General features: G+C 42.1%; 5 protein-coding genes and 1 pseudogene across 5 annotated transcripts in view; 5 read left to right on the top strand and 1 right to left on the bottom strand.

Annotated features, from left to right (window-relative positions):
- The first annotated feature begins 12,161 nt into the window (after window positions 1-12,161).
- On the top strand, window positions 12,162-20,664 carry LOC146577519 (protein NLRC3-like). The gene is made up of 3 exons (XM_085268279.1): window positions 12,162-17,029; window positions 17,146-18,973; window positions 20,484-20,664. Exons 1-3 carry the CDS (start codon window positions 16,774-16,776, stop codon window positions 20,662-20,664), a joined length of 2,265 nt encoding a protein of 754 aa, XP_085124405.1. The 5' UTR covers window positions 12,162-16,773.
- A 1,828-nt stretch (window positions 20,665-22,492) lies between these two features.
- On the top strand, window positions 22,493-36,685 carry LOC146577518 (ribonuclease inhibitor-like). The gene is made up of 6 exons (XM_085267666.1): window positions 22,493-22,502; window positions 26,997-27,021; window positions 27,068-27,244; window positions 30,944-31,120; window positions 33,277-33,450; window positions 34,126-36,685. The coding sequence occupies exons 1-6, from the start codon at window positions 22,493-22,495 to the stop codon at window positions 34,136-34,138; spliced, it is 576 nt and encodes a 191-aa protein (XP_085123792.1). The 3' UTR covers window positions 34,139-36,685.
- A 5,865-nt stretch (window positions 36,686-42,550) lies between these two features.
- On the top strand, window positions 42,551-43,495 carry LOC146577517 (stonustoxin subunit beta-like). The gene has a single exon (XM_085268394.1). The coding sequence runs from the start codon at window positions 42,884-42,886 to the stop codon at window positions 43,493-43,495; it is 612 nt and encodes a 203-aa protein (XP_085124520.1). The 5' UTR covers window positions 42,551-42,883.
- A 6,832-nt stretch (window positions 43,496-50,327) lies between these two features.
- Window positions 50,328-51,633, bottom strand: LOC146577516 (neuroligin-4, X-linked-like). The gene is made up of 2 exons (XM_085268382.1): window positions 51,518-51,633; window positions 50,328-51,212 (listed from the first exon to the last, which is right to left on the bottom strand). The coding sequence occupies exons 1-2, from the start codon at window positions 51,616-51,618 to the stop codon at window positions 50,384-50,386; spliced, it is 930 nt and encodes a 309-aa protein (XP_085124508.1). The 5' UTR covers window positions 51,619-51,633; the 3' UTR covers window positions 50,328-50,383.
- Window positions 51,634-54,303: 2,670 nt separating this feature from the next.
- On the top strand, window positions 54,304-55,441 carry LOC146577515 (uncharacterized; annotated as a pseudogene).
- Window positions 55,442-67,537: 12,096 nt separating this feature from the next.
- Window positions 67,538-71,547, top strand: part of LOC146577514 (protein NLRC3-like) — a 13,142-nt gene continuing 9,132 nt past the window's right edge. Inside the window, exons 1-5 of the mRNA XM_085268434.1 lie at window positions 67,538-67,607; window positions 67,720-67,869; window positions 67,976-68,089; window positions 71,324-71,400; window positions 71,517-71,547. The exon at window positions 71,517-71,547 is cut by the window's right edge and continues 1,761 nt beyond it. The gene's annotated coding sequence lies outside the window, so the exon portion shown is untranslated. The remainder of the gene's footprint in view (window positions 67,608-67,719; window positions 67,870-67,975; window positions 68,090-71,323; window positions 71,401-71,516) is intronic.

Below are 71,547 nucleotides of genomic sequence, written 5' to 3'. Positions count from 1 at the left end.
CAAATGCCATGATCCATCCAATCCTTATAAAAGATGGATTTTCTTTTATCGTATACATCTGTTGTTCCAAATCGAATTTGTATGTGGAGAAAAAATATGCTTGTATATCTATAATCCAGTTTTGAGATCCCTTCCCAGACGCCTTAACGCCCACTCACATCCTGGGCCATCTAACCTCAGGAATTCGCATGATAAGGTGGGGCCAGGTTTCACAATAAACCCACCCGAACCTCTAGCTGATTGGAGCCCACACCCAGGTTCACACCTTGGCTCAGGCGATTAGAGGATCATCAGGGGGTTCTTTTGTCCCTCTGTGGGGGGTCACTCCCACTAGGTTTATATCTGGGACTCTCCACCATTTGACCTTAGAACTGAAGAAGCTTCTCAGATGAGAGGTGAAACATCTTCAAGTAACTTAAAGAAGTCCAGACGCTTTTCTTTGCAAGCTCCTTTGACTACGATGACCTGGATGACTGAGAACCTTCACAGACATGCTTGTATATCATTTTCCAGTACTGGAGAACCTGTTTGTGAAAATTGGATAATTTAATTTACAAATTTCAAAGTCGCACTTTATAAGAAATTCAATGCCACCCAGCTTCTCCAAAATTACTTTGGGGAAATAAAACCAAATGCCGTTTGAATTATTTATGAAAGATTGCAACCATTTGAGTTTGATGGAACCATCATTGCTTCAAAATCAATCGCATTCAAACCTCCTTCTTCAAATGACTTCACTATATCATTCTTCCTAACATAATGTTGCTTGTTTCTCCAAATGTAATTGAAATGAATTCAATTTATATTATTGATTAGACTATTGGAAACATATAACCATTGTGATGGATAAATCAATCGAGAGATACCTTCTGTTTTAGTAAGCAAGACACGTCCAAAGATGGAGAGGTGTCTTTGTAGCCAGCTGTTTAAAATCTTTTTAGATTGCTGGGTAATATGCTCAAAATTTATATTTTCTCTATTATTTGTGTTCTTTGACATTATAACACCCAAATATTTAATGTCAGTTTTAATAGCTATGTTAAGAGAGCTACGAGGTCACAATCATGAATAGTTAATTATTCCCATTTTTTAATATTCAGGTACAAACCAGAAGCCTTTGAGAAAAATAGGGTAGAGCTTTTAAAATAAAAGGATGTTCGACCATATCAAATGCCTTATAAAAGTCTAAAAAAAGAATCACACCATCATCTTCAATTAAGTGATTAGAATCCAGTAGATCTAAAACCAATCTAATATTATTGGTCGTAGATTATCGATTAGTCTTAAGTAAGTTTAATTGAGTTAAACTTAAAGAAATCCAGATGCTTTTCTTGGACTGTTGGTTTCAGTGTTGAGTCTCATTCACACACTCCCTCAGACTCTTCACACACACTGATTTGCTGACATAAACACACTCCTGTGTGCTTTCTTGGCTTCACACACACACTGAGGACCATCTACAGACTGTGAGCTCCGTCTTCTTCGTCTTTGGAGCCGAACTCTGACAAAGGTAGGAACAAAACTTTCTCCAGCGTGTGAACTTTCCTCCTAGACTCAGTCTGAGCAGTCAGACCACATATTTCTAAAGCAGCACATGAAGGTGTGGCTCACACACACACAGGTGAAGGAAACAGCTGCAGTATTAAAAACTGCTTCACTGTCTACTTATATAGTCACTGAGCTCGGCCGCTGTTCCACAGTAACTGCTGTCAGAGTCACTGTTACTGAGTTAGCTTAGCTAGCAGAGCAGCTAGCAGTTAGAGTATGAACTCTGTAAGCAGTCAGCTCGGTCCTGGACATGGTTACTGACATAAAGCTGCTCTCTGCAGCCATGTTTGACCTGCTGCTTTGTAGGACTACAGTAATGGAGGATTTGGAGGCTGAACTGGGCTCTGTGACACTTTTTGTAGTGAACTGATGAAAGCTGCGTCTCAGATGGATGTTAGTCCAACACATCAGACACGACCTCTGCAGCTCTCAGTTGATGTGCACATGAATGATTTGTGTTTCCTCTGCAGGTGAAGGTAGAAAGTGTGTGTGAGCTGATGTGAATTGAGCAGCATGGATCAGTGTGAGGACAGAGAGGAGGGAGTCCCTCCCTCTAAAAGCACTCTGTGTGGGGAACATGAGAGCCAGACCAAAGCTCAGAGGTGAGATGACCATCTCTAACTGTCCATGACTCTTCTCCATGTCACAGCTCAGCACTCACATCACTGCTCCATCATTATTCACAGGAACCAGCCTGGACCTCCACCCAGCTCTATGGTCATAATATGACCAAAGATTCATTAAAAAGATAAAAATATTAGACTTTGTCCTGTAGCGCTGGATGAAATCAAAGAGGCGGCTTTATTTCAGCTGTGAACATGCAAACAGCAGAAATAAGGAAACATAACTGTAGGTTTGCAGTGAATGAAGCCTCAGCTCGACGCTCCACTTTGTCCCTCTTTTCCTTCTCCAAACAGCCACATCAGGAGTCTCTGATGGAGTTTTAAAATATTTAATAATTACAAATGTCCAAAGATGGGTTCAGGATACCTGAATCCACAGTTATTAAAGCTAAAATAGTTCACAGGGTTTGGACTTTGTTAGGTGACGAGAGAACATCAAAGTGTTTTTTTATCTTTAAACAGTATTTTTATCACTTCAGTTGCTCTCACAGCCCTGTTTGTTATTTTACCAGAGCTCTTATGTTTCACTCAGTGCTCCCACCAAACACCTTGGAGGACACATTAGTGTGATTTAGATTTCATTGGTGCAAACACAAGTCACACAAGCTAACCCATGGAGGCAGCAGCAGGCTTTGTGTTTGGTAAAGTCTGCTGGCTTAAACTAAGAGAGTTTAGTTTGTTAGCACAAAGAGCTGTCAGCTAAAGCCCCGAATGCACTTTGAATACAGACGAACTGAGAAAAACACTTTAAATACAGCAAACAGTCAAACTGACAACATCTTGTTCTGCTGATCATCCACAGCAGTACATTTAGCATTCATGCTAGCAGCAGGCTATGACTATCCACTGAGCACCAACACAGGTAGGAGTGAGCAGTGATGAAGCAGGACTGTGGGCAAGTTTGAGCTACAATCCTATTGGCTTCTCAGTTTCTCCAAAGAAAAGGGGAAAAATTCTTGGTGTTGTGAAGATGTGAGTTGGTTTTGTTGTCGTGGGGCTGGAAGGATGCTGGCAGTGAGAGGCTTTTCATACAGTGTTCAGTAACAGAATGAGAAGAAAGCCACTGCACATGAAACAAGGTGCTCGTAGTGTTTGTTTACTGTGTTTGTGCCACAATGTCAGATCAGTTGTAGATTCACATGCAGACTTGTCCAGTGAAACCAGTGCAAGTACTGCAGTACAGAGCAAAGACTAAGCAAGGGTGTTATTGTAAACTTTAACTTATTGTGCGCATGCGCCAACCAGCGTGCAGCCTGTTACAGTCGCTCCTGCTTTTCTCTTAGTTTAGCTCTTTTTTCTTACGTATTCTTTTTTTTTCTGACTTGTATTTTCATCCGTTTTCTATCTCTTACTCAATCATGTGGATTGAGAGAGTTTTTGTTCTTCTGGTGGCCGTGGAACTGTTACTTTTATCAAGGAACGGGACCGCGGCACATCTCCTACACGCACGGACTGTTTACTCCAGAGATCAGCTGATCGCCCTGATGTCGGTCGGCTCGCTGGCCAGGCCCGCAGAAGTGCCAGCTGAAATTTGGAGGAAAACACATCGGGGATGCAGAGGTCAAGGACAGAAGAGAAGAAAGAAGGAGATGGTGAGACAGCGGAGGCTCGAAGCGAGGAGGAGGTATAAACCGTGTCTGCCGTCTATCGTGATGGGAAATGTGCGATCGTTGGCAAATAAAATCGATGAGCTCTCAGCACTGGTACGGAGTCAGAGGGAATACCGAGAGTGTAGCCTGATGTGTTTCACCAAATCATGGATGCACCAGGACATTCCCGATGAGAATGCTTCCGTGGAAGGCTTCCACACTGTTCGGGCGGACAGGGACAGCATCGCTAGCGGTAAGCGGAAAGGAGGTGGGCTTAGGGCTGCTCGATTATGGCAAAAATGATAATCACGATTATTTTCACTGAAATTGAGATCTCGATTATTTGACGATATTTATTTAACCCTTTAAGACCTACCATAGAACCAAGTCCGCCAGAGCTTATATTATTTTTTTATTATATTATTTTTTTACATGTTGTAGTGCCATTTGTGGGAGCATTTCAAGTTGCTATACATCAATACAACTGTTATAGCCCATATTTTAATAATATGTATGCATTAAGTCCATAGTAACTACATTAATTGCAAAAAAGTGCAATAAACTACAAAAAAATTGAAAATCGTTTTTGTTTTTTTTTTACATATATTTCTACTTGGAGAAATTTAAGAGGCTTATCCCTCAAAACTTCAAATACAAAAAAGTTGCAAAAAATAGTTTACAACAACAGGAAATTTATTTTGAGTGTCTTCATAGTTTTATTTTGGAGATATAGCAATTTTTATATACTGCAGGAAAAACAAAAAAACTATCCTATGATGCAAATTTGCAAAGAAAACAGCATCAAAATAAACTATTTCCAGCAGTGCAATTCGAGTTCTAAGCATCCCAGAAACTATTCAGAAAAGTCAAACATGACTTCTAAAAACACCAGAATAGGCTTTTAAGGCCTACAAGTAAAAAACTACATTTTCCGCGAAAATGACGTCACTTCCGGTTTCGGGCAGGAAATGGCGGACATGCGATAGTTCGCACTGACCTCTGTTTCAATGTGGGAAGTGTTACGAACAGCTGATCGGATCTGGAATATTATGTTTTTGTTCCTGCAAGGCTTTTTATGCAATTTTTGCAAAGCTTTATGTGGAAGGAAACCGTGACCGAGGACAAGCTGATGACATAAGATATAAGTTTCATATGCAAAAACAAATTATTGCGCTAGCTTACATGGTTCCGGTTCTACAGGGATTTAAAAATAGTTACACAAAACGGAGCGTGCTCCTCTGACCGGCTTTAAAGGGTTAACAATAACAATGTATTGAATAATGACTTTAAAAAATAATATGAAATAGTGTGCAAATACTGATAACAGTGCAAATGTTTGCAATATAAAAAATAAATGAAAAATGTAAACATCTATGTTTAGTGAACTTTGCAGTGTTGCTCTGTGGTGCAACTACGACACTGTAGCAAAGACTCTGAGAACCCATAATGTTTCCACACCACTGAAGTTTTTGTTTTTTACCTCTCTTTTCAACCAACGGCAGTCACTCTCCTCTCCAAATAACTTCTGCTTAGCTTTCCGAGCTTCCCTCGGGTCCTCTTAATTGTTGTGACGGGTGTTCGAAATGCAGAGAGGTGCGCTCGATTTGCCACACGGAGCAGCGCGAGAGTAAAGCACGAGGGAGGGGCTAATAATCGGCTCAGTCATTTTTAATGATCGTTGAAAACCCAGATCGTAATCGTGATTAAAATTCGATTAATTGAGCAGCCCTAGGTGGGCTTGCTGTTTTAGTTAACAACCGGTGGTGTAACGCTGCCAACATAACAATCAAAGAAAGGATTTGTTGCCCGGACACTGAACTGTGTGCTGTAGGACTCAGGCCGTATTATTTACCCAGGGAATTCTCTCACGTCATCTTGGTGGCTGTTTATGTTCCTCCCTCTGCTAACCCCACAGCTGCATGTGACACTATCCACTCTGCCATAGCTCGGTTACAGACTCAGCACCCGAGTGCCTTTATTGTGATCTCAGGTGGCTTCAACCATGTATCACTGGACAATACACTACCAACATTCAAACAATATGTGGACTGTCCCACCAGGGGAGAGAAAATTTTAGACTTACTGTATGCTAACGTCAAGGATGCATACAGCTCCTCCTCCCTCCCCCCACTTGGTAGGTTAGCTCATAACCTGATTCACCTCACCCCCCGCTATGTGCCAATTGTGAGGAGGGAACCTGTGACCACCAGAACTGTTAGGAGGTGGTCAGAGGAGGCAATAGCAGAACTACAGGGCTGTTTCGAGGTGACCAACTGGGAAACACTCTGTGAGCCTCACGCCGAGGACATCAATGGGCTTACTGAGTGTATCACAGGCTACATAACTTTCTGCACCGACTCCATTGTTCCAGCTCAGACTGTTCATTGTTACCCAAATAACAAGCCGTGGGTGACTAAGGACATCAAAGCCCTCCTCAACAACAAGAAGAGGGCTTTCAGAGGGGGCAACAAAGAGGAGGTGAGGAAGATCCAGGTGTTACTAAAGGACAAGATCAGAGAGGCTAAGGACAATTACAGGAGGAAGCTGGAGTGGAAACTCCAGCAGAACAGCATGAGAGAGGTGTGGAGGGGCATGAAGACCATCACTGGATTCAGGCCAACCAACAGCAGGGGAGCTGAGGGAGGTGAGAATAGAGCCAACGAGTTGAATCTGTTTTTCAATAGATTCGACACCACAGTGTCTGCTCCCACCCCCACAACCTCACCTGCAGTCAGCCTGGAATCCAGAGCCACACCACTGTGCCAGCCTCTCTCTTCACATGTTGCCTCCTGTGAGATTCCTGACACCCCTCCCCCACCCATCACCTTCACTCAATACCAGGTTGAGATGCAAATGAGGAGACTTCACTCAGGCAAGTCTGCTGGACCAGACGGAGTGAGTCCCCTTGTCCTCAAGACCTGTGCCCCCAGCTGTGTGGAGTCTTTCATAAACTGTTTATGCTGAGTCTGAGTCTGCAGAGGGTCCCGGTGATGTGGAAGACATCATGCCTCGTCCCTGTACCAAAGACACCACGTCCCAGTGGCCCCCAGGATTACAGGCCCGTGGCACTGACCTCCCACATCATGAAGACCCTGGAAAGGCTCATCCTGGACCAGCTGCGACCCATAGTAAGACCACATCTGGATCCCCTTCAGTTCGCTTATCAGCCTCGTCTCGGAACTGAGGACGCCATCATCTACCTGCTCAATCGTGTCTACACCCATCTGGACCAGCCGGCGAGCACTGTGAGGGTCATGTTTTTTGACTTTTCCAGTGCTTTCAACACCATCAGGCCGACCCTCCTGGGTGATAAGTTAGCAGCGATGCAGGTGGATGCTTCTCTGGTGTCCTGGATTGTTGATTACCTGACAGGAAGACCACAATATGTACGTCTCCCACAGTGTGTGTCTGACAAGGTGATCAGCAACACAGGGGCACCACAGGGGACTGTCCTCTCCCCCTTCCTCTTCACCCTCTACACCACAGACTTCAGCCACTGCACAGAGACCTGCCATCTTCAGAAGGTTTCTGATGACTCTGCGGTGGTTGGATGCATCAGCAGGGATGATGAGACAGAGTACCGGGCTGTGGTCGACTCCTTTGTCACGTGGTGTGAGCAGAATCATCTGCAGCTCAACGTGGCAAAGACCAAGGAACTGATCGTGGACTTCAGGAAGACCAGGAAACACTTGACCCCCGTTTCAATCCAGGGGGTCAGTGTTGACATTGTGGAGGACTATAAATACCTTGGAGTACACATTGACAATAAACTGGACTGGGCTAAAAACACCACAGCACTTTACAGGAAGGGCCAGAGTCGTCTCTATTTTTTGAGGCGACTCAGGTCCTTCAACATCTGCCAGAAAATGCTGAGGATTTTCTATGAGTCTGTTGTGGCCAGTGCGATCCTCTATGCTGTTGCATGCTGGGGGAGCAGGCTGAGGGTCGCAGATGCCAACAGACTTAATAAACTAATCCGTAAGGCCAGCAATGTTGTGGGGATGGAGCTGGACTCCCTCAAGGTGGTGTCGGAGAGGCGGATGCTGTCCAAGATAAAGACAATGTTGGATAACACCTCCCACCCACTCCATGACATGCTGGTCAGTCACAGGAGCACGTTCAGTGAGAGACTGAGATTACCGAAAAGCACCACTGAACGACACAGGAAATCATTCCTGCCTGTGGCCATCTCCCTGTACAACGCATCCACTTAACACACTGTTTACTGCTACAACTACACATGTTTCTTTTCCAACTATTTATTTATGAGTGACTTATGTATGTATGTATGTATATATATGTATATATTGTACTATTCTTAGTTAGTGTCTTGTCTGTCTTGTCTTATTATTATTATTAACCTTTATTTAACCAGGAAAAGTCCCATTGAGATTAAAAACCTCTTTTGCAAGGGAGTCCTGGCCAAGAGGCGACAACACGTTGAAATTACAAAGTTACATACATATTATAAATAACAATTACATTTTAAAAACATTTTTCTCTGGCTCTCTCAATCTGGACTTAAAAGCATTTAATGAAATAAGATCTGCTATCTTCCAGTCTTTTTGCATCATGTTCCATGTGAAAGGGGCAGCATAAGTAAAAGCCCTCTTTCCCAGTTCAGTTCTGGCAAATGGAACATTGAGCAATAAAAGATCGCTTGAACGCAGGCTGTAAGAAACAGTACTTCTCCGTGTGAGCAGATCGCAAATGTAGGTGGGCATTTGTCCAAGCAGGGCCTTATAAATAAAGATGCACCAGTGAGCAAACCTCCTGGAGGACAACGAAGGCCATCCCACTCGAGCGTACAGATCACAACAATGGGTCAAGGCCCTACAGTTTGTAATAAACCGTAAGGAGGCATGATAAACTGAGTCAATCTTATGAAGACACTGGGCGGAAGCATTCATGTACAGCAGATCACCATAATCTAAAACAGATAAAAATGTAGCATTTACAAGACGCTTTTTTGTCTCAAAAGAAAAGCAAAATTTGTTTCGAAAGAAAAATCCCAATTTTAGTTTGAGTTTTTTCACAAGATTGTCTATGTGAGGTTTAAAGGTCAGAGAATCATCAATTAAAAAGCCAAGATATTTATACGTATGCACCACTTCTATGAGGTTTCCCTCAAGAGTGGACACCAAGGGGACAGTTTGAGGAAATCTCTTCATGTTTGAAAACAACATTAGCTTTGTCTTTTCAGCATTGAGAACCAATTTCAGCTCCAGAAGTGTGTGCTGAACCACGTCAAAAGCTTTCTGCAACGATTCTATTGCCTTTTCAAAGTTTGAGCCAAAGGAATAAATAACTGTGTCATCAGCATAAAAATGCATACTAGCATTGGACACATTTTGTCCCAAATCATTTATATACATGATGAACAGCATGTATATAAATGTTGGTTTAAAATGGAGCACTGTAACAAAAAATAATTTCCCCCAGGGATCAATAAAGTATTCTGATTCTGATTCTGATTACTATTTTTCTTTATTACGCAGCGTTTTTATAACTATTTCCAGATGTTTCTAAAGATGAAAACAGAATTAAACTCCAGCCTGATGCGTTTCTGAGGTTCCTGACTCTGACCGTCCCTCAAACGCCTCTCTGGGCGTCTCCTTCCGTCGCTTTTACTTTCGCTTTCGTGAATGTTGTGGCGCAGTTGATCGTCTCGAAGTTAAGGTAACGTTAGCAGTCTGTACTGTTTTCCTGGCTGACATCAGCTGTGTGCAGCTTAGTTTCAGCATAAATCTGCTTCGTTTTATGTGAGATCAGAGTCTGGGAACGAGACAGAAACAGTTGATGATCAGCAGCTGAACTCGATGTTACTGTGGATCCACTGACTGATGACTGTAGGCAGCTTCTCCTGCCTCCATCAGTCTGTGGCTGTATGGGCTCAAATTGTGGTCATAAATATTTTGTACTTGTAAATCAGGATTTTATAGGTGGAAAAAGAATTTGTGTGTGGACTTAGCCAAGGAATACGTGTGAAACTCTGCACTCAAGTTACAAGTACGTCCCTATTTTTCTTCCTTTCATCTGATTGGCCAATGTCATGTCAATCACAAATTTAACAATCCAATCAGAGAACAGATGGGTTTGGCTATTGGAGGGGTGCTTTATGAAGCTTCGGGTCCTTGAAGGGAATAAATGCCCCTTTGCATGCCAGCCCAGCGTTTTCCTTCATCACTAGGAAGGAAAACAGTCTGTGGTCGTCCGAGTTTTGTGATTTTTGTGTCACAGGTTTACGTGCTTAATACAGGGAACTCCAGAGGACACATAGGACACAGTGACCCGCTGCACACACACTGCACACACACTGCACACAATGACAGCTGCAGAGTTTGTGTCTGATGTATTAAGTATGAAACACTGTTGGGATAAAATCTGGTCAGAATGAATCCAGGTGCAGGTGTGTCAGTTTAGGACCACTGGACTAACATCCAAGTGCTCACAATATAAAGTGTATTCTGTAGTAACATCCTGGTGTTGCAGCAACAGTCCCACATGGAAACGTCAACACTCAAACTCAAAATCTCTTTTTGTCAACAATAAAATGACAGCAGACCAATTTGAACAAAGTTGGTAAAAAGCTTCAGAAATTAGTAAAATATTAAAAAGTGTCTTGATGCTCAATCATCCAGTAAATCCCCAAAGAGTTGATTCTGTTCATCTGGATGTTTTCAGCAGCATGGATCAGTGTGAGGACAGAGAGGAGGGAGTCCCTCCCTCTAAAAGCACTCTGTGTGGGGAACATGAGAGCCAGACCAAAGCTCAGAGGTGAGATGACCATCTCTAACTGTCCATGACTCTTCTCCATGTCACAGCTCAGCACTCACATCACTGCTCCATCATTATTCACAGGAACCAGCCTGGACCTCCACCCAGCTCTGTGTCCTTACAGAGTGACACATCTAAAGATGACATGATTGAGTTTAAAGTCTCTGCTGCAGAGAGGTGAGCTGTTAGGAACAAGAACTCTCTGATTTAAAGGATTTTGATGTTTCCTGGTTTCTAAAATGCATCTCTGTAGCAGAGCAGTGTCTCCAAGGACACACAGGCTCAGCTGTAACTGTCAGTTTATCTGGTTTAAGACACATTTGGACTCAATTGGCTGTTTTTAACTATGTATTTTAATCAGAGGTGTAAATTTAGACCTCACACATCTGGATCCTAAACTATGATAGAAACAGCTGCTAGCAGTGGGTAGTTTGACTTTGATACGCTGCTCTAGAAAGCAAACAAAGGTTTGTGCAGCTCCTCTTCAGAAAAGTGTTCAGAGAGCAGCTGCTGTATTAGACAAAGGCTCGTCGTGTGAGCCCAGATGTGTGTAACAGCTGGATGAAGGAGAACCATCACAGTCACGTCTCCATCCCGCCTTTATTAATGAACTTCCTGTTGCTTGCAGATGACAGGAACACAAAGTGTTTGTGCCACGTGATGCTGCAGGATTTGTTAACGTGTCCATGATGGTAACATCTCCTCGTCTAACTGCAAACACATGAGCGCTCCTAACGGCAGCTATCACAGCCACACAGGCAGACTGTGTCTCACTGTTGCATTCAGGGACATTTGTTTTCCTGTAAAAAGCTGAACTCTAATCTAAGAGGACTGTTACTGACAGGAAACAGCTGCATTATCTGCAGTCTGTGTGATCACAGCTGCTTCAATCACTTCATCAGAGAATTGATCATTGAATAAAACATGTTTGTGTCTGCAGAGGTCAGAGGTCACAGTCTGCAGGATCCAGCTGTCCGTCTGTGAGGAGTGACTGGTCCAAAGGTCAACCTCCAGAGTTCAGTGGTGAACCTGGACCAACGAGGTCAGAGAACTGTGATGACTCCTTTACATGTTTGTGTTTTCCTGGATAAATATGACCAAAGATTCATTAAAAAGGTAAAAATCTTAGACTTTGTCCTGTAGCGCTGTGTGGCAGGCAGGATTGGACCCAAACACAACAGGATGAAGTCAAAGAGGCAGCTTTATTTCAGCTGTGAACATGCAAACAGCAGAAATAAGGAAACATAACTGTAGGTTTGCAGTGAATGAAGCCTCAGCTCGACGCTGCACTTTGTCCCTCTTTTCCTTCTCCAAACAGCCACATCAGGAGTCTCTGATGGAGTTTTCAAATATTTAATTACAAATGTCCAAAGATGGGTTCAGGATACCTGAATCCACAATTATTAAAGCTAAAATAGTTCACAGGGTTTGGACTTTGTTAGGTGACGAGAGAACATCAAAGTGTTTTTTATCTTTAAACAGTATTTTTATCACTTCAGTTGCTCTCACAGCCCTGTTTGTTATTTTAGTAAGTAAGTAAGTAAAGTTTATTTATTAAGCGCTTTTCATAGACAGGTAGTCACAAAGTGCTGCACACAGAGATTAAAATAAACAGTATGATAAATAGCAAAATGCACAATATACACAATATAGAGTTTAAATGTAAATGAAAAATATAAAAATGTAAACAGCATTGGTCAACAGAAAGCTTGTTTAAACAGTAAAGTTTTTAACTGTTTTTTAAAGGATTCCACAGAGTCAACCAAACGTAGTTGTAGAGGTAGACTGTTCCACAGCCTTGGTGCCACAGACTGAAAGGCTCCGCCCCCTTTCGTCTTCAGACGTGTTCTGGGAGCAACCAACAAACTCTGAGTCTGTGAGCGGAGACAGCGAGCAGCAGTGTGTTTAGTGAGAAGCTTGGATAAATAATCTGGGGCCATTTAGTTCTCTGTACGTTAAAACAATCATTTAAAACGAATTCTAAAATCTATTGGGAGCCAATGTAAAGAACATAAAATAGGAGTGATGTGAGCTCGCTGGGTAGAGCGAGTTAGTAGTCTGGCTGCTGCGTTTTGTACAGCTTGGAGGCGAGAAAGAGATGATTTATCCAAGCTGGTAAACAGGGAATTACAATAATCTAAACGTGATGACACAAATGCATGGACAATTTTTTCCAGTTCAGCTAAGGAGACCATATGTCGCAGTTTAGAAATATTCCTTAAATGAAAGAAACAGGAACGAGACAGAGACTTTACATGTGAGTCAAGGCCCAAAGAAGAGTCAAATATTATTCCAAGATTTCGAATATTTGGCTCAGCAGAAGAACAGAAAGGGGCAACAACTTGACTGATTTTAGAATATAGATCAGGAGGAGCTATGATCATGGTCTCTGTCTTGTTCTAACAAGGTAATTGTTAGAAAGCCAGTCAGAGATTTGAGTTAAAGCCTGGACTAGGGTGGACAGCCTATCCAGCTGATGAGGCTTAACCAGAGCTCTTATGTTTCACTCAGTGCTCCCACCAAACACCTTGGAGGACACATTAGTGTGATTTAGATTTCATTGCTGTAAACACCAGTCACACAAGCTAACCCATGGAGGCAGCAGCAGGCTTTGTGTTTGGTAAAGTCTGCTGGCTTAAACTAAGAGAGTTTAGTTTGTTAGCACAAAGAGCTGTCAGCTAAAGCCCCGAATGCACTTTGAATACAGACGAACTGAGAAAAACACTTTAAATACAGCAAACAGTCAAACTGACCACATGTTTTTCTGCTGATCATCCACAGCAGTACGTTTAGCATTCATGCTAGCAGCAGGCTATGACTGTTAGGGTTGCCAACCGTCCCTTAAAAAATGGAATCGTTTTTTTGTAGAAACAAAAGTACACGTCCCGTATTGAGCTAATAAGGGACGCACTTTGTCCCGTAATACAGTGAGAATCAAAAGTAGTCTATAAATGTTCATGGAATTAACGCTTTGTTGGAAAACTTAATTCCCAGCCCCTCTCCTGCTTTGTGACCAATGAGCTGACAGCACACTTATGACAATACCGCTCATCTCATTGGTCGAGGAAAGGTCGCTTGCGGAGAAAATACCGGAAGACAACAGATGACCACAACAAGAAGCATGGCCAACAGGGAAACAAACGCCGACACTGCGGTGCAAGTCTCGGACGACAGTACACCTAAAGCTGGGCAGACACTGTGCGATTTTTTCAGTCACGTTATTCAGCTCCTGCTCAAACTGCACGATTGACTCGCAGGGGTTAGAAGTTGGTAGGTCACGATGCAGGTCTCACACTATACCGCCCGATGCTCTGATGCGACCCGAGTGCTCACACTGTGCCTCCATAACATGAAGGTTATAACAGAAAATCTGTCGCTCTCTCTGTCTTTCACTCACACAGACACACCACCACCATCAACTTTGCTAAATTGCTAATGAAAAACATTGATCAGGCAGCTGTGATTGAGCAGCAATGTAAATCCAACTATTTTCACGGTTGTTGTGGTCGTGATAATTTTGTGATGCCACATCGAAAAGGCTCGGATGAGCTTTCCAAAGTTCTACAAGTTGTGCCTCCATCGCTTGTGTCCAGATGCACAGCCGTGCTGCTCTGTCTTTTTCACCGACGTTTACGTGTTTGCGCGTGAGCAGTGTGAGCGGCTCACGAGCGATTGATGATCGGGAGCTGCTCGAGGTGTTAATCGCTTCTCGTTACCCCACATATACTACACGATGCACGATGAAGGCCAAAATCGGGCCGATCACCAAATCGGTCGCACGACTCAAAAATCGGCTCAAAATGGGCCAAAGATCGCACAGTGTGAGCCCAGCATCAGAGCAGCAATGTTTGTTCGCTCAGAGAAAGAAAAAAAGGCTGCAAAAGTACAGGGAGGAATGGGAAAAGGGAAACACCTGGCTGGAAAAGGTCACCATAACACCTATAAAGCGCACTGCACTGTGTGCCGGCGCACTTTTTCCATAGGCATGCTTCTAATGGTGGGCACAAGAAGAACATGAGGGGCGTGAAAGCTCGGGGAACCCTTAACCAATTTCTTGTCCACCAGGCCACGGCAGAAGCAGATATGCTATGTAAACACTGGTTTGTTTTTTAAACCCTCTGGTTAAGGTTAAAATGGGCATGTGCAGTGAATATCAGCGCTATGTGGCCAGAAGTGTGATAATATAATTTATTTTGTGTAATAAACAACTGCAAGGATAGATGATTACAACAAATAGATGACTAATACATAAAAGTAATACATAGATGAATAATGATGATGAGTTATGATGCGTAATCATGGGAACAAGTGGGTTTACAAACAGGAGCAGCTGATTAGCATTAGAAAAGCTGAAATAATACCTCAGCTGAAGCCAATTGCACTAAATGCACTAAATGTGCACAGAATATTTTTCGTTCTATTGCTTTCTATTAATTTATATAATTTTAAGTTAAGCAGGACAGAGTTCTTTTAAAGAAAGATTTACTTTTATTCTCAAAAGTTAAGCATGACAGGCTTCTGTTTAAGAAAGAGACCTGTTTCACTGTGTTAATGTTGTCATTTTGAGCTAAAAATAAATGGCTAAATGATCATTTGTTTCCCATATGGTCATATCACAAAGAATATGCATCTGCTTAAATCAAATTCAAGTCAAATGGTTAAAAAATAATTTCACACACACAAAAAAGAGCTACCACACTGGGAAGGGTGAAGACAACTAGGTTGCCCGGCCCTGGCCACGAGGTGTCCCTTATTTATTTTTCAGGGAGTTGGCAACCCTAATGACTGTCCACTGAGCACCAACACAGGTAGGAGTGAGCAGTGATGAAGCAGGACTGTGGGCAAGTTTGAGCTACAATCCTATTGGCTTCTCAGTTTCTCCAAAGAAAAGGGGAAAAATTCTTGGTGTTGTGAAGATGTGAGTTGGTCTTGTTGTCGTGGGGCTGGAAGGATGCTGGCAGTGAGAGGCTTTTCATACAGTGTTCAGTAACAGAATGAGAAGAAAGCCACTGCACATGAAACAAGGTGCTCGTAGTGTTTGTTTACTGTGTTTGTGCCACAATGTCAGATCAGTTGTAGATTCACATGCAGACTTGTCCAGTGAAACCAGTGCAAGTACTGCAGTACAGAGCAAAGACTAAGCAAGCCAGGAGAGCTCTCCAACTTTCTGAAAGTATCAGGATATTTGAGTGATAAGAAAAAGTGGATCGTGCAACAATGTCCCTCAGCACACAAAACAATCAAAGCAGAATAAATATAATGTTTTAGATCAAACACTTACAGGGACCTGAAGAGAGAGAACCAACAAAATGTCATGGCTAACAGAGGAACTCAAGCACAGACTGAGTTCTGACAAACAAAAAGGTGACAGTTTATTTACCAAAGGGGTGAACCACAGTGCTCTATATATGTACAGTGAGTCGGGGAGGGGGTCCAGGGCTCCAGGGAAAAGAGGGAAGGGAGTCCACACTCACTCCTCTTCAGTCACTCTTGTCCTGCTCTCCACTCACACAGCCACACACAGGAATCACAGGTAAGCGTCTGTAACCAGGTCCGGGGAAATATTTACTCAAAGTATACACAAAGTTAACCCAACTGGTGAATTAAGAGAGAGATTTCTTAGCAAGGAGCTGAGATCATGAACACAGGAGGGTCAATGTCCCAGCGACAAACTGCTCCATGCCGCAGCGTTAAATGGTTACCGGTAAGCCCAGGTGAGTCAGCAACAGGTGGTGTAATCATCATAGCTGTGTGGACCAAGAGCGAGAGGCCATTACAAGCTCCACCCAGGCAGGCAAAACCATAGCAGGAGAGAGCAAAACATAAAACCTGAAAAGCCATCATGAGCCAGCCAGAGAGACACAGAGTTTATACTAGAAGAGAAACCTGCTCATCTTCATCATGTTTGTTTAAATAGAGAAAATCAGAAGTCTCTGTGTGTCAGACCACGGCTCTACACGGACACTTCTAAGCTGCTTCAGAGTGAACTGACCCAGATAATCTGCACACAGCGGCTGTAAAACAGTGAAAGTCATAACTGTCTCTCTGATGGAAAGCTTTTATTGTGAAGTCAGGAAGTCTGCAGGAAGTGTTGAGTTTGTATTCATCACTCAGTGTTTAATGAGACAGGCAGACAGGAAGAGCAGCTCATTAGTGTTGATGACATCAAAGGAACTGTGAGGAACTGCAGTTTGGTCACATCTGGATGTTTTTCACTGACAGTAAATGTTTTAGTGATGAAGAAATGTGTTCACAGAGAGATGAAGAGGAGTGGTGTTTGTGAGGAGGAGCAGCTGTCCTGCTGTGCTTTGTGTCAGGACGTCCTGAAGGATCCAGTCTCTACCAGCTGTGGACACTGGTTCTGCAGACAGTGCATCTCCTCATACTGGGACCAGTCTGCTTCATCAGGAGACTCGCCCTGTCCCCAGTGTGGAGAAAGATCCAGAAGCAGAGCTGGACTGCAGACAGCCAGTCAGAGCAGCTGTGTACAAAGTAAGACTGAACATCTGTCTGCTGATGGACTCATTTCTGAAAACTGGACTTCTTGTGTTGTTCAGACATTGAAGAGTTTTCTTTCTCTTTAGTCTCATTGTTTTTCTTTCTTTCAGCAGATGTGGGTCTGCAGGAGGTTTTAGATGAACATAAGATCAGTCTGAGTAAGAGATGTGAACGTGTGACTGAAGGAAGTGATGAAACAGGAAGTAGAACCCTCCTCAACACCATCTACACTGAGCTCTACATCACAGAGGGACAGAGTGAAGAGGTTCATACCCAACATGAGGTGAGGCAGCTGGAGACAGCTTCCAAGATGGACGCCCTCCATGACGCTCCAATCAGGTGCCAGGACATCTTTAAAGCCTTACCTGACCAACAGAGACCCATCAGAGTGGTTCTGACCAACGGCGTGGCTGGTGTTGGAAAAACCTTTTCAGTGCAGAAGTTCACTCTGGACTGGGCAGAGGGCTTGGAGAACCAACATGTCAGTGTGGTGGTTCTGCTTTCATTCAGGGAGCTGAACCTGATCAGAGATGAGCAGTACAGTCTTCTGGAGCTGCTCCATGTTTTCCATCCAACATTACAGAAGGTCACAGCAGAGAAGCTGGCTGTCTCTCAGCTTTTGTTCATCTTTGACGGCCTGGATGAAAGCAGACTTTCATTGGATTTCACCAACAGGAAGCTGCTGTCTGATGTCACACAGAAGTCATCAGTCAGCCAGCTGCTGACAAACCTCATCCAGGGGAATCTGCTTCCCTCGGCTCTCGTCTGGATAACTTCCCGACCCGCAGCAGCCAATCAGATCCCTCCTACATGTGTTGACAGGCTAACAGAAGTACGAGGCTTCACTGACGCCCAGAAGGAGGAGTACTTCAGGAGGAGATTCAGTGATGAAGAGCTGTCCAGCAGAATCATCTCCCACATGAAAACATCCAGGAGCCTCCACATCATGTGTAGTATCCCAGTCTTCTGCTGGATCACTGCTACAGTTCTGGAGCACATGTTGACTACAGAGCAGAGAGGAGAGCTGCCCAAGACCCTGACTGACATGTACTCACACTTCCTGCTGGTTCAGACAAAGAGGAAGAAGAACAAGTACCATGAGGGACGTGAGACGAGTCCACAGGAGCTGACGGAGGCTGACAGGGAAGTTCTTCTGAAGCTGGGGAGGCTGGCGTTTGAACATCTGGAGAAAGGAAACATCATGTTCTACCAAGAAGACCTGGAGCAGTGTGGTCTGGATGTGACAGAGGCCTCGGTGTACTCAGGAGTTTGTACAGAGATCTTCAAAAGAGAGTGTGTGATCTTCCAGAAACCAGTCTACTGCTTTGTTCATCTGAGCATTCAGGAGTTTCTGGCTGCAGTCTACATGTTCCACTGTCACACCAACAGGAAGACAGAGGTGCTGAAGATGTTTCTAAAATCAGAATCTTTCACCAAGATGATTTTCCGTGTTTTTGATGACAAAGATCACCAAACACTTGATGTATTTCTGAACAGAGCCATGGAAAAATCCCTCCAGAGTAAACATGGCCACCTGGACCTGTTTGTTCGCTTCCTCCATGGCCTCTGTCTGGAGTCCAACCAGAGACTCTTAGTAGGTCTGCTGGGTCAGACAGAGATCAGTCCAGGAACCATCCAGAGAGTCATCAACAACCTGAAGTGGAAGAAAAGTGATGAAATCTCTCCTGACAGAAGCATCAACATCTTCCACTGTCTGATGGAGATGAACCACCTCTCATTATTTCAGGAGATCCAAGAGTTCCTGAAGTCAGAGAACAGATCAGTGAAGAAACTCTCTGAGATCCAGTGCTCAGCTCTGGCCTTCATGCTGCAGATGTCAGAGGAGGTTCTGGATGAGTTTGACCTGCTGAAGTACAACACATCAGAGCGGGGACAACAGAGACTGATTCCAGCTGTGAGGAACTGCAGAAAGGCTGGGTGAGTCCAGATGTGATCATTAACATCATTGATCAGTGTAGGTTAGTAGTTTAATGTTGAAAATAAAATCAGATTGTAACCACAAAGTGTTTGTGTCCGTACGCTGCAACCTTCCACACCATTCCTTTATTGTACAGACTCAGCAGCAGCTCCATGGATCCCAAATCCAAGAGTGGAGAACAGATTTGAAGTGTGTCACATCCATGCAGTCACAGCTGTTTCCACCATGTTTCCACTGATATTAATCCTGTTCAATGACACGTTTCATATCAGTGAATATGTTCTTTAGGACGTCCACTGACATGTTTAAGTGTCCTGCTGGAAATCACTCAAATCATCCATGAAATCCATGAAAAATCCTTTTAGTGTTTCTAACTTCACCCTCTGTCCTCTCTCTCTCTCCATCCTCCTCACTGCTTCTTTCACTGATAATCACACAAACATTGTATTCAGCTACAAAATAACACAATAACATCATCTGATGATCATTATTATAAGAGCAGGATCCATATTTGATATCAGAGTAACACACTGCTTGGTTATGTGCAGTCATCATCAGTGACTGTGGGTCAAACAGAAGCTCTCTGATTGGTTGCTGACCTTGGTCACCTGTCCACTCTCACCTGTTTGTGTTTGCTCTCTCTTTGCTGTCTCCATCCTCTCTCTCCTTTCTCTCCCTCTCTGTCTTTGTACGTCACTCAGGTCCAATGGAAACAGTGACCTTTACAAACCAATCAAAGACAAACTGATCCATGTCAGGTTATAACAATATTCAAAGTGAATACAGGCTGCTGCTGGACACAGACAGGTAACATCATTTTGACTTGCTGCCACCTGGATCTGGACTCATAAACACTGAAGCCCTGAACAGGAATACAAATCATTTTCTGCCAACTAGCGACACACCAGCAGATAATGGCTCAGAAAGCTAAAATGAGCCAATCATTTCTGTGTTTAGTTCCCCTGAAATCAGATCTGATATCAGCAGCTCTGAGTTCATTCATCATTATTGTCCAGTGATGAGATTTCTGCTCCGTTTGGTAACAGTCAGCAGGTTTTTCCTGCGTGTGGACGTGAACAGTCGTACCTGACAGCAGGTAGCAAACAGAGATCATCTTTCCAGCTGGAACTCTTCACTGAGCTGAACTCATTCAAAATGTTCTGGAGTCAAAACAGGAAACAGTCCAAATGTGTGTCTTCACTCTGACTCTGGATCAGATCTCAGTGACAGACTGTGGACATTATGGAAGCCTAAATGTGACACTATCTTCCTCCTTCATCTGCAGATTAAAGCCAAACAAAGATTCTCATTAAAAGTCTGCAGGTCTGAGAGAGACTCAATCGTTGTGTCATGTCAAACACAGTAAGAGGAGCTGAAGCACAGATGTGAAGAGCAGATTCATCAGATTATGACCTCACTCTGTTTTGTCTTCATATACATTCAGTCTGTGTTTATATTGCAGATTTTCTGCTTTTATAATAACACATTTTATATTTTCTATCATCACAGACTGACTCACTGTCTACTCTCAGAGTCTCACTGTGAAGTTGTGGCCTCAGCTCTGAAGTCCAACCCCTCCCATCTGACAGAGCTGGACATGAGTAACAACTACAAGCTGCAGGATTCAGGTGTGAAGCTTCTGTGTGCTGGACTGGAGAGTCCAAACTGTCGACTGGAGACTCTGAGGTGAGTTCACTGACTGCGGCTGTTGTTGTTTTTCTATATTTCAGGTCTTTGATGTTTGAAACTTTCTTTAGTTCCTAAATGTTCAGGATGTGTCTGAAGACAAATGTGAAGAAGTTTGAGTGCTTTCAGAAATGTTGTCTTTCCAAATGACTGAACAACAGTTTTTCCTTTTGGCTCCAAACAGAAGTGACAGACTTGAGCAGGGTTCATTTAAAGGCTGACAGAAGTGGAGTGGTGACGGGGAGATGTTTGACAGGACAGTGTTTCAGCCTCCACAGGTTCATGTTGTGCTCCATCAGTCAGTGAAGATGAAGTCAGTGCTGATGAGGCTGTAGAGTGTGTGAGGGATGTGAATGAGGATGATGAAGATCTGATGATAGCAGATAAAAACAGGCTGCAGAGACTTTGAGCCATACAGGGCACACAGTGTGTGTACAGAACAGCTGAAATCATTATGGAGGCCTCACTGGAATATGGAAGCATCACAGTACAGCTTCAGTGAAGCATTAAAGTCTCTGATATGAGATGAGAAATGAAGCAGCCAGAGCTTTTTCATGAGTGGAAATCCACTGTGACTGTGAGCTGCTGCTACAGCCTCCAGATTAGCCAGCAGCTCATCCTGCTCAACATTTTCTCACCAACTTTAATGGAAGTGTGATGTTTTCAGCTGGAGTGATGGTCAGGGTGGCCTCCCTCTCCTCTTCTTCTCCTCTTCCTCTTTCATTTGTAAAGCCACTTCTGCTGCTTTCATTCATTTGGAAGTCCTGTAGCTGAGTTTGGGAGAGACTAACAGCCTCGGCAGCAGAGGGGAGAAAGGCTGTAACACCACCACTTTACTCTGTTCTACCTGTCACATCATTTTATCAGGAAACAAATATCATGTTTTTACTATGTTTGTCTTGAAGATGTAAGAAGATCACATGGTGCTTTTTATTATTGTGTTGGTTTGTTTCCTGTCTCTTGGATGGAGCCCAGCTGTGCGTGGCCCCTGGGCCTGTGGTCAGAGTGTGTGCTGGATAATCCGGCCCAGGATGAGGCCAAACTGACATGGGATGAAATGTCTGTCACATAATTGAGCTTAGTGTAGTTTCATTTCTGCACAATTTAAAAACAACCAAAACTTTGTTCTGTCTTTTCTATGTTATACTGTAGACTTTCTTTGATACTGTGTCCAAAAGGAGCAGCTTTTACTTTGAAAGGGAGCCGTCCCTGTTTCCTCTTCAGGTTGGATGATGGAAGCAAATGAGTGTGTGATGTTCTTTCAGTGTTGCACTTTGTAGACGCTCCCTGAGCACTGGTCTCACAGCCAGCTGCACATAGAGACCAGTGTTGTTAGTCCAGGTCAGAAGATGACTTGTTGGAATGAAAATGAGCTTGTAGTTTGTCTGCTTTAATAATGTGACTGGAAAAAGGTGTTGGACTTCAAATATGTCCATTTCTTTCACACTTCACCTTTAAAAGTGAAGCCTTGTGGTTCCTGGAAGGAAAAACACGACTTTTTCAAGTCTTTGTCCTGTTTTTATGAGAAATGTACGACTTTAATGTGAAACATTCAGAGTTTTTTCTCTTGTTGTGTTTGTTTGAAGCTGCTTCCTGTTGGCTTCAGCTGTTTGGAGTTTCCATTTTCTAAACTTCTACATTCTGAACCTTCTTCAGCTCTGAACAGATGATGAAACACTGAATGATTTCAAGCTCACACTTTGTCTAATAAACTTACATCTTTCATTCTTTATACAGATTGATGGACTGTGGTTTGTCAGAGATCAGCTGTGATTATCTGGCAGCAGCACTGAAGTCCAACCCCTCCCATCTGAGACAGCTGGACCTGAGTAATGACTCCTGGTCTTCGACCAACAACAAGCTGCAGGATTCAGGAGTGAAGCATCTGTGTGGTTTCCTGGAGAGTCCAGGATGTGGACTTGAAACTCTGGGGTCAGTCAGCATGTTTTAGTTGTGCTGAGATGAATATGATGTGAAAGTTGTGCTGACACTAAACTGCAGACATCAGGCTGATATTATACTGATCCACACTGAGGATCTTCATGGTAAAGTCTGTTTTCTTCTTCTCTGGTTTAGTCCATTGACTGCAGCAGAACAATGTTCACATTTCAAACAGTGAGACTCAACGTATGGCCCGCGGCCCACACGCGGCCTGCCCACCTTTCCTGATTCAGAGAGAGGGGACCCTGATTAACTGTGTAGTGTTCTTCCTCACAGTTCTAAGTATCAGACACAACAATGAATAATCCACAGCTGACTGTCTTTAGCAGGTCAAAGGTCACGGCACACAGCAGACAGTGGGAAATATTATAACTCTGATCATTTATCAGCACATATCCATATGTATAAAAACAAAGCTGACACTGTGAGACTTGATCAGAGGTGTGATCATCACAGCAGAGGCCTTTGTGTCAAAGTCACTGAGGATCAAACAGAAACACATGAAGCAGATTTTCCTGTTCTGGCTTTTTATAGCAGATAACCTTCAAAATATTCTGCAGTCCATCAAAAACTGAAGCAAACCATGAATCAACATGTGAACATGAGCTGATGCTGCTGAAGTGAAGCAAAGTTACAGAGGTTTGATTACAGACACAGCTGAGAGTTTGTAATCTGTCATCATTTTAAAAGGTTTACATTTCTTCAGTATTGAACAGCAGAAATGAGGCTTTGTTTTGGGAGGCCGACAGCAGTGAACACAACAGCAGACTGGTGCGTAATAAGCAGTGAATAATGCAGGAAACAGATTTTTGAAGGTAAACTGTTCTTGAAGTACACTGAGAGAGAGAGAGCTGTGCAGGAAGTAAACGTCAAAGTCAGAGAGAATTCATGACGATGTTCATCAAACGTAAAGCGTAGTTTGGATCTTCTTCTGCTGCTGGTTCACTCAGTTTTGGTTGGAGACAGATGAAACCTGCAGCTTCAGGACCTGTGAGCTGTCCACTTTCAGCCCCGACGGCGTGTCCGTGTACGTGCTGTCGAGTGAACGATCCACGCTCTGTGTTTCCATCTTTGTGTGTTTAGCTGCTCTCATTTACTGTTTTATCTGTTTGCTTGTTGTTGAAATACTTTTGGGAGCTTTAACCTGAGATTCTGGCAAAATACATTTATATTAAAAATCGATTCAGGATTGAATGAATCAACATCGCTTTATTCAAATTAAAACCATTTAAATAGGAAAATCCATTTTTTTACAGCCGCCTCTAATGCTGGGTAATGTCAGCTGGTCCATGTGCAGCTGGCTGTGAGGCTCAGGGAGCGTCTACAAAGTGCAACACTGAAAGAACATCATCCATAAATATTGAGTAATAACTGGACTCTCATACAGCGAGACTCAAATGCCTTTAAACATCAGCTTATCCTGCTGATCCAAGTCCAACACTGAGTTTGTAAAAACATGTTTGTCAATCATTTTGTTTGGTTTCTGAGGAAAATGATTCAATAACTTGCTGCTAATACACAACATTTCATCATATTTCCTCATAACCCTCTTTTGTCTGACCATTTGATCCCATTTGAATTTGCAATAAAGGATCCACAGAGTTTGGTGACAATAATGACAGTAGATGTTTGTGTGAAAGTGCTGGAAGCAAATGAGTGTGTGATGTTCTTTCAGTGTTGCACTTTGTAGACGCTCCCTGAGCACTGGTCTCACAGCCAGCTGCACATAGAGACCAGTGTTGTTAGTCCAGGTCAGAAGATGACTTGTTGGAATGAAAATGAGCTTGTAGTTTGTCTGCTTTAATAATGTGACTGGAAAAAGGTGTTGGACTTCAAATATGTCCATTTCTTTCACACTTCACCTTTAAAAGTGAAGCCTTGTGGTTCCTGGAAGGAAAAACACGACTTTTTCAAGTCTTTGTCCTGTTTTTATGATAAATGTACGACTTTAATGTGAAACATTCAGAGTTTTTTCTCTTGTTGTGTTTGTTTGAAGCTGCTTCCTGTTGGCTTCAGCTGTTTGGAGTTTCCATTTTCTAAACTTCTACATTCTGAACCTTCTTCAGCTCTGAACAGATGATGAAACACTGAATGATTTCAAGCTCACACTTTGTCTAATAAACTTACATCTTTCATTCTTTATACAGATTGGAGCACTGTGGTTTGTCAGAGATCAGCTGTGATTATCTGGCAGCAGCACTGAAGTCCAACCCCTCCCATCTGAGACAGCTGAACCTGAGCTGGAACAACAAGCTGCAGGATTCAGGAGTGAAGCATCTGTGTGGTTTCCTGGAGAGTCCAGGATGTGGACTTGAAACTCTGAGGTCAGTCAGCATGTTTTAGTTGTGCTGAGATGAATATGATGTGAAAGTTATATTGACACTAAACTGCAGACATCAGGCTGATATTATACTGATCCACACTGAGGATCTTCATGGTAAAGTCTGTTTTCTTCTTCTCTGGTTTAGTCCATTGACTGCAGCAGAACAATGTTCACATTTCAAACAGTGAGACTCAACGTATGGCCCGCGGCCCACACGCGGCCTGCCCACCTTTCCTGATTCAGAGAGAGGGGACCCTGATTAACTGTGTAGTGTTCTTCCTCACAGTTCTAAGTATCAGACACAACAATGAATAATCCACAGCTGACTGTCTTTAGCAGGTCAAAGGTCACGGCACACAGCAGACAGTGGGAAATATTATAATTCTGATCATTTATCAGCACATATCCATATGTATAAAAACAAAGCTGACACTGTGAGACTTGATCAGAGGTGTGATCATCACAGCAGAGGCCTTTGTGTCAAAGTCACTGAGGATCAAACAGAAACACATGAAGCAGATTTTCCTGTTCTGGCTTTTTATAGCAGATAACCTTCAAAATATTCTGCAGTCCATCAAAAACTGAAGCAAACCATGAATCAACATGTGAACATGAGCTGATGCTGCTGAAGTGAAGCAAAGTTACAGAGGTTTGATTACAGACACAGCTGAGAGTTTGTAATCTGTCATCATTTTAAAAGGTTTACATTTCTTCAGTATTGAACAGCAGAAATGAGGCTTTGTTTTGGGAGGCCGACAGCAGTGAACACAACAGCAGACTGGTGCGTAATAAGCAGTGAATAATGCAGGAAACAGATTTTTGAAGGTAAACTGTTCTTGAAGTACACTGAGAGAGAGAGAGCTGTGCAGGAAGTAAACGTCAAAGTCAGAGAGAATTCATGACGATGTTCATCAAACGTAAAGCGTAGTTTGGATCTTCTTCTGCTGCTGGTTCAGTCAGTTTTGGTTGGAGACAGATGAAACCTGCAGCTTCAGGATCTGTGAGCTGTCCACTTTCAGCCCCGACGGCGTGTCCGTGTACGTGCCGTCGAGTGAACGATCCACGCTCTGTGTTTCCATCTTTGTGTGTTTAGCTGCTCTCATTTACTGTTTTATCTGTTTGCTTGTTGTTGAAATACTTTTGGGAGCTTTAACCTGAGATTCTGGCAAAATACATTTATATTAAAAATTGATTCAGGATTGAATGAATCAACATCGCTTTATTCAAATTAAAACCATTTAAATAGGAAAATCCATTTTTTTACACCCGCCTCTAATGCTGGGTAATGTCAGCTGGTCCATGTGCAGCTGGCTGTGAGGCTCAGGGAGCGTCTACAAAGTGCAACACTGAAAGAACATCAATAAATACTGAACTCTCATACAGCGAGACTCAAATGCCTTTAAACATCAGCTTATCCTGCTGATCCAAGTCCAACACTGAGTTTGTAAAAACATGTTTGTCAATCATTTTGTTTGGTTTCTGAGGAAAATGATTCAATAACTTGCTGCTAATACACAACATTTCATCATATTTCCTCATAACCCTCTTTTGTTTGAGCATTTGATCCCATTTGAATTTGCAATAAAGGATCCACAGAGTTTGGTGACAATAATGACAGTAGATGTTTGTGTGAAAGTGCTGGAAGCAAATGAGTGTGTGATGTTCTTTCAGTGTTGCACTTTGTAGACGCTCCCTGAGCACTGGTCTCACAGCCAGCTGCACATAGAGACCAGTGTTGTTAGTCCAGGTCAGAAGATGACTTGTTGGAATGAAAATGAGCTTGTAGTTTGTCTGCTTTAATAATGTGACTGGAAAAAGGTGTTGGACTTCAAATATGTCCATTTCTTTCACACTTCACCTTTAAAAGTGAAGCCTTGTGGTTCCTGGAAGGAAAAACACGACTTTTTCAAGTCTTTGTCCTGTTTTTATGATAAATGTACGACTTTAATGTGAAACATTCAGAGTTTTTTCTCTTCTTGTGTTTGTTTGAAGCTGCTTCCTGTTGGCTTCAGCTGTTTGGAGTTTCCATTTTCTAAACTTCTACATTCTGAACCTTCTTCAGCTCTGAACAGATGATGAAACACTGAATGATTTCAAGCTCACACTTTGTCTAATAAACTTACATCTTTCATTCTTTATACAGATTGAGTGTCTGTGGTTTGTCAGAGATCAGCTGTGATTATCTGGCAGCAGCACTGAAGTCCAACCCCTCCCATCTGAGAGAGCTGGACCTGAGCTGCAACAAAAAGCTGCAGGATTCAGGAGTGAAGCATCTGTGTGGTTTCCTGGAGAGTCCAGGATGTGGACTTGAAACTCTGGGGTCAGTCAGCATGTTTTAGTTGTGCTGAGATGAATATGATGTGAAAGTTGTGCTGACACTAAACTGCAGACATCAGGCTGATATTATACTGATCCACACTGAGGATCTTCATGGTAAAGTCTGTTTTCTTCTTCTCTGGTTTAGTCCATTGACTGCAGCAGAACAATGTTCACATTTCAAACAGTGAGACTCAACGTATGGCCCGCGGCCCACACGCGGCCTGCCCACCTTTCCTGATTCAGAGAGAGGGGACCCTGATTAACTGTGTAGTGTTCTTCCTCACAGTTCTAAGTATCAGACACAACAATGAATAATCCACAGCTGACTGTCTTTAGCAGGTCAAAGGTCACGGCACACAGCAGACAGTGGGAAATATTATAACTCTGATCATTTATCAGCACATATCCATATGTATAAAAACAAAGCTGACACTGTGAGACTTGATAAGTAAGTAGTAAGTAAGTAAAATTTATTTATATAGCACATTTCACAGATAAAAATCACAAAGTGCTTTACAGTAAGATCAGACATACAAGTTAAAATTAATTAAATTAGTTAAAAGCCCGTTTGTATAAAAATGTCTTCAGCTGCTTGATCAGAGGTGTGATCATCACAGCAGAGGCCTTTGTGTCAAAGTCACTGAGGATCAAACAGAAACACATGAAGCAGATTTTCCTGTTCTGGCTTTTTATAGCAGATAACCTTCAAAATATTCTGCAGTCCATCAAAAACTGAAGCAAACCATGAATCAACATGTGAACATGAGCTGATGCTGCTGAAGTGAAGCAAAGTTACAGAGGTTTGATTACAGACACAGCTGAGAGTTTGTAATCTGTCATCATTTTAAAAGGTTTACATTTCTTCAGTATTGAACAGCAGAAATGAGGCTTTGTTTTGGGAGGCCGACAGCAGTGAACACAACAGCAGACTGGTGCGTAATAAGCAGTGAATAATGCAGGAAACAGATTTTTGAAGGTAAACTGTTCTTGAAGTACTTGAAGTACTTGAAGTACAAAGCTCTAATTTCTCGCAGTCGAACTCGTCTGGGCTTCACCTCCCACTGGTCCCTGTCACTCTCTTCACAGTGTCCTGTGTGGCCTTCAAATCTCCATCAACACAGTCTGTTCCTTTTCTGTTTCTTTTCAGTATTTGCCTTTTAGATTAAATCCCAGCCTGGCCAAACATCACATTCAGTGCCTTTAAACAGTTATGTCACACTGTCCTTACCAGCCTCCAGTTCACCGTGCATTTTCCATCACGTGGTTTCTTCCATCCTGCTGCTGGTGTCGTCAGTGTAGTTTTAGTTGCACTGTCTTTTGCCTGCTGTTAATTCTTGAAGTCCACGATGTTCTGTCGGTCTTCATCAGGAGATTAACTGTCCTATGAGCTTCTTCTCAGGATCGGGACAAGTGGGAGGTCAAGCTGTAAAATTTTAAGCCAAAATCTGGCCTATTTTTCTCCCAATTATGTTCATCTATGGTTTTGCCGCTGTACTCAAAATCCAGGTTGAGGAAAGTCCACCTTTATTTATCTGTAACCTGTATTGACACACTAAAGCATACAATTAATATCCTTTTCATGTCTTTTCTTAAAACCTCCATTCGCTTTATCTGCCTAGAGTTTAACTCATCTCTCTCTCTGGGTGCTCACTTGTCACAGTGAGTCTCCTTTTATGGGCATGCAAAGTTCCTGTCACACACACACAGCACTCAGAGCCATATTTCCTGTTTCTCTCTTTCGTGTTTCTACAGGCTAATCAAACTCTTATATCATCACTCATGCATTTCTTAACTTAGAAGCACTTTCAAACTTTAAAACATCCTACTTTGCATCACCAAAGAAATACCTCTCACCCCTTTATTTATCATTCAAAACCTTCTACTCACAGCATTCACACACTTACACTGTTACAGGAGTTAGAAATATACCTCAAAATACGCTTTCCTAAGAGTATTTTAGACATGCCTTTCATAATCAGAACGAGCAAGTCAAAGAAAAACAATTGAAACCTCTATTAATTCTCACAGCACACACATTCAACAATGTTTGCAGTAATATTTATAAAACCAACTGTGGTTTAAGCAGTTCACCGCTTACTAATTTGCATTTTCTGAGTCTCTGTTTTATGGTGCCATTAGTTCTCACAAATTCTTTTGCTGAAGTTTCAAAGTTTAGAGTGTAAAAGTGTGTATTAATCTATATTATCCCTGCTGATGACACAGGACTAATCCCATGTGTCACTAATGCTGTTGTTCTGTTTAGGGATTTGGGAAGTACTATTCAATAGTTAGGATCATCTTACTCAGCAAACAGATAATTTAGAATTCATCCAATCAGCACAGATTTGCTTTTTCTCTGAACAGGTTTGTGCCTACCTTTTTAGACCGGTCTTCTGTTTGCCTCATATCAGATCCAACCTTCGGTCACATTCGTTCTCTGTTGCATGGCGAACCAGGCAGTTTATTATAATATTTTATTTATATTTTATTTTGTGTTCATCAAGGGCTTCGGCTGATCTGCAGCTTCACCCTTTCCCAAGCTGGAGACATTTACCTTTTCACACACTTTCCTTGGCTGAACAATGACACAGCCTTCATGTACCTGATGCATCTCTCTGTTTTATTTAAAAGGTTTTCGTGTGAATTATTTTCTTTCATTCATTCCATACATTCTGTACATGGTCATCATGCCAACTATGTTTCATTGTTAATATCAGTTTACAGGTTGTTATCCTTGCTATTATTATTATAAAAATGTTAAAAATAAACTCTAATGTAATTTAGCCTTTGTTTATTTTATTGTTGTACTTCTTGTATTTATATCTATTCGGTGGCGTCTGTTTCCAACCTTTTTAAACTACTTTAAACTAGTTTAAGGAACGGGTGGTGGATTAATAAAAGGATGGCGAGGACTGCACAGTGTCTCGTCTTCTGGTTTTACTAAACTAGCAGTTAAGTACTGTTTTTCTGACTGTTTATCTTTTTTCTCTTGTTTTTTCTCGCCTAACTGCTTCTTCTTTCCAGGCCTGGAAATATTCTAATTCTTGCGTACGTTTTCCTTTCTTTTGTAAGTTTTTTGTTGATCCTATTTCTTTCGAAAGAGCTTCTTTCAGTTGTGTTAACGCTGAGGGGCTGCATTTTCCTTCCCAAGTGGGACATTTTGTTTTCTTAGGATTTCTCCATCTACAAGCACTGATTTGTCCGGTGCCTGGACATGTCTTTTCTAGCCACTGCTCGTCAGCATTGAGTTTTGTGGGCTGGTCTCACAGCCAGCTGCACATAGAGACCAGTGTTGTTAGTCCAGGTCAGAAGATGACTTGTTGGAATGAAAATGAGCTTGTAGTTTGTCTGCTTTAATAATGTGACTGGAAAAAGGTGTTGGACTTCAAATATGTCCATTTCTTTCACACTTCACCTTTAAAAGTGAAGCCTTGTGGTTCCTGGAAGGAAAAACACGACTTTTTCAAGTCTTTGTCCTGTTTTTATGAGAAATGTACGACTTTAATGTGAAACATTCAGAGTTTTTTCTCTTGTTGTGTTTGTTTGAAGCTGCTTCCTGTTGGCTTCAGCTGTTTGGAGTTTCCATTTTCTAAACTTCTACATTCTGAACCTTCTTCAGCTCTGAACAGATGATGAAACACTGAATGATTTCAAGCTCACACTTTGTCTAATAAACTTACATCTTTCATTCTTTATACAGATTGGAGAGCTGTGGTTTGTCAGAGATCAGCTGTGATTATCTGGCAGCAGCACTGAAGTCCAACCCCTCCCATCTGAGAGAGCTGGAGCTGAGCTGCAACAACAAGCTGCAGGATTCAGGAGTGAAGCATCTGTGTGGTTTCCTGGAGAGTCCAGGATGTGGACTTGAAACTCTGGGGTCAGTCAGCATGTTTTAGTTGTGCTGTGATGAATATGATGTGAAAGTTGTGCTGACACTAAACTGCAGACATCAGGCTGATATTATACTGATCCACACTGAGGATCTTCATGGTAAAGTCTGTTTTCTTCTTCTCTGGCTTAGTCCATTGACTGCAGCAGAACAATGTTCACATTTCAAACAGTGAGACTCAACGTATGGCCCGCGGCCCACACGCGGCCTGCCCACCTTTCCTGATTCAGAGAGAGGGGACCCTGATGAACTGTGTAGTGTTCTTCCTCACAGTTCTAAGTATCAGACACAACAATGAATAATCCACAGCTGACTGTCTTTAGCAGGTCAAAGGTCACGGCACACAGCAGACAGTGGGAAATATTATAACTCTGATCATTTATCAGCACATATCCATATGTATAAAAACAAAGCTGACACTGTGAGACTTGATCAGAGGTGTGATCATCACAGCAGAGGCCTTTGTGTCAAAGTCACTGAGGATCAAACAGAAACACATGAAGCAGATTTTCCTGTTCTGGCTTTTTATAGCAGATAACCTTCAAAATATTCTGCAGTCCATCAAAAACTGAAGCAAACCATGAATCAACATGTGAACATGAGCTGATGCTGCTGAAGTGAAGCAAAGTTACAGAGGTTTGATTACAGACACAGCTGAGAGTTTGTAATCTGTCATCATTTTAAAAGGTTTACATTTCTTCAGTATTGAACAGCAGAAATGAGGCTTTGTTTTGGGAGGCCGACAGCAGTGAACACAACAGCAGACTGGTGCGTAATAAGCAGTGAATAATGCAGGAAACAGATTTTTGAAGGTAAACTGTTCTTGAAGTACACTGAGAGAGAGAGAGCTGTGCAGGAAGTAAATGTCAAAGTCAGAGAGAATTCATGACGATGTTCATCAAACGTAAAGCGTAGTTTGGATCTTCTTCTGCTGCTGGTTCACTCAGTTTTGGTTGGAGACAGATGAAACCTGCAGCTTCAGGATCTGTGAGCTGTCCACTTTCAGCCCCGACGGCGTGTCCGTGTACGTGCCGTCGAGTGAACGATCCACGCTCTGTGTTTCCATCTTTGTGTGTTTAGCTGCTCTCATTTACTGTTTTGTCTGTTTGCTTGTTGTTGAAATACTTTTGGGAGCTTTAACCTGAGATTCTGGCAAAATACATTTATATTAAAAATCGATTCAGGATTGAATGAATCAACATCGCTTTATTCAAATTAAAACCATTTAAATAGGAAAATGCTTTTTTTTACAGCCGCCTCTAATGCTGGGTAATGTCAGCTGGTCCATGTGCAGCTGGCTGTGAGGCTCAGGGAGCGTCTACAAAGTGCAACACTGAAAGAACATCATCCATAAATATTGAGTAATAACTGGACTCTCATACATCGAGACTCAAATGCCTTTAAACATCAGCTTATCCTGCTGATCCAAGTCCAACACTGAGTTTGTAAAAACATGTTTGTCAATCATTTTGTTTGGTTTCTGAGGAAAATGATTCAATAACTTGCTGCTAATACACAACATTTCATCATATTTCCTCATAAGCCTCTTTTGTCTGACCATTTGATCCCATTTGAATTTGCAATAAAGGATCCACAGAGTTTGGTGACAATAATGACAGTAGATGTTTGTGTGAAAGTGCTGGAAGCAAATGAGTGTGTGATGTTCTTTCAGTGTTGCACTTTGTAGACGCTCCCTGAGCACTGGTCTCACAGCCAGCTGCACATAGAGACCAGTGTTGTTAGTCCAGGTCAGAAGATGACTTGTTGGAATGAAAATGAGCTTGTAGTTTGTCTGCTTTAATAATGTGACTGGAAAAAGGTGTTGGACTTCAAATATGTCCATTTCTTTCACACTTCACCTTTAAAAGTGAAGCCTTGTGGTTCCTGGAAGGAAAAACACGACTTTTTCAAGTCTTTGTCCTGTTTTTATGATAAATGTACGACTTTAATGTGAAACATTCAGAGTTTTTTCTCTTGTTGTGTTTGTTTGAAGCTGCTTCCTGTTGGCTTCAGCTGTTTGGAGTTTCCATTTTCTAAACTTCTACATTCTGAACCTTCTTCAGCTCTGAACAGATGATGAAACACTGAATGATTTCAAGCTCACACTTTGTCTAATAAACTTACATCTTTCATTCTTTATACAGATTGTGGAACTGTGGTTTGTCAAAGATCAGCTGTGATTATCTGGCAGCAGCACTGAAGTCCAACCCCTCCCATCTGAGACAGCTGGAGCTGTACGGAAACAAGCTGAAGGATCCAGATGTGAAGCAGCTGTCTGATCTTCAGCAGAGTCCAGACTACAGACTGGAGACTCTGAGGTCAGTAGAGTGATGGAGTGAGTGGGTGGTGCTATCAGCAGTATTGTACTAAACACAGTCAGTATGAAACAAAGATCCAGTGTTTCCTGTAAAGCTGCAGCTTCTCAGTGAAGCTGTGAGAGGAGAATGGTGACAGGCTTCAGGATTGGACACAAACACTTCCTGTTTCTGACCTTTATGGTCACCATAGTAACGGCTGACACGCTCTGATCAAACACTGTCAACAGCCAATCAGCTCTCTGAACAAAGCTGCACGCAGACCAATGACTGCATTCGTTTCCAAGTTTAAAGCAGTGAAGAACACAGTCTGTAGGTGAGGAAGAATTTAGTGAGAGCAGATGTTTGGATGGAATTCCTCCAGTTAACAGCTGGAACCGTCCATCTGGATTGTTGGGCTTGTTGTTGGGGTTCCTACAGAGCTCAGAGTGGACACACCAAGGTTCTTCTAATGAATGAAAGTCCAAACTCAAACTAGGAGGGAAAAACACCTTCATCAACTTCAATAAAAATCCAAAGATTAGAAAAAGTGAAGCAACAATGAGTCCTAGTACAGTCCCAGCACTGAAGTCCCTGCTGCTCTTTATACTGGATGTGCTGCATCACTGACTGACAGCTGATGAAGAGTCTCTGGAAACACTCGTTTATCTCCTCTGCTCTTCCTTCTTCTCTCTGCAGGTGGAGCTGGTGATGGTAAACAGGACGGTGTGTGTGCTGAGAGAGGAGGAGCTGTGTCCTGATGATCCAGAGAGGTTGAAGCAGCAGCAGCTTGTGTGTAGAGACGCTCTGACTGGGCCATGTTACTGGGAGGTGGAGAGGAGAGCTTCATCCAGCAGTGACTGACAGAGGAATGAGAAGAAGTGCAGATGACTGTCAGTGCTGCAGAGTGAACTGCTCTGAGAACAGCTCCACTGTCAGACACAATGTAGAGTCCAGCATCATCCCTGTGTGTCCCTCTGGATCTGACAGAGGATCATCAGTGTATCTGGACTGCTCTGCTGCTGCTCTGTCCTTCTACAGTCTCTGCACAGTCTCTGTCTGACTCTGGCTTCAGACCCTCCTGGATCAAACTCACCTGGAAAGACTTTCAAACATCACTCAATAGATTTGAATACAGAATATATTTGATATATACTGTAGATGTACTGTAGAGTTGCAGTTTGTCACTTGTAAATACAGTCTGTGAGCAGCTGTGAGCTGAAAGATCTTTCTAGAAACACGAAATGTTTTCACTCTTCTGTTGCTTTTTCATATATTTCCACAACATTAATATTGATCCCACCTGTCTCACCTGTTTCATGCTTTTATACATAATAACAGGACACGTGTGATCTGAGCGCTGCTCTGGTTGCTGTGCTGCACGTCTTCATTTAGATAACAGAGACATCTAGTGGTTCAGAGGGAGAACTGCAGGAGGTGGAGCTGTGTTTTAGCATGGAAAACTTTTTATCTTTTAGGCGCAGATACAAATATGACAAGTATCAGTGTGAGATACAAAAGGTCACATCAGTCAGCAGAGGGAACAGTGATCACACAGCAATGTAAGAATAGAAACATAACAGTGAATCTGGACATGTATACAGATGGAAGCAAACAAACAGGATGTAACACTACATTAAAGCCACAAATGTGAAGAAAACAAACACAAAGGAAAATATATTTGATCTCAGGAATCCAAATCAGATGCTTTAGAGCAGGGGTCGGCAACCCTGGACACGCGTGTCACAGCTGCCACGTGAAGGGTTAACTGATGGCACGACCATAGCTGGACTGGCCATCGGGCATACCGATGATGATTTTTCGTTTTTATGGGCTGATGATGTTTTTTTATTTTTTTGTAACGGTATAAACGATGGAAGGTGGTGGATTGGCCGGATGCTGGTCGATGTGTAAAAATAACTCAGTTGTTTGGTGGTGGCTATGGCGGAGCTTCCACAGAGGCAGCAGGTGGATGAGGGAAAGGGGAGGCAGGAGGAGCAGAGACCCGAGGCGGCCGCCGGTGTTCCAGATCTACTGGCGTTTAGATCAACTGGCGTTGGTCGAACAGATGTGTGGCAGTCTTGCGTTTCAGTAGCTCCTACCGACAAACCAGCAAAAAAACGCCAAATGTGTCATCTGTGACACTTGTGAGGTTATCTCAAACACACTCCGTCAGTCTTGATGCTGTTGAACAACAAAATGTTTAAAAATGTGGCGAGTTTACCTGGTGATATCCTCATGCGCGACGCGATCGCGAAAACAGCAAACAAGTAACACCACGCCGATGTTGTTCACAGGACACAAAGAGTAAACGATCGGGAGACCCTTGTCGTCGTTATCGTTCCACTCGCACGGTTTATTTCACCGAATTCAGCGTTTTTGCTTCACAACTAAAGCGAGCAGTTTGCTCTGTGCACTAACATGGAGTCGAGTCAACCAGCGCCACCTCTGGCCAAGTGCCACAGCCTACAGCCAGATCAACCTGTGACACACATCTGCACCACGTTTGATTTCGTTTCTTGCACAACACATTTGTACCTTTCAATTGTGTCTGTCTGTGAATCATGCAAATAAACCTTTGAAATGAATGAAATGATATCATATATTCCTTATTGGCCTACATTTGTACAAAATTCCAAATTATATACACAAAGTCATAGAAATCACCACTCCAATTGGTCATCATGATTTTGATATTCTCTTTTCCCATAACAATGAAATACACCTTGGACAAATATGACACATCGATATTTCATTAGTGTCGTCACATCACATCCTGTAAGCATCATCTGCCTGTGTCCTTTCCCTGGAAATTAATATTTCCAGCCAATATAGGCAATCCATCAACATGGCTGGAGAGTTGGTAGTTATATATAAAGTCAGTGACTCAGGTGTGTCGCTTGGTTTGTCATCTGTTTGTGAGACTGGAGGAGACGCAATCTTTTGTTTTAAATCTTAGTTAGGAAGATTCCTGTTTTAAAACAAGCACGTATTGTGAGAAATGCAAGAAGTACATCTGCAGAAAGTACACAGTTACATTCTGTCCATCATGTCGACAAAATAGAAAATGTTGAGCATTGAAAAACTGAGAACGTTGGGCAAGTTCAAAAGAAATGTGTTTGTAAGAACGAAAAACCAAATTGTTCCTAAAATAGTTATGGAAAGTCTAACTGTTGTATGTCTGTGTTCTACATGTTTATCTGATGGGAAATAAAGTTGCTATTGTTTCATTGCAGTTTTTGAACAATTCTGAGTGGATTTACACAGTACGGATCTAAATGACCCGCAACAAAATCAATGTCATTTTTTTGTTCTTCAACATAATACAAGGGTTCATTTCCAAAACTTGCCTATGATCTTCAATTTGTAGCAGATCCACTATCACACAGCAGCTAGAGCAGTTTCAAATGGAGGTCAGTCCACTGCTGCCATCTGTGGCCAAATACCATAGCCCACTACTAGATTAACTTGTGACACATCTGCACCTGCTGCTATGATCACATTGAGTAGAGGCTGAGTGGCTGCACTTACCCCTGGTACATTCAAATCTACCCACAAACATGTTGAAAGATGCAATGGCAGCAATGTGGATTGTCAACACTAAAAACAATCAGTAAGCAAAGACAACAGGGATCACTTTTTACTGTTTATTTAGCACCCACAACATTTGTAGTCGCCTTCTGCACAGGGAAAGTCCACACACACCGTGTGGTACCACTTTCCACAGAAGGTGCAATCTGCAAGATTGAATGAGATTGTCAGAGTCATTGTCTGGCTGTTTATTACTATTCACCTGCGGTACATTCACAGTATCTGCCATCTCCTTACAAATGTTTATTAGATTAACCACACTTATACAGACTGTATATAACAACCAACTCTAAAATGTTTTTTCTCAGAGAAAAGACACAGACAGACTACGCTAACGACATGTGATGTTACAACACTAGTGAAATATTGGTGTCATTTCATTCTTTTCAAAGGTTCATTTGCATGACGCACAAACAGACACAACTGAAAGGTACAAATGTGTTGTGCAAGAAACGAAATCAAACGTGCTGCAGATGTGTGTCACAGGTTGATCTGGCTGTAGGCTGCGGCACTTGGCCAGAGGTGGCGCTGGTTGACTCGACTCCATGTTAGTGCACACAAAGTAAACTGCTCGCTTTAGTTGTGAAGCAAAAACGCTGAAACCGGAGAAATAAACCGTGCGAGGGGAACGATAACGACGACAAGAGTCTCCCGATCGTTTACTCTTGCTGTCCTGTGAACAACATCGGCGTGGTGTTAATTGTTTGCTGTTTTCGCGATCGCGTCGCGCATGAGGATATCACCAGGTAAACTCGCCACATTTTTAAACATTTTGTTGTTCAACAGCATCAAGACTGACGGAGTGTGTTTGAGATAACCTCACAAGTGTCACAGGTGACACATTTGCCGTTTTTTTTGCTGGTTTGTCGGTAGGAGCTACTGAAATGCAAGACTGCCACACATCTGTTCGACCAACGCCAGTTGATCTAAACGCCAGTTGATCTGGAACCGAGTGTCAGGTGAACTGAACTTCAGGTAAGAAGTTATGACCTGCAGTCTGTCTGGGTCAGATATAAACCAAGTTTAGGTGGAGTTTATTTTCCTTGTGCTGACTTTTTACAGTCAGTTACAATAACTCGTACTGCTACTAGCTAGCATGACGGAGTTGCTATACAGCTAGGTGGTGCTATGATGTTACTGATAGTGAACTTTACAGTGGCTTTCAAAAGTATTCGGCCCCCTTGAACTTTCCCACATTTTGTCAGCTTCACTCATCAAAGTCAGGGGGCGGGGTTAATGCTGATCAAGTCAAAACCATTGCTTTGGTCTGGTGGGCGTTCTTTTAGTGGGCTTTTCTGTCACGGCCTGCGTGGCAGACTATGATGAGGGGAAGGAGGACCCAAATGCTGGACTCTTTGATGAGGTCAGTGCGTTTATTTACAGTGATGCAAAATAATCCAAACAACAATAAATCCCCAGTGCGTTCCCGACTCTGACATGTCCTCTTGCCAGTGTTAGTGTTCTTTGTCTCCGCTCCTCAGTGTCTGAGCACCCCGTGCTCGCTGCCCTCTCGTCTCCACACTCCTCCTGGGGAACAACAAAGAGGCAGCCGTCAGCAACACCACAATGCTGCAGACTAACCTTAACTAACTCGCCAAGAGACTAACGTGATGTTACGCAATGATCCAGCATCGGAGAGAGCTCCACCACACTCCTAAGTAGCTCCTCTGACGAGGCTTGATCAGCTGCAGGTGTGAGTAATTCTCCTCCGCAGGTGTGGCCAGGCTCCTGGCTGACACACACACACACACACCTAGATACACAAACATGGAAACAGGAGACAGCAGCACCAAAAACACACATGTCCATAACTTCTTACAGGCCCTGGGTCACCCAGACCCCGGTCCCATGACAATTCCTCAAAACTAAGTAGGCCTACACACCAGGGTTTGGACATGTGTGGACCCAAACTATACTTAAACTTTACCCTTTTTTGTGTGTTACCAAATACACTTTAATATCTTCTAGACAAGAATGTAGTGGCACAATCTTTAACCTCCTAAGACCCAAACTCCTCCGTGGCATTCATTTTTAATTTCTCTTTGATATTTGGGCTGATTGGGACCTGATGAATGTAAAAACAAAGAATTACCACATTTTTTGTTTCTGAGAAAAATGAGAGCCACATATGAGGATATTGGTCTAAAATTTCGATAGCACAGTGGCAGTATAACGTCCTTGTGAGTGGATATCAGGCCCTTGTAGAGCAAAATGTAGTATTTTGGTCTAAACAACCCAAATTGTGATGTCCACATATGTGGACGCCAGGTCCTAGGAGGTTAAATATCTGCTCACTTTGTCAAAATGAACCTAATCATCTCTGATGAATTCAGTGATGTCTGCCAGCTCACCTTGCAAGTGGTCGAGCTTATACCGCCGACAACGCGGCCACAACTTGTAAACCCCCTGCTGACTATCACCTCTGGAGTTATTTGTTTATGTTAGTTTCAACTGTTCCTGCAGAAAGTAAGCACGTGTTACTGATAAAAAGTCCAATAGAAGCAAAGTCTAAACTTTGAAAACAAAAAACAAAAACCTGTCTGATTAAGATCTGATGTTTGGGGGGTTTCAATAAGCAGTGTGACCCGTGTATATGCATCAGGGGTGGGTTTTGATTATCGATTTATTGATTAAAATCGATTCTGGCTTGGATAACGTGATATCGATTCATTAAAACCCTGAATCGATTTTTAATATAAATTTATTTTGGCCAAAACGCCAGAATCTCAGGTTAAACCTCCCAAAATTTCAACAACCACCAAACAGCTAAAACAGTAAATGAGAGCAGGAACACGGATTCTGCACAAAGACGTAAACACAAAGCGCGGAGCCGCCGACGCATCAGAATCAGTGAGATGTGACTTTCTCACCTGACGGCACGGACACGAGCTGAAAGCCGACAGCTCGCTGATTCTGATGTTTCGGCGGCTCCGCGCTTTGTGTTTACGCCCTTTTTGAGCTGATTCTGAAGCTGCAGGTTTGATGTCTCTCCAAACAATATTGAGTAAACCAGCAGCAAAAGAAGCTCCAAACTACGCTTCACATAAACATCGTCATGAATTCCCTCTGATTGTTTTGTTGCCACCAGGATAAAATCACACTTCATGCACAGCTCTCTCTCTCTCTCTCTCTCTCTCTCTGTACTTCTAGAACAGTTTCCTGTTTTCTGCATTATTCGCTTGCTTGTTATGCACAAGTCTACCGTTCTTACAGCCTGTCGGCCGCTGTTTTTTTTTCTTTTACTTACTTCTGAAAACAAAGCCTCGTTTCTGCCGTTCAATACTGAACAAATTTAAACTTTTTAAAATGATGCAAAATTGCAAAATGCTCAGCTGTGTCTGTAATCAAACCTCTGTAACTTTGCTCTGCTTCACGTCAGCAGCATCAGGTAATGTTCATATGTTCATTAATGGTTTTCTTTTGTTTTTGATGTACTGCAGAATATTTGTATAAAATCCCAGGCCAGGAAAACCTTCATGTTTTTCTGTTTGATCCTCAGCTACTTTGACACAAAGGCCTCTGCTGTGATGCTCACACCTTTGATAAAGTCTGGCAAGTGTCAGATTTCTTTTTATAGATATAAAAATATAGAAATGTTCTGATGCATGTAGTAACTGTTAGCTTTAACTGTACAAGGCTTGTTAGACATAATGAAACACATCGTGCAGATTTCTGGATGTTAGACTATCATTTTTATAATGATTATTAATCTTGAGTCTAAAAAGTCAGTCAAGTATATCCAGGATATCTTTCTGTTAACTGGATTCACTGACACTAACACTGGGACCAGGATAAGCGGTCGCATGAAGCTGGTTATCAGCTGACAATCTTATGATTTAATTAATTTAATTAAGTTATTTAATTTTTCTAATTTTTCCTCCACATTTCCCCTGAAATGAAGGGATTGTGTTAAACATGCTTTAGTTCCTCACATTTTTCTGCATCTCTTTGTTCAACCCCCTGAATTAAAGCTGAAAGTCTGCACTTCAAACACATCTGAGTTGTTGCATTTAAAATAGATTTTAGTGTATGTACAGAACCAAAATCAGAAACTAAGTTCTCTCTGTCCAGATATTTATGGACCTAACTGTATAATCTATACAGCACGTAAAAAATGCTGTAAATAAAGAAGTCTGTGAAAATGTGGCGCTTAAGGTCAATTTAAACTGAAGTGATATAATCTTCTCCCCACAGTTTGAGTTTGTATTGTCTCAGCTGCAGACAGACTATGATATTAATATTATTAGTTATTAATATTATTAGTTATAAAGGACACCTTCCTGCCTTTAGTCTTATTCATGATGATTATTAGTCGTCTTCTAATGTCCACAAGTCTGTATGATGTGTTTCATAGTTTCTAACAAGCCTTTTAAACTTAAGTTACTGCATTGCTGAAACACCAACATCTGCTTATTGAACAAAACAAAAACAACCAAAAGACCACACATCTGATTTCATTTTTATTTTAATAGACTTCCAAAGATTATACCAGATAACTGGCCTCAGAATATAATTGAATAAACATGTTTAAAAACGATAACCTAATCCTGTCTTGACAGGCTGAGCTCTTCAGTATCCACCAACAGCATCGTCATGCTGAGTCAGACGTTTCTGCTCCTGCTGGAAATACTCTTCCTCTTTCCACATTGTACCAAATGTTTTTAAATGTTAGTTTCAATTTAAAATTATAGATTAAAAAAGTCTAACACATATAAACATCAGATAATTAAGACAAGCGAATGGTTCAGTTCCACATGTGCTCCGCTGACACATTAAACTTCAGTAAAATGATGCAGTTATGAAACAACTTTAATCTAAAACAAACTGATTTGCTCAGGAGCAAAAACAGTGAAGTCAGTGACTGTAAGTGAGTGAGCTGTGCTGGTGACTGGATATCAGATTTCCAGTCATTAGAGCAGATAAGTGGCAGAACTATATTACTGATTTAATTTAAATGCAAATAGCCCAAATCCTGATTAAAGCATCAGGTTCACTTATAAAGTATTCTGTAGTTATCTTAGTGTCCATCGCCCTTCCCAACATGGGAATAAAGCAGCTGTGAGAGAATTAAACATGAATGAATCAATGGTACGGAAGTGGAGGAAGCAAGAAGAATGAGCTGAGTAAAGTTTGACTCATGCGACATTTTTGTTTCGCTTAATGCGCCTTATAATCCAGTGAGCCTCATGGTCTGTAAAATATGGTGCATTTGCAAATTATGTGCACAATATTGGAACTAAACTATTTTATATTGACAAACAGCGGCCCGCATTAAACTGTGACTGTCACCAGGTAATGTGGGCGTGTTTGCTGAATAAGCAGCAGGTGTTAAACAGCTGACAGGTGAACAGGATGCATGCAGGTAAACTCGAGGGCCCTTCGAGCTGATCGGTGGTGTCGTGAGGAGAATTTCAGCTCATTATTCATGTTACAGAAACACAGAGGTACGAGACCAGGCAGAAGACTTTCTGATTATTTGTTTTTAGTTCAAATAATTCCATTGTTGTCTAGTGATGGTGTGGTAAAGCTCTGTGAATGTGTCCAATTTTTCCGGCTTTGTTGCTTCACCCAAAGGCAGATCACACAAAGTTTAACTGCTTATTATGAAGAACTGACATCTGCTGGTCATTTAATGTTCAGCAGCACTGCTGTGAGAATACCTGTAGGACACATACCAGTGGATATGTGAGCACATGCACAGCTGCAGGGCTAGAAGGGCCCAAATGAATTAAATAAATAGATTCTTAAATAATTAATTAAATGTGTTATTAATTGATTAATTACATTTATTTAAAAATCATTAAATTTTTAATTAATTTATTGTAAATGTTGGAAATGAAATTATTTGGCATTAAATCAATGATGTATGTATTTAATAAGTATTTTGAACTTAGATTCCTGTCAACTCACAATCGACACAAACACAGTGAACACAAAGCTCCAACTGTCTGACAACAACAGGAAGGTGACACATGTGGAGGAGCTTCAGTCACATCCTGATCATCCAGACAGATTTGATGTTTGTGAACAGCTGCTGTGTAGAGATGGTCTGACTGGTCGCTGTTACTGGGAGGTCGAGTGGACGAGGAGGGCTCGGATATCAGTGAGTTACAGAGGAATCAAAAGGAAAGGAAGGAGTGATGAGTGTGTGTTTGGTGGAAATGATCAGTCCTGGAGTCTTTGCTGCTCTGATCATTATTCCTCTGTGTGGCACAATAACAGAGAAACACCCATCTCCTCCTCCTCCTCCTCCTCCTCTGTCTCTAACAGAGTAGCAGTGTGTGTGGACTGTCCTGCTGGCACTCTGTCCTTCTACAGAGTCTCCTCTGACTCTCTGATCCACCTCCACACCTTCCACACCACATTCACTGAACCTCTTTATCCTGGATTTGGGTTCTGGGATCCATCGACTGGTTTCATGAAGGGTATTTCAGACTTTTTTGGCACACTTAGGTATGAATTGACTCTTTGTAGTTAGTCTTACCTGTTAGAGAAACAGTTCAGTCTGTTCATGTCTGTGTCTTTCACTCAGAAACACATGATGAGATTCATGGATTCAGTCAGTTGATGTTTTAAACTAAATGATTCACAAATTATTATTCAACACAAGTTTGGTGAGCAGCAGGGCTCATCCTGCTTTTTGTTTTTGTGCATTATAATGATGAAATAACTTTGTCATGTCTGTGGTGGCCTTTGGAGAATTAAACCATCCTGTAGAAACTAGATATAAATGTCATATTTTCCAACATTGATATTTTTCTGTGTTTCAGACGACAATGAAAAGATAAAGAACAGTCTGTAAATCACAAGTTATCAATTCAAATGATTATTAAAGCCACAAGAGAAGCTTCCTGTTATTTGTACCACTCACCTGGTCATGTGATCCAGCTGTGCAGCCAATCATAACTGCCATCACTTTCTACTTTGATATTTCCATGGTGAATGGACTGATTCTTGTTTAACACGTTCATACTCTGATGGATGCATCGGAGAGGGTTAGTGTCTTGCTCAAGGATACTTTGTGTGCCAGCTGGAGCAGTCAGGGATTGAACCACCAACCTTCTGATCATTAGATGCCTTGCTCTGTCTCCTGAGCTACAGCCATCATCAAAGCTCTTTCTTAAATCCTCTCTGAGAGGAGCTCAAACACGAGGAAGAGACGAAAGTGAGGGAAGAGAGTGGACTCATTAGTAAAATGAAAAACAGCCAGCGTTGATGTTTAAGACAAGTGAGGTAACAGAAACACTATATATAGCAGCGGTCACCATGGCAACATCAATGTCGGTTGCTACGTATTGTACTGATCCTGATCTGTGAGCCTCATATCAGGATATGCTGTTGTTTGTATTTGTTTGCATTGTTACCATTTTTGTGTCTTTTTTAACAAACTACTTTTATCTTGCCATCGTTTGTCAGAGAGTCAAACTACATTTGGTTCATCTTTCTACAATAAAAACATTTCTTCATCTTAATTATTGTATGTGCAGAGTTGTAGTTACTCACAGTGACCACTGGAGGCGTGTGATCCTGATAGTTTCCCTGGAACCGTCCAGTTCATCCACATGAATGAAGCTGTTGGTGATTAACGCTCATCTGTACAACTTTAACAACAATATCAAACATTTAATCGCTCTGCAAACAGCTTGTCTGATGTATAAACTGTGTCTTAAAGGATCAAAGTAAATGTCACATTGAAAGCAGATTTCACTGTAATGTCCTCTGTTTGAAATATTCCAAATATAATCTGGCTTGGTAATGATTTACTCATATATTGTCCACGCAGACTAAAGCAGTAGGAGATGAGATGAAAACAATTAGAAGAATCTTTACTCTTTAATGTCACAAATTCCTCTTTGTATGTAACATAACAACATACATGATACAGCTGCAGCAACTGAGGCGAGGAGAGAGGCAGCAACAAGAAAACTGGAAGAAGGAGACCAACAACACCACCTGTGGAAATCTTTCCCCAATCAAGCGTCATCATATCAGCATTTCATCAAAAGCACACATGCTCCGACCTGACAATGCAGAGCTGTGGCAAAATCATTGAAATCATTTATGAAACAAATGAGTGCATCAAAAATAAGAGTGGAGCTGCAATGAAAGAGAAGTGAACTTTCTTCAGTCAACACAAAGTTTTCCCTGACAGGTGACATTTAATTAAAGTGACTTTATCACCACACACACATTCAGAGGCAGTCTACAGGAGCAGAGCTGCAGCTATTCAGCAAATGTCTCCCTGCAATCCTCACTGCAACACCTACATGTGAAAATGAAACCACCTCTACTGTTCACACATGAAACGTCGTGTGAAGAACCAGTTTTCCTCACATCTCTGTTTTAGTAACTCTGAAGTCTGAACTTTGGATTTTTGCATCATGTTTGTGCTGATAACTGTCAGTGGATGATTTTGATCCCAAAGAAATCTTTAACACACATGTAGTGATGGGACGTGTTACTGAAACAATGGTTAGGAAACAGAAATCGCCTGAGAATCTGCTCATGTTTAAGATTTCTTCTTTACAAACATTTTCTATGGCTGTTCCCAGTATGACCAGTGATACAAAGCATGGGAAATGGGGATTAGTTCATTCAGACAAATACACTTTTTAAAATGTAAAAATAAAGAAATGAATCAATAAAATAAAAAGTCAAAGAAATAAAAAATAAGGGTCTGAGGCGTCTGTCTCACTGTATCCATGGCAACAATTTACTTCCTGTTCCTTCATATCAGAACCACATCTTTGAAATCAAAACATTTAAGATTCAAATTCAACCACAGATGTGTTCAATTAGATATTAAATGAAGCAGTGCAATGTTTTTATCACTATCCAAGTTTGAACTCTAAGTAGAAGATTTAAAAAAGCAACACACACACACACACACACACACACACACACACACACACACACACACACACACACACACACACACACACACACACAGTATGCAGACATGATTTAGGTGATGATAATATAACGACTGCACAGACCCGTGGGATGATTCATGTCCTTTTTCTTACTCTATGCAATGATGAACTTCTTGCTTCAGGACCTTCTTGATGAATTTGTTTTCTAATCCACAGTTTTCTACCTGATCTGTGTGTTTGAAGTAAAATGTGTTGCTTCAAATGTAAAAGTTAAACAGACAGAAAGCATCAACGTGGACTTCAATCAGTGTTTTGTGTTCATACAGGTCAGCTGTTGCACACAGAGCTCCTGGATTTACACTGTGCCCTGGTTCCTGTGTTTCTGTATGTAGTTTAGTCTAAAGTGGATCCTCCTCATGTACAGACTGAATTATCTGTTCAACAATCAGCATTTCTGATTCATGGATTTCATTTGTTTTTGCTAGTTTTGACTGAGATTTCAACATATCTGTGGTGGCATCTGTTCAGTGTTATGGAAGTTTTACAGCACTAATCTCACTTCACTCTGTAACATAACAGTGAACAATATTACTATTAGAAAGATTATTAGAGAAGCCACAATCAGATGATCCCCTATGAGGTGTCCTTGGTTATAGTGTGAAGTCATCTGAGGGGAGAGAGAAAAAAGAAACACTTCAGTGTTAATGAAAAAGTCATCAGTCTTCTTATGGGAAGAGACCTCCACCAGACCAAGACAGGTAACCATCCAACACGTTCTCATCCCAAAACCTAACAGACCGATGCCATGTGACAAACCGATGCTATGTGACAAACCGATGCCATGTGACAAACCGATGCCATGTGACAAACCGATGCTATGTGACAAACCGATACCTTTCGGTCTCCCTCTCTCTCTTGTGCTCCTGCTCCTGCCAAAAGCAAAGCAAAGCATCCACCCTTTTCTTACCGGCGTCGTGAATTGTTTGTCAGCATCTACTCATCCTAACGCTGGTCCAGTCTTTGTCTCAGTGTCAAGTCAGTCAACACTTTAGTCCACATGGTCAGTCCAGTCACAGTCCAGTCACACACATCATGCACACACATTCACACTAGATCTTGCTGATAGTGGAGCCTCACACACAAAGCATCAGATTCTCCACCCTCATCAATATGAGCTCATTTATTTGTTCTTTCTTTTGTTTTTAGAAAAAGAGTTCTTTATGATCTTGGACTGGATTGACTCGCTGCAATCCTTTAGACAGGAACTCGCAGGTTCCCACAGGTGACCTTTTCCTCAGCCCATTGTAATCTGGAAAAGCTCGCCTTATATTTGCTCTCACAACAATGTTTTACAGCGCTGTTAATTCAATCTTGCAGGCCTGCTTAGAACAAAGAAGGAGGAAAAGAGAGCTGATTATTAGCTCATCAGAGCACAAAACATCATCACCAAAGGGGGCGACACCTGACAGTTTTCTCTAAGTGCACTGTTACAGAAATAATGAGCCGCTCCTCGACATGTCCATGTTTAGTAAAACTCCCTCTATTGAAATAAGAAAACAAGCCAAAGCTAACTGACAGAATGAACCCATCACTAAAACAACGACCCCAAAAATCTTCATCACAGAAAAGTTTTGCTTACTAATCCAACAATATGTTGTGGGAATTAGAACTTTCCGGGTCATAAAGCTTTTGCCCGACTCTTGGCTTAACTAATACTGACATAGTCTGAAATCAGACTTAAAGTCACTCCCTCTGTTCATTTAGGATAAATGTATCTATATCTGATTTAGGCTAAGTGCCTTTTGTTTAGATGAACTGCTGGACTTCCAGACCAGCAGGTTTAGGGAAGTCTTTATGGGGTCACACTCTGACCCCCCCCACCACACACACACACACACACACACACACACACGCACGCACGCACACACACACACACACACACACACGCACGCACAGGCAACGTACTCTTTGTTTGTATGTAGACGTCATATGTTAATGAACGTCATATGTATATTCATGTAACCTCAATAAAAGAGCAGTGTTACGGGGGAGCGGACGAGAGCAACTGGGGTGAAGCGAAGGAACGGCGTTTGTCCGGTTCTCTCCCGTGCACGGGAAACATGAAGAACTTTGCCTACTCGTGTCTTGCTTTGCTATGTAATTAAATTGTCCTTAACGTTCCAACGAATAGGTTTATGCTACAAACCTATCACTGAGGTTAACTACACAACCCCTCGCCACCTCCTTATACACAGGAGTGAGTACAAAAGGGTTCGTACGGACGCATCAGCCGGCCGTCCTTCTGCTCGACACTGTTAGCTGAAAGATGATCGGATCATCCTCTGTCCTGTATTTAAGGCTGAGAGTCTTTGTCCAGTCTCTTTTCCACAGCTACTGTCCACAGCACTGATCCACCTGCAGCACAGCCCCACTCAGTTGTTTTATGATTTACATTGTGCACGTTTCCCTTCCACTGAGCTTACAAAACCTCTGACAGGAGAAGTCAGGCATGTGTTTCCCCCACCTCCCCTTTTAGGCAGTAATAAAATAGAAAACAAACAATCAAACAGGCTAAAGCTTGAGCACAAGCAAAGACAGCACCGATGACTAAGTTCTCCCATACTGGACGTACGCTACCACGTGGGCTCAAACAGCAGCACATCAGCTCAGTTTACATACTGTTGACATCTTCATCAGAGGGTCAGCAGGGAGTGCTGCTGAGCTGCAGTCGTCTCCACCAGAGTGACGGAGCAGGAATCACAAACAGCACATGCATATAGTGTTGTTTCCACCCTGTTCAGGAGATCTGAGCCCCCATCCCTTTTTTTCATGTTGCAGCTCTGCACTGCAGGCCCTGAACGCCTCCCGGTTACCCTCAGTGTGCTTAGAGTTTAATTTACAACCGACGAGCTCACAGATCATCTGCAGGCAGGTGAACGAACCCTTAATGTGAGGATAATAGCAGAGCTGAGCTGAGGTCAGAAATAGTCAGGAACGGTGTCGACACAGTGAAGTCAGCTGTTTGGGAATTTGTCTGATTATCAGTTTGGGGGGGGTCGGTGTTAAATAACAAAGGCGGTGTAGGATGGAGAGAGGAGGAGGGAGGGAGCAGTGATGATATGAAGTCAGAATACACATGTGGCAGACATAAGGGGGTCAGACAGGAGCAGCATCAGTCTCTGCTCTGTTTTGTTAATAACGTAGAAAAATTATTTTGTACAATCAAGCTACATCGACGGACGCTTTACCTCACGTACCCTAAAATGAAAAAGTAGTGACAGTAAGACGGAGGCTGCACATGACACCATGACTGAGTTCACAGCTGTTGCTTTGATTCTAACGTTTAAGACTTTTGGCATCGACTCCGTTTTAATAAATGAGTGCTGGGAGGCGTCGTTTGACTTCAGGAGCTCCTGCGATGCTCCTGCGATGCTCCTGCGATGCTCCTGCGATGCTCTTACTCTGCGGGAGAAAACCAAAAACCAAAAGTAGCAAACATGGAGCGATATGACTCGTTTAGATTTTGGGAAACGTGCATCGACAGGTACAGTGTCCTTTTCCCCGCGTCTTTAAAAATAATTCATGCATAGATCCCCCACTGAGAAAACCCTTTTATATACTTTCTCCTTTGTACACATTTTATATAGAACTATATATAATATCATTTCTCTATATCTATATTTTCAGAAAAATTCTTTCCACACAATAAAAAACAACAATTAAACAAATGCTTCAAACAAAACAACAAAAAGAGAGAAGATGGAAGAAAGAAAATCACGACTGAGGCCAGTTTGGCACTTTGTCATGAGAACATGACAGAACTCTGTTAGTTGACGGTAAATAGCGAAACTCTATTTTTCTTTGGTTTTTCTTCTCCCTCGATGAGAAATGAAACACAGCAGTACTTACTTGGCACCTAAAAATGCTGGTCGAATGAAAGATATCAGTGTTTTCATAGTTATATGTTTAGTGTACGCCTCCCGCCTCCAAACTGCTCAGCAGATCGGGAATTTTTAGAGAAGAGCAGGAGGGAGGCGTGTCAAATGAGAGGAAGAGAGCAGTAATAAAACACGGATGTAGAAAAGAGAAGCATAATGTGCACATAACACACAGGAGATGGAAAAAGAGATGACGCCAACGTAAAAAAGAGAAAACAGCGAGGAGCGAGAGAGCATTCGTCCCTTTGACAAATGTTGGAGGTCTTGAGCCTGGAAACAGCAGACCGTCTTTGAAAACAGTATCTTTGAAAGATCTGAGTCACCCACCCCAAACTGCTCATCTGCTGCTGGACACTTCAGTTGCACCTCCACATGCCACCAGTGGAGGGAGCTGCCAAGTTTCACAGCACATGACGCAGCAGGTGTAGTTGCTTTTGGAGAAAGAAGAGAATAAGAGGACAGAACGAAGGCCCACGTCTAGAGGCCTCCCTTCCAGAGCGGTAGCAGAGCCAGTGTTCCTGGTCCCTAGGTGGCGCTGTGTCGGGCCTGTCCCTACTATACCCTGGTGGTGGAGTGGGGGTGGGGCAGGGTGTTGTTGTGGCCGGTGGAGGGGAATGTGTTGAAGGCGTGAAGAGGCTGCATGCTGGTGATGGTGCTGGGGATCACGGTGATGGTGTTTGGCTTCATCAGCGGCACGTTGTCGGGGGCGCGGCGCAGCGCCAGGGTGTAGTCGGGAGGGCAGGCGGGCCGCAGGATGTCGTGGGGTCGCAGGGGCTCCATGTCGTGGTGAGCGTCGTGCTCCCAGTCCTTCATCTGCAGGGACATGATCTCCTCCTCCTGGCTGTGAGCCAGGTCGTTGGCGGGGCCGCCCCGCTGAGGGGACAGCCGGTGCCGGCGCATCTCGTGCCGCTTGTCACGCTTGTAGTAAAGGGCGGCGAAGGCCAGGATGTTGAGGAAGAAGAGCGACGCTCCAACTGCAACTGTCACGCTCAGTTCGGTGGAGTAGTCGCGGGTGTCTCCGGGAAAGAGGTCCTGGGGCGGGCGCTCTGAGCCCTCGGGCTCAGGATCTGATGGGAAGGTAGGGTAAGGATGACGAGTGGTTCGAGGAACGTTGTTTCTGGGCCTCATGGTGCCGGGGTCACGGCCTGCGGGGGAGCGCGTAGTGGTGGGAAAGAGCACGTCGTGCAGGCTGTGAAGATGAGGGACTAATTCCAGCCAAAAGGCCACTTTGTTAGCTCTGTAGTTGTCTCTGACACGAGGTTTCAAACCGATGTGAAGGTACTGCTTGTCCTTCCAGTTGAACTTGGTCCAGATGACCTCCTCGAAGCGGTTGGGCTTGGTATGAATGAACTTGGTGTCCTGAGGGACGGGCAGGTTGGGGTCCCTGGTGGAGCATAAAGGTTAAACGTTTCAGTTCAAAGTTATATTCAGTCTCCATTATAAGTAACATGTGGCATCAATACACTGAATACAGACAGGAGGCCCATTCTCTGTGCAACCTTTAAACTATCTAAGACCAACCGGCTGCTCTGGGATCTGGATGCTTTTGGTGAACCAGTATGTTCAATTCTTCAAAGCCACACGGGAATTAAACTAGCAACCTAGATTCAAGTATTCAAGATGACTAGAAGGCTGTCAGTGAACATACAGTAACGTGTACAGTTTACACTACTGTGACATGAGGCCTACCCAGTCTTTGCGAAGTTAGTCCAGTAAGTCATGACCACAGCGCTCAGCATCACATCGTTCTTGGAGAAGTTGCACGGGAGCAGGTCCGTGGCACCGATCATCGGTACGCCGAACACGTAAGGTATCTCGTCTCCGTGCGCGGCGTCGGCCCACTCGGGCCGCGTCTCGGTTTGGCAGTGGTGGTAGAACGTGTAAAAGTAAACTGGGGACTGAAACTCAGCATGGAGTTTGGCAGTGGCCACAGCTGGTGCCACCCACTGGTGGTCCGTAAACAGGAAGCGAGTGAGAAATCTAGAGAGGAAAAAAAGTCTTTCTGATAACAGAAGGAGTGACAGGCAGCAGAGAGGAAGCATGACTGCATTATCCAAACATGTCTGTACTGTGACTGTGGTCCGGCTGTGAGGGGTTCGCAGGCCGATCTGTCAGAAACACCGACACTGAGATTGGGAGCCCACTACCTGGGGGATGATAGCATTACTGCCCACAGAGCCTCAAAGGTTAAGGCGCAGACACGCCGTGATGTGGATGAGTGGCTCTCTTTAGCACGCTTGTCTTGTTTGATGCACTTCACTGGGCTCACATGTTACTGATTCCATTCTTTACTCGCATGTTTTAAACGCTTAAAGCACTTTCACAGGTTTTGATATTCTTTTGAAAATTCATGTGAACTCAAGCTGTCAGAATTGTAATGTAAGCTTTGATAATTGTCCACATTTGTCATTTTGACGATTATCCGTTTATTTTAATGAATACATCAAACAGAAAAAAACGAACAAATCAACAAACGCGGCTCCTAATGAGACAAAACCTGATGATGCTGCAAAATGCAGTTAAGTGAGAGGAGGCTGTAAAATGGAATAACTGAAAAAGTGGCAGTGTACAGAGGTGGCGTCCTCACCCTCTGGGTAGCCGTAGAGGTTGTCAACAAAGTTGGAGATGGTGTAGTCGAACGCCGCAGCTGAGATGCCGTCGTTGTCCTCACTGTCGTCCACAAACTTCAGCCCCTCTCCCTGGTTCACTCCTATCAAGATGTCATAGTTTAGGAGCTCCCCCTGGTGGAGCAAATAAGGAAGAACATGCTGAGTGCTGGAACAGAGCCTGTGTGCATCACAAGTCTACAACAGGAAGTGCAGCTGAAGCACAGCTTTGTGAATTGGCAGCATTTCATTTCCCAGTAAACAAAATAAAGATTAGCTGTTGCCATGAAATTCCTACTATAAACTGTAAATACTGCAATATATGCAGGGTTCATACACATTTTTAGGGTCAAATTCAAGCACTTTTTAAGCACATTCAAGGTCAATTTTCAAGCTTTTCCAGCACATTACCAAAAAAGAAGCATGTTTCACTTTGCATCACCTCAGTAAGACCTTGTAAAAATTTAAACAAATCATCTGAGGTCGATTTAAATGTCTTTTGTTCCCCTTTTGTTAAAAGAGCAGCACACAAAAATACAGAAAGAGGAAACTGTTGCCTTACATGCATATAGTGTACAAACTCAAAAAACACATTCCTCTTAAAAATGCGCAAATGTGAACAAATCAACTTGTTAGAGATCTTCATCTCCACTGTAAATAAACAACAAGCCAGAGAACAAGAAAACTGCACCAAACACCACAAACACCAACAAATTAATGTCTTCTCATCAGACATTGAAGCTTCTTTCCTGTGTGACATAAAAAATAAGAGACCGATGTTTGTTTGTTTTTTTAACTAGTTAAGCACCCACGTTCAGTCATCCACCCATTCACGCACACATTCACACACTGGTGATGTAGCTACAGCCACCCTGGGGCGCCACCAGGCCCTCTGACCACCACCAGTAGGCAACGGGTGAAGTGTCTTGCCGGGTGAAGTGTCTTGCCCAAGGACACAACGACCGAGACTGTCCAAGCCGGGGCTCGATTACAAGGCGAACTCCTAACTCTTGAGCCACGATCGCCCAGTGGGGACATGGGGACATTTCAATTTCCAGCAGGAAGCTCCCCCTTTTTGTTAAACCCTTTAGATCAGGGGTCGGCAACCTGCGGCTCTTTAGTCCTTATAGTGCGGCTCCGCGTGGTTTGTGAAAATAAATTAGCTGAAGTGTATTTTATTTATGTTAGTTCTTTTTTTAACTTGTAGTTCTAAATTGGAAGATTATTGTGATTTTGCAATATACAAATAAAATTATATTTTGTTATTTTTTCATCGCTCAAAATAAGCGTCACACTCGCGGAAGCCGGTGTACCCGGCGAAACGCCGTGCATTTATCGAGCCTTTCAACCCCAGATAGGCCAATTATGGCTCTTTGGCTCTTTGGGTCTTAAAGGTTGCTGACCCCTGCTTTAGATGAACAGAGTTTTTTAATTAAATACATAATCTTTAATAAATGTTCTCTTTTATAAAAAGTAGGATAATTAAAAAAACTTTTATTATACCGCTATTGAGTAGAAAAAAAACTCGTGTTTTCTGTCGTCTGTTATATAATATTAGGGATGTTTGTGACAATTAATTTCTTAATCGGCTGGACTAACCAATAGTCCACAACCAGGAAACACTGAAATTTTAAGTTAAGTTTGAAAACAGTTTAAAAAAAAACACCCCATTCCAAAATGTCTTGTGACAATCTCATTGGCTTAGGGAGTGATGATGTCATAGATCTTAAGAATCTTAAGTCCTTTGATGTTTTTCCTTAAGTAGGGGTGAGAAACAGCAAGTTTTAGTTCGTTTCAGCAGCATCTGTGTTTGCAGCCTACAAAACGTTCACCACAAGCTCTTCAAAGTCATCGTATAGAAACTCCAACATGTTTCCAAGAAAAAAACAACCAATTCAAAAAGATTACGCCGCCTCTCCTTCCTGGCGTGGCCGGCCAATTTCCCCAAATGGCGTGTCATCCTTCCAAAGGGCGTTAGAGGAGAGTAGGAAGGAAAACTACCTTCTCCAGAAAAAAATGCAACAAATTGAAGAAGAGAAACTTCAACTGGAGGACAAATGTAGACGAATGGAAGCCCAAAATAAAGAGCTGGAAGAAAGACAACAGCGCCAGCCGGACATAAAAATTATTAATGAGGGCTGGGGAATCAAGTTTGCTCAGACCCGAGAGCAGATTGTGCACCTCATTAAAGAAAACAGGCAAAAGAGTGCAGAACTAAAAGAAATGACCAACCAGCTCCAAGACAAGAAAACGATGACTGATAAGATACAACGGGATCTCCAATACATGGACCGAAAAAATCGGCTCCTCCAAAGACAGCTCCATGAAGCTGTGGAAGAAAAGAAAGAATTCCTCCAACAGAAGGAAGAGCAGGACAAAAAGCAACGAGACATGCAGCACGAACTGAAGAGCATGCAGGAAAAATACCGCATGCTGAAAGAAAGCCTGGATGAAACACTGCGCCAAAATAAAGACCTTCTTCAACAGAAAGAGCAACAGCAAGAAAGACTGAAAGAAGGAAAACGTATCGTCCAGGACTTTGAGTCTAAAAATCTAAAACTGCAAGAGTTTTGTAATCAGCTGGAGGACAAAGCAACTAAAGTGGAAGAAGAAAAGGACAAACTGGAGAAACGCTGCTCACAGATGCAGAGAAGGATCGATCAGATAGCGAGAAACAACTCCGAGCTCGTTAAGGGGATTTTGGTGGAATTCAATAACTTGAAGCGTGAAAACACTCAAATGCAGGCGCAAAAACAACAAGAAGACAAAATACATGAAGACCTGCAGCTCACGCTCCAAGAAATCCAGAAAAGAAACGAGCAGTTAGAAGACAAGCACAAAGAGGTCCAACAGAGAAATGCAGACATGCACAAGGACAAGCTGATACAGGAGGCAACATCCAAACAACTCAAAGACAAGCTTGAAGAACAACAAGCAACATTGGAAGAGGTGGAACAAAGATGTGAGAAACTTGAAGAACAAAACGCAGAAACCATCGATGAGCTGAGAAATCTCATCCTGGAGAAAAAAGCGCTCGTGGAAAAGTGCATGAAAAAAAAGAAAAAATGGTTCCACTTGTTCCGGAGGAGAGACGCTACTGCTTCCTCACCTGATGTAGCCTCGTCTTGCTCCACCTCTGTTAACCCCCCCAACCAGTCCCGGCCGTTGACTGTCCCCTCCTGAGCCTGGTTCTGCCGGAGGTTCCTGCCCGTTTAAAGGCAGTTTTTCCTCCCCACTGTCGCCAACTGCTTGCTCAGAGGGGATTGTTGGGCTTTTCTCTCCTCTGCCTTGTTTCTTCATTTACTTGTTTAACTTTTTTCATTATTACTTCATTTTACCTTGTTTCTTCATTTACTTGCTTGTTTAACTTTTTTCAACTTATCTAAATAATAAACCAATTAAATTTATCCTTTGAGTATTTTTCATCTCATCTTTACAGAATCTTTCCAAAACATTTTCAAACATACAGATCTGTCTTTTATTTTCTTCTTGAAGCCTCATAAATGGTGAACTAAAAACCCGGAACATGGTTTGAAACATAGTTTCAGCTGAAACTGGCATAACATGCTGTGTGTGTGTGTGTGTGTGTGTGTGTGTGTGTGTGTGTGTGTGTGTGTGTGTGTGTGTGTGTGTGTGTGTGTGTCAGGATATCACTAGTTAGGTCATCATGTTTAGACTCATTCACTCCAAAATTATTTAGGCCAAATCTTTAAAACAGTGTCATTTCATACACATTTTCAATTCACTTCAATCGCACAAATGCAGAAATAATTATTTGCAGTATCTTATTTATTATGAGAATGTCATGCCTGATCATTTGTACCTACACCACCAAAAATGGGGGCAAAAGGGAGGAGATCATGTTTAATCGGTTATAAGAAAAGGTCAGAAATATAAGTGCCGACATGAGCAGTGTCCACAGAAACCTCTGACTCTCAGCTCAAAGCTCATATAAACCATTTCTACAACCAGCAAACAAACAAAGACACCGAACAGTTAAAAGAGCAGTGACGTCACCACGAATCTGTGGTCAGGTAATATCCATGTTTTGATTGATGATTTTCTGGAGTTAAATGTGAACCGAAGCATATTTTGGGTGTTATATGCTATTAAATACTTTTTAATTTATTTAAAAGTATTTAATAGCATATAACACCCAAAACATGCTGGGTGTGGAAATAAAAAAATCAGAATTTCCTCTGTTTGAGTCACAGTAACTTTGACATAGTAACATTTGCAGTAAGTCCTAAATGTTCACCTTTAAAATCCCTCCCTCTGTTCATTTTGCCCACATCATGTTTCAGTGGTTGGCCTCAGGTTCTTCAGCTTCCTGACAGTCTGAAGTCAGCTGACAGAGTTTCACCTGCTAAATACACAGAAAATCTTGTTAAAGCCGCACAGTTTGCCCAACAGTAATATTCCCATTAAGCCCTTTCTAAACACTTTATAACAATGTGTCATCACTAAATTATAAACTTCTTCTCCAAATCTGCACGACTGCACTTAGTCACAGACTTTATTTAATTGTCCTGCGGCTGCTATCATATATTTTACCAAACAGTTCTTCTCACACAGTCACAGATATATTTCTCTCAATGCAAACTTCACTCATGTCTCAGACAGGAAACTTGAGTTTTTCTTTTTTTTCTGTCCCCACTCATTCAACTAATTTGCATATTGAGTCACATCTCGAGAAGTTGCCCTGACAACAGAAATGCATATTCAAAACATTGCTGCATAATTCAATTATTATTATTTTATTTTTATTTCTACAGTCGTCACTTCTTTTGCTCAATCAGCTGGAAACCACTTCTAATTCACTATTTTAAACCTGCTTTAAGCTTCTAATCCCTGGTTGGTCCTCCCAGTCTCTTTTTCCTTGTCACAAAAGTCGCTCTATTGTCCTGCAACTTCCTGAGTTATTCCTCAGCTTCAGCCTTTAAGTGTGTTAAATCTACACCATTCAGCATTTATGTCATGTATTCACATTCATGAGTGTAAGCATGTCTTCATTGCGTGTATGTTGTGTGTTCATATTAATATTGAGTGTAAGCTGGTCTTCGTTGCCTCGATGTGTTTTTATAATCAGATTTAATTCCTGCATCTTTGCGCTGAACTGTGGATTCAAACTGTCTCACTTCTGATTCTCTCCAAAAACAATTTCACATGTGACAATTTCTACATGTGTGTTTTCTATTTTTCTATTCATTTATGTATTATTAGTTCATTTATTTCTTTATCTCTCTCTCTTACTTTTTTTATTTACCTTTCTGCTGCGATGCTCTGGATGTTTCTAAACCCCACAAATGCAGTCTCACTGTTCAACCCAATTTTCCTATGCTGGCATCCTGGCAGCTGCATGCTTGACTTTTCTCAGTTCATGGGCAGTTATTTTGCGCCTTGGTTTTTCCACACGCTTCTTGCGACCCTGTTGACTATTTTGAATGAAACGCTTGATTGTTCGATGATCACGCTTCAGAAGCTTTGCAATTTTGAGACTGCTGCATCCCTCTGCAAGATATCTCACTATTTTTGACTTGTCTGAGCCTGTCAAGTCCTTCTTTTGACCCATTTTGCCAAAGGAAAGGACGTTGCCTAATAATTATGCACACCTGATATAGGGTGTTGATGTCATTAGACCACACCCCTTCTCATTACAGAGATGCACATCACCTAATATGCTTAATTGGTAGTAGGCTTTCGAGCCTATACAGCTTGGAGTAAGACAACATGCATGAAGAGGATGATGTGGACAAAATACTCATTTGCCTAATAATTCTGCTCTCCCTGTAGACTTTTGTCTTATCGCCTTAACCTCCATGGTCTCAAATTCTTTAAGGATATAATTTCTTTTAACCGGATTTGGGCAAATTTCATTTATCAAAATATTCCTGATCACTTTGTTTGTAAACCTGCTGTCACCAAATTCAACTCCAGCTATGCAGAGCTGCCTCAGTCCAGGAGAAATTTTAGAGTGCACAATATCTTCTTTTATCATTGATCTCAAAGGGACTGGGATGGCTTTCACTGGGGATTTATATCTCTTAGCAGTACATCTTACATCAAATTTCTCACAAAACGTCTCATGTTTTAGTAAGACCCCATTATCATCCATAAAATGAGCTACAGCCCAAATCCCTTTAGATCTCCATTCATCCACGTACACAGATTTCCTACACAAACGGATATACCTGTTGTTCCATATAGGGGTGTTGTGAGGAGTAAAGCTATGTTTATAGATTAATTTCCAGTAGAGACGGACCTGCTGATGGAAAGCTGAGAGTTTAACAGGTAACGAACTGCAATCAAAGTCACAACGTAACAAAAAGTCTATTCCACCCATTTTGCCAAAAATCACATTGGGAATAATGTTCCAAAAGGAATTTTTGTTCCTAATGAAAGATCTTAACCATTTCAATTTTAGTACACCATTCATAACATCAAAGTCAGTGGCATTAGCCCCACCCTCTTCATAATTCTTAATCACATCATTTTTCTTTATATAATGACATTTGTTCCTCCATATGAACCTAAAATTAAGAGTATTTATAGATTTAATTAGTTTTGGAGGTATGGGCAGAGAAAAGGCTGGATAGATGAGTCTGGACAGACTGTCCATGTTGGTTAGCAAGCTTCTCCCAAACAGAGTTATGTCCCTTTGCAGCCACATGTTTAAAATTGACTTACACTTTTCTATATTGGTACAGATATTCTTATTTTCTGTTGATGTCTTATCCTTGCAAATTACAATGCCCAGATACTTCACCTCTTTTTTGATCTGCATTTATTGCTTGCAGGGGACACTCATGCAGAGCTAGAATTTTGCATTTATTAATATTCAGCTGTAGGCCAGAAGCTTTGGAGAAATGGTTGATCGCCTGCAAGGCTAAAGGAATCTGGTCCTCATTTTTTAGAAACAGGGTGGTATCATCTGCCAGCTGACTGATTATTATCTGTTCACCCATCACAGTTAACCCCTTAATGTGACTGTTTTTAATCAAAATAATTCCTCTGACACAGAAGACCTACATTCCTGGTTTAATTCTTGCTGTCAAAAAAATCATGGACTCTGTGGCTCCTTTAAAAACCAGGCAGCTTAAGGCTAAACCTGAGCCTTGGTTTAATGAGAGCAGTCGTGCTGTTAAGAGGGAATGTCGTCGAGCAGAACGGAGGTGGAAAAAGGATAAACTGCATGTATCATTTCAAATTCTCAAAGACTGCTGGCATCGCTACCAGAACACTGTTAAAGAGGCAAAAAGGGAATATTTTGCAAATATTATTTCTTCCAACTGTCATAACCCACGTGTGTTATTTAGGACCATTGACACTGTTCTTAATACTCCTTTGAATGTCTGTTTGGAAGTTTCTCCTGAGATTTGCAATGATTTTCTGAACTTTTTTATTGAAAAGGTTGTCACCATCAGGGCTCTTATCACAGCTCCTGACTCTGACCCCTCTGTCTCTGTCCCTTGCGCTGCTGTTTTCACTCAGTTTGAGCTTGTGACGCTCTCCTCTTTAGAGGATGTGGTTCGCCATATTAAGCCCACAGGTTCCCCACGGGATCCTGTCCCTCCACAATTCTTTAAAGAAATTTTTCCTAGTATACAACAGTATGTCCTTGACATTATTAACAGCAGTCTGTCTTCTGGTGTGGTTCCTGCAAATTTCAAACATGCAGTAGTACAGCCACTGCTTAAGAAACCTGGCCTTGATCACACAGTTTTAGCGAACTATAGGCCTATTTCCAAGCTGCCTTTAGTCTCCAAGGTTTTAGAGAAAATTGTTTTTAGTCAACTGAAAGTTTTTCTAGATGAAAATGGAATCTTTGAGGTTTTTCAGTCAGGTTTTAAAACCCTTCACAGCACAGAATCTGCATTACTAAGGGTTTTTAATGACATCCTTCTGGCATGTGATTCTGGTAACCATGTTGTTCTTGTCTTGCTTGACCTAACTGCTGCCTTTGACACAGTAGACCACAATATTTTAATTTCTCGATTACATGATGTAGTGGGTATTGGTGGCACTGCACTCAATTGGTTTAGGTCTTATTTGTCAGATAGAACTTTCTCTGTCAGCCTTCTCGGTTACGAATCGTCTTCTGCTCCTCTGTCATGTGGTGTCCCACAGGGCTCAATTTTAGGGCCACTGCTCTTTTCTCTGTATCTACTGCCTCTGGGTTCTATCCTTAGAAGGCATGGGATCTCATTTCACTGTTATGCCGATGACTGCCAAATTTATTTGACACTAAAACGCAAGGATGCCATCTCCATAAAACCTCTCTTGACATGTCTAGATGACATTAAAGCTTGGTTGGCTCGAAACTTTTTAAATTTTAATAAAAAGAAAACAGAAGTGTTGGTGTTTGGACCCAGTGGTCCCTGTGAGTCCTCCTCTGTTGTTTTAGGATCCCTGGAAGTCTATTTTAAATCTGTTGTTACTGACCTTGGTTTTAAGTTGGACAGTGATTTTAAATTGGACAACCAAATCAGAGCAGTGGTGAAGTCCAGTTTTTATCATTTAAGGCGACTGGCAAGACTAAAATCTTTTCTTTCAAGGCAGCACCTTGAAACAGTGATCCATGCTTTTATTTCTTCCCGCCTGGACTACTGTAACTCACTTTATGTGGGGGTCAGTCAGTCATTGCTCTCACGTCTGCAGCTGGTTCAAAATGCGGCTGCACGACTCCTAACAGGAACTCGAAAAAGAGAGCATATAACCCCCGTGCTGGCCTCTCTGCACTGGCTGCCTGTGTCTTTTAGAGTTAATTTTAAAATTCTTATGTTTGTTTTTAAATGTCTACACAGTCTTGCCCCGCCTTACCTCTCTGAGCTTCTTCATCCCCACATACCCTGTCGGTCTCTCAGGTCAGCTGACCAGCTGCTCCTGGAGGTACCGAGATCCAGGAGGAAGCTCAGAGGGGACAGGGCCTTCTCTATTGTGGCTCCAAAATTATGGAATAATTTGCCCATGCATGTTAGAGAGGCCCCTTCACTGTCCACTTTTAAATCACGTCTTAAAACCCACTTTTATTCCTTGGCTTTTAACCTCAGTGAGACTTAGTTTCTTTTTTAATGCAGTAGTTATTTAATTAATGATTTCACTCTTCTTTTATTTGTTTTTTATTTATATCTCATGTAATTTTATTTTACAGTTCCAATGTACAGCACTTTGTGTCAGCTGTGGTTGTTTTAAAGTGCTTTATAAATAAAGTTGATGATGATGATGATGAAAATAGACAACAGCTCAGCAACCATGATGAACAGAAGTGGTGAGCTGCTACATCCCTGCCTTATCCCTCTATTAACCTCAAACCTTGAACATGTACCATGTTCTAGCAAAACAGAGCTGTTAATGTCATTATATAGCATCTCTATAACATTGATAAATTCCTCTCCAAAACCAAAAGACTGCAGAGTTTTTAATATGAACGTATGTTCAACTGAGTCAAATGCTTTGTAAAAATCCAAGAACAGGATGTACCCTCTCTCTTGGATTAATTCACTGTATTCAAGGAGATCCAAAACCAGCCTAATATTGTTATGAATTAGTCTTCCTTTCAAAAAACCTGATTGTGTTTCACTGATAATGTTTGAGATGCCTTTCTTTAGCCTCTCAGCTACAGCTCCAGACAGGATCTTATAGTCAGTGTTTAGTAAGGTGATGGGTCTTAAATTGTCTAAAATTCTTTTATCCTTACCCGATTTAGGGATCAGGGTTATCAGCCCTTGTTTCGTGCTCGGCATCACTTCTTTTTTCTCTATCGATTCCTTTAATGCATCAAACAATAAAGTTCTTAGGTCCTTCCAGAAGAATTGATAAAAATTAGTAGTGAGTCCATCTGTCCCTGGGGACTTGTTTAATGCCATTTTCATGACCACCAAATCCAGTTCCTCAATTTTAAGCTCTGAATCACACAGATCTTTGAACGGCTTGTCAATACATGGGATGAGATTATGAATCTTATCAAAGAAACTATCAGAATCAGCTGCTGAATATTCTGAGGAGTACAATTTGGAATAAAAAGTGAAGACTTCTTTTCCAATCTTTCTGAAATCTTTACATTCAGTCCCATTTATCAACAAGCTTGAGATTAGATTTCTCTGCTGTCTGCACTTTTCCAGCTTACTAAAATATGAAGAGTTCTTTTCACCTGCCTCAATCCACTTGGCTCTCGATCTTATAAAGGCACCCTGGGCTTTCTCTAGGTAAAGATCGTCTAATTTAGTTTGTAACTCCATCAATTTATTCTTCTCTTGCACGTTTAGTTTTTCTTTACTACAGCACTGAGTTATTTCACGAAGTAAATTACTTTCATATTCCCGTTTTTCCCTGTTCAGTTCTTTGCAGAATTTTATAGTGAATTCTCTGATTTTGAATTTAATAAGTTCCCATTTCTGTATATTACCCACTACTGAGTCATCATTTTTTATATCTGTAATTTTATGTCTAATTTTATCACAATACTTGTCCTTATTTAAAAGGCTGGCATTAAATTTCCAATATCCCCTGCTACTACGTTTCATCCTTGTTGGTTCTAAGACAAGATCAATGAAACAGTGATCAGATAGGGGTGCTTTGGAGATTTTAGATGGTGAAGTACACCTCAAAATGTCATCGCTCACTAACCAATAATCAATTCTTGACCTGCTTTCTCCATTAGGTTTAAACCATGAATAATTCTTAACTCCAGGATTCAAACTTCTCCAAATGTCTGTAAAATTATTATCACTAGAAAAGTTCTCAATAATGTTATTCTGTTGCCTCCTTCCTAAGCGAGGAGGCCATCTGTCCATCCATTCATCTGAGGTCATGTTCCAGTCTCCTCCTACTAGGATGTAATCTGTGGGGTACATAACTTTAAACTCTGAAATAACATTTGTTAGATTTTCCAATAGACGTTTATTTTGACCTTCGTTATTATGTCCATAAAGATTTGTAACAATTAGAAATATACCTTCGCTCTTCAAGCTGCAGTTGACCAATGACCCTCACTATCAGCTTTATATGTTATAATCTCCCCTGGGAACTTATTAAAACAAATCGCCACACCTCCAGATCTGTTAGATTCACGACTGAAAAGAATCTTGTCTCCCCACTGATTAGCCCAAAAGGTAACATCGGCATCCACAGAGTGAGTCTCTTGTAAAAACAGACAGTGACATTTTTGCCCCTTGCAAAATAAAAAAAGTGCCTTTCTCTTAACAATTTCCTTCAAACCCCGAACGTTTAATGAACCAAAAGAAATTTTTGAGTGAACCATAATAAGAGTATGCTAAGAAAATAACTTTTTTTTTAAAAAGAAAAGAAAAATATATAAACATGAGTTTAAATTGTAACACTTGTCACCAACTCAGTGACTAATAACCTTTAACTTTAAGTAGAACTCTTTTGTCCCATTAATAATATTCCACTGTATACAGTCTTACATCAAGTCTTTCATTCAACGTCGATGATCCTCCGTCCTTCGATGTATCCATGAGGACCCCGGAAAAAGGCCCGTTTCCCAGCCCGTCTGGCTTGTTCAATTTGCGGCCACAGCCGCCTCCTCTCTTCCCAGTCCTCCCGCGGCAGTACCTCAGCGAAGTGGAAACCGCCGTTCTTACAGACAGCCGAATCTTTGGTGCGACGCCAAATCTCCTCTTTCACGTGTCTCAGAGCAAACAGAATGATGATATGTCGGACCTTGTTCTCAATCTTCTTCCCAACTCTATGCACCACATCCACAGATTCTTCAAGCTTTGATATCATATCAGGTGCGATCTTGCCAAGAATTCCAATAACCAGCGATCTGACACCTTCATCTCTTTTCTCTTCTAATCCTTTAATCCGGAGGCACCACCTCATTTTGTACCTTTCTTGCTCTCACACTCTCTCCTTGAGATCGTAGTTATCTTTGGTCAACTGCTCGTTTCGTCTCTCCAACTCTTTAACCTTTTGTTTACATTCTTTCACCTCCTCCGAGTTGAACTGAACCGCTTTGGCTAGGCTGGCTAGCATCGTACTAGCTTGCTTGCATTGCACACTCAGGTCAGCTAGCTGCTCGTCCACTCTTTTTTCAAGGTTTTTTCTACGTAGTCATGATCCGTTCCTTCTCTGCCGTCTTCCTTTCCATCACATGGCGATGTTGTTTCTTGTTTTTTGAGGTCGAGTTTGAATTTAGCAGGTTTAACTATACTTGGGGCAGTCATTTTACTACTTTCGAGTGGAAACAATAACGAACACAAAGTAAATTCTGGGACAAGTTCAACGAGCTCCTAATTCGTGCGACTGCTCATCTCGCCATCTTGCGCCACCGTCTCACTACTAGATGAACTTGTGACACACATCTGCAGCAGAGGCTGAGTGGCTGCTCTCACACCTGGAGCATCCAAATCGACCCACAAACACGCTGAAAGATGCAATGCCATCAATGTGGATTGTCAAGACTGAGAGACCTCTTCCCTCTGACCCCTCCCCAAACCCTCAAACCCTCCTACCCACCTCGACATACAAACTCTGTGTGGCTTCACGTGTTCTGTTGATGTTTACATGATCGAAATAACTTGAACACAAACACAAACAAACAAAGAGGAAGACCGCACCGGAAGGAAACAACTACAAGTCCCAGCATCCTCTGTGTTTAGGGAGCAGCAGTGAAAGTGAAAGCAGGAGGAGGAAGGTGGAGCTGAGGCAGGTGAGTGTTAACATGAATATGTTTCTTCTTATGACATAAAATAATTCCACGCTGTTCGTGTCTGTGGGTGAAATGTGAGGCCGGTCGGCTCCTCTGAGCGCTGGTTTCCTGTAAGTAGAGAGGAAGTGAGTTTAGCTGAGCCTCCGTTTAGTGTGAGAGAGCAGGAGGAGAGTGAGAGCTGTGCTGAGGCAGGGTGAGTGTTAACACCGCTCTGACATTACTGTGTCTCTGTGGCGGGAACAACAGGCTCCGTCAGTGGAGGCAAAAATAATCAGACTTTGGTTTTTCAAAGGAAACAACTTTATGTCGGAAGTTCCCGCACGCTCATTGGATAACGATGTGTCAATCTCGAGCTATTAGCCAATGAGCGTGCGGATTCACAGAAAGACCCGCCTTTATCACGGGACTTTAAAAACTACAATGGCGACAGAAACTCCGTGAGTGGAGTTCAGGGTGACGTTATGAAACTGTGACGTTTGAGCCACTTCCCGTTGATCGTGAAACTGATGGTTTCTGGTGTTTGGGTCTGTTTTTCTGTATTTATGCAGATAAAGTGTAAACTCAGATGAATTATACCATCAAATGTTAAAGGAAAATATCAGGATGAGTGTCTGTGAGCTGAGAAGGACGTGAAGCGAGCAGTTTATCCCAGAGCTGAAGCTGCTCTGTGTGCAGAGATGAGCTCAGATTCCTGCTGTGATTGATCAACAGTCACAGAAATGTAGACTTGTAGTTATTACTGCAGTATGGTCACAGCAGATACTGATAAACATGTATTATGAGGATGGATGATCAAGTTTCTCACTCTCTCCTTTAAATCTCAGTTTTTTCTTCTTCACAGTTTATCTGTTAATTTATTAATGAATAACACTGAAAGAGTTTCTGTTATATTTCCCCTTGAACATCAGCTTATTAGGGCGGCATTAGGAAATAGCCCCCCTCCAAAGAATGAATAAATGAATGATGATAATAATAAAATGATTCAAAAGCAGAGCTCAGAGTGGTAGAATGGTCAAACATGGATCCACGGGTGGTTCAACTGCATTTGGTGACGTGACTAAAGCAAATCTTTCAAATAATCCCACCATCAACGGGATGTTGTCTCCTTTACTACGGTTACTTTACTTGGTCACCGTGTGAATTTCTTTGAAATGAACCAAATTCTTTTATTTGTTGGTTGTTGCATATTTAACCTCTACAGTCAGGAAAGGAGGAGATGAGGCCTCAACAATGTTGGGTTGTAGCTGTGCTTCAGGTTAGAGTGAGTGTCCATGGAATAAATGTAAGTCAGTGAACTGGAAACATGACTGTGTTCAAACTTTGTTTCCTTTTTATAATGAGTCTAATCAAAGGTGGACAGAAGTATCTCCACTGTGACTTTTCTGTGTCACCATCAGAGCTTCTGCACAGTGTTTCTGGGGCAGATAACATTGCAGCATTATGGAGACATTATGGAGACAAAAAGAAAAGCGTCTGGACTTCTTTAAGTTAAACTTAAAGAAGTCCAGACGCTTTTCTTGGACTGTTGGTTTCAGTGTTGAGTCTCATTCACACACTCCCTCAGACTCTTCACACACTGATTTGCTGACATAAACACACTCCTGTGTGCTTCACACACACACTGAGGACCATCTACAGACTGTGAGCTCCGTCTTCTTTGTCTTTGGAGCCGAACTCTGACAAAGTTAGGAACAAAACTTTCTCCAGCGTGTGAACTTTCCTCCTCAGTCTGAGCAGTCAGACCACATATTTCTAAAGCAGCACATGAAGGTGTGGCTCACACACACACAGGTGAAGGAAACAGCTGCAGTATTAAAAACTGCTTCACTGTCTACAAATATATGAACTGAATGTTTCTTTCAGGCTGTAAAAACCTTGTTTATCCTCCATTACAGTCCTGCATTCAGAGCATTACTTCTGTTATATTAGTACATGTATTTTATTCTGATGAACACATGAAACTCTGAGCTGGATTGAATCCATTGAATCAGAGTCCAGGACTCAGACTAAACACACTGAATGTGTCCTGAGCTCGGCCGCTGTTCCACAGTAACTGCTGTCAGAGTCACTGTTACTGAGTTAGCTTAGCTAGCAGGGCAGCTAGCAGTTAGAGTATGAACTCTGTAAGCAGTCAGCTCGGTCCTGGACATGGTTACTGACATAAAGCTGCTCTCTGCAGCCATGTTTGACCTGCTGCTTTGTAGGACTACAGTAATGGAGGATTTGGAGGCTGAACTGGGCTCTGTGACACTTTTTGTAGTGAACTGATGAAAGCTGCGTCTCAGATGGATGTTAGTCCAACACATCAGACACGACCTCTGCAGCTCTCAGTTGATGTGCACATGAATGATTTGTGTTTCCTCTGCAGGTGAAGGTAGAAAGTGTGTGTGAGCTGATGTGAACTGAGCAGCATGGATCAGTGTGAGGACAGAGAGGAGGGAGTCCCTCCCTCTAAAAGCACTCTGTGTGGGGAACATGAGAGCCAGACCAAAGCTCAGAGGTGAGATGACCATCTCTAACTGTCCATGACTCTTCTCCATGTCACAGCTCAGCACTCACATCACTGCTCCATCATTATTCACACTCATACCTCTGTGTGTGTTGTTTTAAAGCCCAGAGCTGTGGGGCGTACCAGGCTCAGCTGGACATAACCCTGAAACTAATCCAGAGCCTGGACCTGAACCCAGCTGTGTTTCCTTAAAGAGCAACGAGTCGAAGGATGCTGTTGTAAACTTTAACAAAAGACTGTTATGTGACAAAGAGTAAGTACATTATTTTTATGAGATTGTTCATCATGTCTTTAATTTAATGTTTCCAGTTTTTCCTTCCTGTCTCATGAAGCTGTGACATTTATTGTTTTTCTTTTAGGATCAATAAGAGGCCAGAATCTCCTGGACCTGAACCCAGCTGTGTTTCCTTAAAGAGCAACGTATCGAAGGATGCTGTTATAAACTTTAAAGGCTGTTCTTCTGCTGCTGAGAGGTAATGTGTGTCTAGATGTTGTTCCTGACTCCCGTATTTTTGAATAAATCCTCATGTTTAATATCAGCTCAGCTCTTTTTCACACACATTTCTATGTTGGTATGTGAAGCGGTGTGTGTTGGAGTGTTTCCACAAACACAGCAGTCAGAGTGGAAAGAGTGGATGTTGTAGGAGGTGTTTGTGTAGTGAAGAGGCTGAGTGTCTGTAGGACTCCAGCTGCTCCAGCAGGTGTCTCCTTTGTGCTTTGCTTCAAACACAGTGTAGGGAGGAGCTTCCACTCAGGTGTTTCAGGTGTTGCTGGATGGAGGAGGACAAATAGTTTTTCCCTTCAGTGACACTTCAGCAGCTCAATGTTCTGGGAGATGTTTGTCTTTATGAAGGTTTATGGATTCTTGTTCTTACTTTGGTTAAACTGAGCAATACATTTTCCATCTAACATTTAAAGTAAATTTCCAGGTGAATAAAAGATCTGCAGCTGCAGCCTCTGTGATGTTTCACAGTCTGAAAGTAACAAATTCAACCAGAGTTCAAACAAAGGCTTAATATACGTGTGTGTTTGATATAATGCCAACAAGTACAAATAGGTGTTCTTACAGGTCTTAATCACAGAGGTCTGATAAGTCTGGTGACTTTCACACTCAGCAGTTTTGCTGCCTTTTATTTTATATTGGCCTTTTTAAAGCCCTTCAAAGTCTCCCACATTCATACAGAGCTTTTAACACCAAACTCCTTTACAGTCCTTCTCCTCTCACACACGATCACACGACTGATTTGTCTGCAGCAGCTGTGTTACTGCTAGTATTTTATTATGTGTGTAATCTCCTCATATTGTTCCTGTGGTTTAGTTTGACGTCCTTCTGCAAACTCAGCTGCTCTGTTGCTGATACACGTCTCCATGAATATGATTGATCAGATGCTGCCAACACCATGTGTTTCATGTGAGCGCTCAGCTGAAACCCTGGGTTGACTTATCGAGTTAATAACAAGCTTCACGTGACTGTGAATGCTAAAGTGAATCCAGATAAAGGAAAGAGACCCTGCTAATGTTGGACTCACTTCTTAGTGTAGATCCCAGGAGGAAGTTCAACATAGCCATTCTTTGTGCTAGCTCGACCAAACCTGAGAGCACAGTGCAGGATAATGATCATCATCTGTCTCTGTCAAGGACATTTAAAATCCACAAATAACAAACATAATTATATTTGATCATTAAAAATGATGATTAAACAAAGTGTCAAACATACTTAAGTAGAAGGACTGATGTTTGTGTTAAAATACCCTCTTAAAGCTGAAATACTGATTCAACTTTCTCCAAAAGTTGATTCTGTTCATCTGGACGTAGCGTTTTGTGGGAGAAACGTTTCGTCATCATCCAGGTGACTCCTTCAGTCTCAGCTGACTGCAGGTTTCCAATCTTATAAACAGGACATTTGAATAATAACTGAAACCAGCCCACTGAAGGAACAATGGGCTGTGAGGTCAGTTCCTTAATCTTAATTATGCAAATTTGTGTGTGAATCTGTGAATGGGACTCATGACCATTGATCAACAACCACTGATCAATGGTCATGAGTCCCATTCACAGAGAGTTGGGGAATGGCTGCAATCACAGCATGTAAGATGGTGACAGATGTACCCTTAGGCCCCCTCCTCCATTCAGAGATGGTCTTTCCCTTTTCACGTAAATGGCCTCCTTGACTCCGCCCTCAAACCAGCGTTCCTCCCTGTCCAGGATTTTACATCCTCATCATTGAAAGAGTGTCCACTGGCCTGTAGGTGTAAATAGACTGCAGAGTCCTGGCCTGACGAGGTGGCTCTGCTGTGTTGTAGCCAAAGGTTGTTTGGTTTCCCCGATATATAAATCCTGGCAATCCTCCTGCACTTAGCAGCGTACACTATGTTACTCTGTTACTCTGATCCTTGGGGTGGACCAGTTTTTGGCGCAGAGTGTTTTGGGGTTTAAAAGCCACAGAGACCCGGTGTTTAGAAAAAATCTGTCTCAACTGCTCCGATACTCCTGACACGTACGGGATCACTACAGGTTTTTGCTTAAGCAGCGGCTGGTAAATGTGGTTATCCCAGCTTTGACAAAAGTCCAGCTGGAATAACCACATTTACTCTACGTCCAGATGAACAGAATCAACTTTTGGAGATTTACTTTCCTGGATGATTGAGAATGCATCAAGACGTTCCTCCTAAAGTGTTATTCAGTGTTGTGACAGTCAGCTGCTTCAGCTGCTGCTGGGATGGGCTGTGGCAAAGAGAACAGAGAAAATCAAAATCAGAGTTTTTCTCTGAATTAAAAGCAAGGAAACAACAATATATTCTACATGGTGAAACTGATGGTTTATGGTGTTTGGGTCTGTTTTTCTGTATTTATGCAGATAAAGTGTAAACTCAGATGAATTATACCATCAAATGTTAAAGGAAAATATCAGGATGAGTGTCTGTGAGCTGAGAAGGACGTGAAGCGAGCAGTTTATCCCAGAGCTGAAGCTGCTCTGTGTGCAGAGATGAGCTCAGATTCCTGCTGTGATTGATCAACAGTCACAGAAATGTAGACTTGTAGTTATTACTGCAGTATGGTCACAGCAGATACTGATGAACATGTATTATGAGGATGGATGATCAAGTTTCTCACTCTCTCCTTTAAATCTCAGTTTTTTCTTCTTCACAGTTTATCTGTTAATTTATTAATGAATAACACTGAAAGAGTTTCTGTTATATTTCCCCTTGAACATCAGCTTATTAGGGCGACATTAGGAAATAGCCCCCCTCCAAAGAATGAATAAATGAATGATGATAATAATAAAATGATTCAAAAGCAGAGCTCAGAGTGGTAGAATGGTCAAACATGGATCCACGGGTGGTTCAACTGCATTTGGTGACGTGACCAAAGCAAATCTTTCAAATAATCCCACCATCAACGGGATGTTGTCTCCTTTACTACGGTTACTTTACTTGGTCACCGTGTGAATTTCTTTGAAATGAACCAAATTCTTTTATTTGTTGGTTGTTGCATATTTAACCTCTACAGTCAGGAAAGGAGGAGATGAGGCCTCAACAATGTTGGGTTGTAGCTGTGCTTCAGGTTAGAGTGAGTGTCCATGGAATAAATGTAAGTCAGTGAACTGGAAACATGACTGTGTTCAAACTTTGTTTTCCTTTTTATAATGAGTCTAATCAAAGGTGGACAGAAGTATCTCCACTGTGACTTTTCTGTGTCACCATCAGAGCTTCTGCACAGTGTGGAGAAAGATCCAGAAGCAGAGCTGGACTGCAGACAGCCAGTCAGAGCAGCTGTGTACAAAGTAAGACTGAACATCTGTCTGCTGATGGACTCATTTCTGAAAACTGGACTTCTTGTGTTGTTCAGACATTGAAGAGTTTTCTTTCTCTTTAGTCTCATTGTTTTTCTTTCTTTCAGCAGATGTTGGTCTGCAGGAGGTTTTAGATGA

Source organism: Mchenga conophoros, linkage group LG3, assembly GCF_057382185.1.
Source record: "Mchenga conophoros isolate Kocher_MC1m ecotype Shallow Benthic linkage group LG3, M_conophoros_male_GT1.1, whole genome shotgun sequence".
Lineage (NCBI taxonomy): Eukaryota > Metazoa > Chordata > Actinopteri > Cichliformes > Cichlidae > Mchenga > Mchenga conophoros.
This window is presented reverse-complemented; position numbering and strand designations above follow the sequence as displayed.

Bases quoted from the DNA above. Each gene is read 5' to 3' on its own strand.
- LOC146577519 (XM_085268279.1), top strand. From the start codon at position 16,774: ATGAAGAAATGTGTTCACAGAGAGATGAAGAGGAGTGGTGTTTGTGAG. The intron at 17,030-17,145 runs GTAAGACTGAAC...TCTTTCTTTCAG, and splicing joins TCAGAGCAGCTGTGTACAAA to CAGATGTGGGTCTGCAGGAG. The intron at 18,974-20,483 runs GTGAGTCCAGAT...CTATCATCACAG, and splicing joins AGGAACTGCAGAAAGGCTGG to ACTGACTCACTGTCTACTCT.
- LOC146577518 (XM_085267666.1), top strand. The intron at 27,022-27,067 runs GCTCACACTTTG...TTCTTTATACAG, and splicing joins GAAACACTGAATGATTTCAA to ATTGAGTGTCTGTGGTTTGT. The intron at 27,245-30,943 runs GTCAGTCAGCAT...TTCTTTATACAG, and splicing joins TGTGGACTTGAAACTCTGGG to ATTGGAGAGCTGTGGTTTGT.
- LOC146577517 (XM_085268394.1), top strand. From the start codon at position 42,884: ATGTATTTAATAAGTATTTTGAACTTAGATTCCTGTCAACTCACAATC.
- LOC146577516 (XM_085268382.1), bottom strand. From the start codon at position 51,618: ATGATCGGTGCCACGGACCTGCTCCCGTGCAACTTCTCCAAGAACGAT. The intron at 51,213-51,517 runs GTAGGCCTCATG...ATGCTCCACCAG, and splicing joins ACTAACTTCGCAAAGACTGG to GGACCCCAACCTGCCCGTCC.